Below are 72,089 nucleotides of genomic sequence, written 5' to 3'. Positions count from 1 at the left end.
TAACTATTTCTGAGCACTGTTATGCCAGATCACTTGGCAGTGTCCCAGGCTTCGGTGTGTTTGTGAGCAGAGGCTGTGCAGGTTCACCTATGAACTAAAGACCAAATTTGTTGTGTAAGCATGGTGATGGGCAACCCCATTTCTGCTGCACAAAGGTAGTGGCTGCACAGGTTTTGTCAGCTGCAGATGGAGAGTAGAAACTGGTCTCCATGGAGTAAAACTACATGTGCCATATCTTCACTGAGTTTTGTGCAGAAGGATAGGAAGAGAGCTTGCAGAGCAACTGTCCCAGTGTAGAAACATTTCTGAGGTGAGGAAGGTGACGTTCAAGGAGAAGCAGCAGAGAAAGACTGAGGAAGGGCAGGCTGGCCAGAAAAAATCTCTCTTCTTCCTTTCACACATCTTGGCAACCAGTGTCTTCTGAGTTTGCATTTAAAGAACATCTTGTTTGAGATTTTTCTATATATTTATTAGGAAAAGAAAAAGCTTTGGAATTATGGCAAAAGCTCTCCTTTCATCAGACACCATAGAGTGAATGCAAATATTTTGCTCAGCTCTCCCAGTTTCTTTTCTTTGCAGGTAGCAGTGAAATAACTCCCACAGACTCAAAAGGGATGCCTGTGCTCAACTGAAGTCCGGAGATTCCATTTAGATTTTATCCAGATCCTCCCCCTTTTCTTGTAGATGAGACAAAAGGTGATTAAGTACAGGTTCTGTCTGCACAGAACCCCAAAGGCAAGCAAGCTTTGACTACTTAGCTGTGTGCATCCCTTTCAGGCAGAAGGAATAGAGTTGCAGGCTGATTCTGTACTTCTGAACTCTGAGTTATTTATCTCACTCCAGAGATACAGCTGTGCCACTGCCAATGCAAAGCAGCTTTCTCTTATCCATACTGTCATAGAGACAAGCCTCACTAATTATCCACATCCACACTATGGTTACATATTCCAGCACTAGGAATATTGTGATATATTTTTGATTTCCTAAGCAGTACTGTATAAGTGATCCTAGAAAGTGCCCAATAGATTATTGTGGGACAACTGCCCTTCTACCACCAACTTCAGGTACTTAAGCTATTTTTGCCTGAGCACACTGCCAGACTTGTCAGCCCTGGACATCAGTGTGTTCTTGTGGTAGCAGCTGAATTTTGGGGGGCTGCCATTTGCCGAGAATGTCACCCAACATGCAGGGGGGAGCCAGGCAAGGCAGGCTTGGGTGCTGCTCACAATTTGTGACATTCCCCTTCCTTTCTGCTTCCCGAGGACTGAGTCAACATCTCAGGAGGACCAAGGTCCTCCCAAAATAACATCTTCCCCCACTGCTCAGCAGGCCCCCAGAAGTGCTGTACCTGTTGTTCATGAGGCAGTAAGAGCTAGACAAACAGCTTCTCTCTTTGTTGAAAAGTTCCCTCCTATGTTGCCATGGATATTATGATCTCTTTGTAAACTTTTTTTTTCCCTTTTAATGTAAAATCTCTACTATGATCCCTACATTTTGATCCATACTAAATAAAATTTTTAATTAATTACTATTCTGCATGTATCTTGTGATCACCAAACTGTTCTGCAATTTAGTTACTTCTGATTCAACTTCTGCCAGTCTTCCTAACAAAATCATCACGTTAAAAGCAAGGAGAAGGAAAAGCTGATTTGGCTGAGTGGGTTTTTCACTTGTTTCCTGTTTCCTTGAGAGATGTTTTAGGCCACAACAACAGAGTTGAAAAGTGTGTGGTGAAAATAGTTTACAACCATGCTCCCACATGTTGAAAGTGTGTGGTGAAAATAGTTTACAACCATCTCCCACAAGTGAAAGAGATTCAGAACTTCATCAGCAATGCTGGAGAAAATTATCCATGTTAACTCTCCAACTTATTTATTCATCAGCTGTGCTTGTTTACACAATGTATGGAAGGAACAAATTCTGAGAATAATAAAAAATACATTCAGGTAAGAAAATGAAGCCTGAACTCCAAGTATCTAAGAAGAAGTCATTGTGTGAGGGGATTATTTCTACTTTTTTGATGACTGTGATAGGTGTGTATGTACAGACCTCCTTTAGATATTTTCCTTTAGAAAATATCATCTAAGAGCACTGTTCTCCCTCTGTTATTTGTTCTTGAGAGTCGCTTTTCTCTGACAAACAGCTGCTTTTTAGACAAGCAATGTGAAACATCTGTGGGTGGATCTGAAGATTGAGCACATCTGCATTAGTGTCAGAGTGGCCAAAGACCACAGCAGAGTCACGTTCACTTCTGCCTCCGTTGTGCTGCAGTCCCTGAAATGTTCTGCTTTGCTCCCACCCAAGGACTTACTCCATTTCAAACTTTGCCTTTAAGATGCACCACACCACAGTGGTGCAAACACCTTTGCTCATGACGTAAGGAGTAATTTGTTCACCATCTTTCTAGAAAGAAGGCTAAAGCTGGACTCCCTATTGCTCCTGTCTGGTTGAGCAGGGAGAGAAGATAAACTTAGGTTTACAATACCTTTGTCATCAACAGAGAAGATGAGGAGAGACATATTTTATTTTAGAAACAGTTTGTGGGTTTGTCTGAGCTGAGCAGTCAGATGACTTAAATTGGTGTTTCTATAACAAAAATCTGAACAAAGAGCAGAAACGTGTGTGCAGGGGCGAGGGAGGGGGGCAGTTGCTAAAATACTGCTGTAACTTAAGAGAAAGTAAATGGTTACAGTGCTTTTTGTACTGCTATTTGCAGCATCATTAAACCTCCCCTGAAGCCTTGCTATTGGAAACTAGATTTAGCCAGGGCCCATTATGAGCCCAGACAACTGTACAAAATTTCCTGCTTTTTTCATATAATGATGCCTAAAATATTTAGACCTGGGTGCCTCAAATCAGGCATCTCCCTATTTACATTCCTAAATTAGAGTCCATTTGTTATTCATGGCTTGCTTACCTGTGACAAATAGATTGGATTGTTCAGACAACCCATCTTGTCCTTTCTCAGAGGAATTTATTGTCATTAAATATTTCTAATTCCCTTGCAGCGCAGTGAACTTTCCGGAATGTAATCCATTCCAGAGGTTTTGACATTTCTACTTGTCTATCTCAGGTGGCATCTAAATATGAGAAAGGCACTAGGAAGAGTTGAGTTTTAAAAAGTCCTCCTAAATATTTATCCAAATTTAATCCATTACTTTTCATGTTTCTATAAAAACTCAATATTGGAATCAGTATGTGGTGTTAGCAGAAGGTCAAGTTATGAGTTTGCTGAGGGATTACCTGACTGCATCCAAAGAGCACAGTAAAGGAAAATGCAAAACATGTAAAAGTATTGAAAACATATTGAAAGTGTTTAAAATATATTTCAGAGATGAGGTGCCAGGATTTTTCCCTGTTACAGTCAGTCACCACTGAAAATGCACCTATAGCAAAATTTGATCTGCTTAAGCCACTTTGCTGGTAACCAAATTTTTGTTGTTCACCAAATAATGACGAAGTTTTGAGGTAGGAATACATGTTTTTTGGAAGAGAGGACATATTCTATCTTCCATGGTTTCTGGTGCTCCCCACTGCCCTGTGTGTCCCAGAGAACTCAGGTGAGCTGTGCTGGTGGTCATCTGGATGCCTTTCCTTCACACCAGTGTGGCTAAACAATGTACAGCTGGGGAATGCATCTTTGGGCCCCCAGAGAAAATAAGTGATGGAGGCTTTGCAGTGAGGGGTAGCTCTACAGTGCTGCTTCTGGGATCTGCAAATTCCCTCCTTTATGTTTGGATAGAATAAAGTCCTTCCTAAGTCTCAGTATTTCCTCCCTGACCTGTGATGTCTGACACTGGGACACAGATATGCTGATCATAAGGTCATCACAAGCTCCTATTGCTAGGGGCTTCCTGGCTCTCTGCCAGGTACATCTCTCCCTCTTTGGGGGATGTCTGCATGAGTTCTGTTTTGCAGGACTGGGGAAGCCTTCCACCTCCTCCCAGATGGACAACCCTGCCTGAATTTCCTCCTCCTCATCAGTCCCTACATTGCAACATCTACACCCAAATCTGGTATTTCTGATACAGTTGATGTAAGCAAGCTCAGCTTTATATACACTTACTGATGGTGTGACTGAGGTGCTGTAGGGCTTACAAGGCTGTGCTCCCAAAAAGTCCCCAGAATTCCCCTTTCACTTACCTGAGAATTTCAACCACTTCCCAGGTAATTCTCATCTCAACCACCTGCAAAACCCAGACATCCCTTGGAGCATCATCTGTGACTAGTGTCAGGTGCCTGTGCTGGTACCTGCCACATCCAGCATGTTCTCTGCTGCTCCCAGCAATGTCCCCAGTGCTGTTCACTCAGCCAGGACTGAGCTGGAACCCCATGGCTCCCATGCAGGGAGAGGGGCAGCAGGGAGGGGCAGGAGGGAGAGAGCTGCTCCTCCTTCCAGCTGGGGCAGGGCAGCAAAGCTTAGGGTGGGAAGGAAAAAAGGGATCACATAAATCCAGAAAAACACTGTTAGTCCATAAAATGAATGACACATTCCTTCACTTGCAACAGCTGACAGCAGCAGTTTGCACAGCAGGAGCAACTCCAGGCTGCAGCACACGACCAAACACAGGGCCAGTCGTTTCTCTTCTTGGTCAAGTACATGCTACTCTTCATACAGGAGCCTTGTTCTCCCCTCTTTGCAGCTACACCCCACTGAAACAGAAAGTATGGGCTTATAAGTATTGTGTAATTGAATCTTACTCTGTGTACTGTATGCTGTCAGTGGCCTTTTCTCCCAGCCCCACATCTTTCAGCTCTTGCTGCTGTGATTCCACATTAATACCTCTGTCTGCTGCTGGAATGTGCACTCACATCGGCAGCTCCTTCCAGCAATAGCACTATTAAAAATAATGAAATGTCAGGTTGTGCTACTGTGCATCTAGATCCATTATGGAAATGTGCTGCAGGACAATAGCAGCCTGAGTCTTCCAATTGGCTTTCAGAGGGGAAGATTCAGAGAAAGACATCTGTGGTTTTAAACAGCACCTGGGCTCCTGTCCACAGCTCACCTTTGCCTGAGCAGTGCTTCTCCCAAAAGATGTACAGGGCAAAACTTTAGTGAAAGAGGTGCCAAACAAATCTTGCTTTTCTTACAGTCCTTCCATTGTTCTGTTGGTAGACAGAACCCCTGCTATTTTTATCCACCAGAAGTGTGTGAATTAAAATGAAATGAGAGGTTGTAGGCTCTAGAAGGAGCAGACTGGCATAAGATTTCAGGAGATTGGGATAACCAGAACTAATAATGTAGGAAATTAAAATGTAATGGACACTGTACAGTCAATTTTAACTACTGTTCACTATACTGCCAGACAGATCAATAATATTCTGTCATTACTGATTTCCACTGCAGATAGATGGAGTGTTGGGGAAGGAGCAACTAAATTATGTAGAAGACGCAAGTAGCATGAAGAGTCTGGTAACTGGAATTTCCATGCAACATATGTGCTTGAATTATCTTAAAACAGGGTAGCCTGATTGGACAGACAAGTTCATTTCCATCTATATTAATCCTCTCACTGGGAATTCTCCACCTGCTTCCTCTAAATAATCACAAGCTAAATGAGATGAGCCTAAAAGAATGCAGACTAGGCAAAGGAAACACTGCTTGATAGTGACGGGGTGTGAAATGCCTTCAGAATTACATGCAGAAATATTCTACCCATCCCATTTGATTTGAGTCTGTGCTGGTGTTACATGGAAAGCAAACCTGGCTCTCCCTCTGTGATCCCACAGCATCTCTTGTGACAAGGATGCCTGGACTGTGTCACTTACCTGTGTGTTGTGTCAAATACTCACAAGTGCACACACACACACACACACACACAGAGGTGGACAATAGGACCTAGCAATGGCATATAAAAGATATAAACGGCATAAACAGTGGCACATAAAGTTATTTCTGAGCAATCTGGGATTCCAAAGAGAATATCTTCAGATGCTTTTGTAGCTCCAGGACCACAACCCCCTTACTGAATAGGGCTGACTCACTGCCCATTCACTGTGTCTGTGTGTGTAGAAGCAAAACATCAGAGCTGCATTGCCCTGCATACACACTCTCTGTATTCCCCAGCCATAGCCATGGGTAAAACAGACTGATCACATGACAGCCATGAGAAGGAAGAAAAGCTGTCAACTTGTCAGGGATTTTGGCTGAGCAACGACCCTCAGCAGCTGGGATGCACCTGGTAGCCCATGCAGATAATCAGGCAACCACCAGCAACAAACAGAGCGCAAAGCAAACGTTCCCTGTGTGCTTGAGAAACACATGATCCATAAAAAGCCCCATTCCTAACAGTGACGTAGCTAAGCTGGGCTCTGTCATGTCAGAAAGTTTATAGAGAAGAGTCAGCTCAGCTGAGGGGGGCAGTGCTGTGGTAAAGAACAGCAGAATTGCAGCAGGTAAGTAACTTCTTGCATTATCTGATGGTGGTGGGAATATTATTTGACCAACCCCATCTGGAAGCATGGGAAGGATTTAATTGCTTGATTACTTGCAGCTGCTGTTCTAAAAAACATTAGGACATACATGTTCTCAAAAACTCTGTAAACCTCCTTACCTCCTTGACCCATAAATTTTTCTGCACTGTCAGATCCTAATATACCTTCAATTTTTGGTGACAAAACCCTGAAATTTAGTGACCCTCTAACTGGGCATTGCCACCTTTTCTGTGTTTTAGGTAATGTGAAACATTACATAAACATTTACTACAGAAAAGACAGGAATAGAACAAATGATGTCTGAATGGAAATGGTCTTTGCACAACTTGTTCCAAGCGTGTGATCCTCAACCCCTCAAACTAAGCAAGTTTTCTTAAAAATTTCAGCAGGCTTTGGGTGCAACTAAAACTCTTGCCATGAAAGCACCTGAAACTACTTTAAATTAATTCAGCACAGGCAACTATATCAAATGTCAGATTGAAACAGAATTATAGCCATTGAATGTCACCTTCATTTCATCTTTTAAACACGTCGTGAGATACATCCCTATTGGAGGATCCTGTTATCCCTTCCTCTATGTATCACCCCTCAACATCACCAGTTAATCCTTTGATACTGGCAGCTTTCAAACAGCATCCCAAGTCCCCATTACAGTCAGCCTAAGAACCACACAACATCCCCAGCTAGCAGCAACCTAAGCTAAAGTTACACCACCAACACAAAAACACACTGTCATAAAATTTACAGTGATCAGAGGCACACCCCCAGGAAGCAGGATAGATATAATTAAAGAACTGCTGTGGGATATGATAGCAAAAATAAGTCAAAGTTTGGGGGAGTTCTTTGGGGAAAGAGTAACACAATAACTTTACTCATAAGGATTTTATCAACAATAGCTATTGCCTACAGACAACTTCAAACATGAGCTGCTTTGACTACTGAGTGTGAAACTGATTTTGCTTTTCACCATGTCAGACACATTTTTTCTTTTCTGTAATTTCTATGTGTTCATATTTTGAATCATAAAGAACACTATTATTTGCTTGATGTCTCCACAAATATTTGTTATTAAGCTGAGAAGACACAGACTTCCAAGGTTTTAAGATACTGTTTCAGTTATTTCTTATCTAGAAATATGAAAATTATTTATGTGCATTTCTTTGTGGTTTGTGAGAATAACAGAAAAATAAAAGCGGGGAGATCATCCAGTCACTGTACAATGAGGGACTAAATTGCATATTTCAGTGCACTCCTGTTTTAGCAGAGAAATTCTGAGCGTGTTCAGATAAACTGACTGCTGTACTGGACTCTCCACATACATACAAAATCACTAAATAACTGATAAATTTAAATGAATTCTTAACAAGCTTGGAGTTTAAATATTGACTGGATAGTCATAAGCAAAGGGTTTGTAGGAGACATCCTGTTCTGCTCACTTTATTCTGAGTAAAAAAAAAAAAAAAAAGACCCCATAATTAATTTTGGGTGGCATCTAAATAAGAAGTACTTAGTTCCCTGTCAAGAATAGTCTGTGTTTTGTGTTTGATCACAGTTTAATCAACACTGGGGTCTTTTATCCAGTCCAGACAGGAGCCCTCAAGAACTCCTGTGCCAATAGTGAGTATACCATTGAAAAATCAAAACTAGAGGTACAATTTATGGAATTTTGAAACCCCTTATCCAAATTTACTTTTTTTTTTTACATCTTCTTCCAAATATATATGCCAGGAAAACTTATATAATGGTTCACCAATTTCCCATCTCTTCTAGGAAACCCTCTAAATCAGCCAGCAGAAGTGAACATATCTTCTTCAGTCAACAGGCAGCATCTTCACACAGCGTCTTTGGGTAATCTGAGCCCCCTGCCCTGTGAAAGAAGACAGATCCTCAGTGCCTGGCAAAAAGGCAGTGCAGCACCATTGCCCCAGGGAAGCTGGGCTGAGGCAGGGTGTGACAGACGCCTTGCAGAAACCACATCTCAGAAGGTGAGATTCAGGGCAGTTGAAGCCTGCCTGCTGCAGAGCACAGTGCCAACCAGACAGGTTCTAATCAAGTCAAAAGCCTGTGACAAACATCAGCCTTGGCGGAGCACTGGTTGGGATGTATCACACTAAGGCGTCGCTAAAGCATTAACCAAATAGATTCCATAGAAGCTGTGAGCAGTAAGAGAACTGCCTGTGCAAGAACGAGCTACAGAGGTTGGGGAGGTGCTGCAAGACAGCACCCTGCTAAATATACCTGCAAAATAACCAAGGGAGAGTGATGGAGTAAGGGGGACATTTGCTGAACACTTACCAGTGCCACTGAGGGAGATGGCAAGAACACACCCCGAGTAAGGCACACGCATAAGATCATACATTATTATTTTGAGCACTGTACAAATAAACAAGTCACAAAATGACTTTGCTCCAGCACAGCAGAGCCAGAACATGTTGTGCCCGTAGCATGCCACAGACATTAACACTTTGCCTGCTGGATGTGAGTGGGTTGGTGCTCTGTCCTCTGGGCCGTGCTCCCAGACTGGCCTTTGCTGCTGAGCTGACGCTGCAGTTGCTCTGCTTGGAGCAAGAAGACATCAGTGACAGCACCAAGCAGCACATCACAGCTCCTGGGTGTCTGAGGCTGCAGTACTGACATGTAGATGAGGAAGGACCAGAGAACAACAGCAAACTAACGACCAATTGACTCCTTCTTGCTGAGGAGTATGATTCTGCCAAGTTCTGAATTTCAGTAGATTTATTAGGACAGCATTTTTAAAAGGGCAGTTCTGCTTTTTCCTGCAGAAATAGTATTTGTTTATACCTCAGGGTCCTATTAATGGCCAGGGACCACCCATGAATAACGTAAGCCTGAGAATATTTCTGAGAAGCTCAAACATAAAATTACACATTATTTACTCTAGTATTTTTGGTATCATCTGTCAACTGTTAACTGCAGAAGTTAATCCAAATAAATGAGGATGCTGTTTTGTTAATTTGCTTATGAGAAGTAATTGCAGTGCAGTGGATTACTGGTTACTGACAGCACAACAGATCATCTTTCAGAGGGAATTATCTCCCTAGGAAGGCAACAGGGTGTCATGCAGGGCTCAGAAATAGGCAGTTTTGAGAAAAGGATTAAAAAGGACTATGGTGAATCTGGTGAGTCTCTCTTAGAGCGTCTCATCATAGCCAGCACAAGGTGCTTCAGAGAGAGCTGCAAGAGCCCTTAAAATGGGTTTTGAATCACTCTAGTGCTGAACAAGAAGCTGTTTTAGAGTGGTTCTGTAGACACCTGTTTCTGAGCAGCCAGCCACCATGTAAAGATGGACAAGTGGGTGGGAACAGCCACCTGCCAGTACAAAACAGCACCTCTGGAACCTGCTTGAACAACATTTCTCTATTCCCTCCTAGATTAGCATCATTCTGCTGCCCTGGGATTAAGCACTGCTTTGGCTTGCTAGAAAACTGCAAAACAGCTCAGATTTGCCCCCAGCTAGGATTTTATGGATTATGCAGGAAAGTCTCAAGAGGTTCTCAATCTCCAGTAGGTCATGGCTACCAGAATTACTCAAAAGAAGAGAGATTCATTTCACTTCACTGTACATATCTAAACGTTAATAATCTTTATCTAAGCAAGTCACCCTGGGCTCCCTTCTGACTCGGTGGAGAGAAATGGGCCCCTCCAAAAGGCAGCTCATTTCATCTTCCCGTAGAGGATGCCTAAGATGGATGAGATGAGTTGCCTTCTGGAGGTGTCTATTTCTCTCCATTAGCTATACAGAAAGCCTGAGGTGGTGTGCTTGCACTCTGATGATTAACTCACAATGTCAGAAGCTAAAGGCAGATGAATCCCGTGTGCAGTGCATCAGCATTTGAGCAGCCAGCCCTGCAGACAGAAGGGATGGGGCTACAGAGCACACTGTTGATAGCCACTCTGGTGGCTCCTTCTAGCACTGCAGAGATGTACCTGGTGACGTGTCCAATGACCACCTAGGAAGGAAATAGCAACCTAAATGCAAAGAATGGATCAGGAAAGGAGAAGGGCAAAAAGAAAGACAAAAAATAAATGTGTGCAGATAGCAACCAGCCCATAATTCCCTGCTGGGTGTCTCCTGCCCAAAACATCATGTCTCAGCATGACCAGTTATATCTGAATGATCCAGAACTGAAGTAAGACCATCCTGTGGTTAGCCCACAAGATGGTCCACACTACTTTTCCCTGTACATCCACAGTTCTGCCATGAAGGAAATTTGGTAGACTGAACAGATGCATGCACACGTACCTGAATGCATATGAAGTCTTGTCTGAAAGGCACGTGCCTTTCCATGGCAAGACATTTGTGATATCTGAAAGGAAGCAACTCAGCAGGCTCTGCATGATCTACCTACAAATACACCCAGGAAATCACTGATCAGGTTGGAGGAGTATTGCTGGGATGCAGTAAGAGATGATTCAGTTATGGTGATTTCCCCCACCAGGCAAGCTGAGTACTTGTCCCCAGTACCACTTAGTAGAAATTAAAGAGTCCTCTTATCACCGCTCAGAGCTGGGCAGATAAGACACAAAACTCTCTTGAGTACCAGCCTGGTGCCATAATTACTGACTAATGCTGCCTCTGTAGCCTGTCACAAGAACAGTTTTTGGCAGTCATTTCAGCTCCTTTCACAGTCACATGAAATTAATTTAATTAGTTTTTAAAATCTAAGGAATAATGGGATTTAATTGATTTAATGTGAAACTTTCTGGGCTGTCACTCCACCCAGCTTCCGATCAACTTGAAATCGTTCAGCTGTGAGTGACTGATGTTTGTGCTTTTCATTGAGAACACTTTGTTTCACTTAAAAGCCTTCCTTCCATGCTTAATTTTTGCATAATATTGCTTTTATTTTTCAGTCTGTGTTTTCATTCTCTGGTACCCTGGATGAAGGGCTCTCCATGTGGGATTGATACAGCCAGCTCCTACTCCTGGAAGTTTGTTTTATCTGTAGCTGCAGTATTTTAGGGGAAGATGGGTGAGATGTAGAGTTGCTGCCTGTGACACATGTCAGAATGAAGTCAAAGAGCAAGTTGTTTTACAGAACATACACATATGTCCTAATCATGATGATGGCCCTGCTGAAGATTATGGCCCTGCTATGGCTGATGTATGAACACATATCAGCCTTATCATCCTCCTCTAATGCCTAAAGAAAAAAGATGTCAGAAACTCTATGGAAAGTCTGAGACAGAAACTTTATTCAGCACTGATGACCATAAAAAATGCTTGGGAATCTCATTCCTTTGTTGTTCAAAATTTGAGAAGCGTATTAGCACATCATTAATGAGATCCAAAGATTGCTCTTTATCTATGTCATCTTCCACTCTCATTTCAGATTATGGAGCCCTCCAACAATCTTGAATGCACTTCACCAGAAAGCGCCAGGGCAGATCTCTTTAATTTTTCCACTTTACCATTGGTCGGTAAAGTGGGAGAGACAGGAAGACAGGAACAGAGAGTTAGATTTTTAAACCAAGACTCCACATTAAAACACAGGTTTCTAAAGCTGTGCATAATAATACAATTTCTGATTAGGGACAATCTCATTAGAACAAAGCAGAGGTTCTTTACTTCCATTCTTCACTTCTTGTATTCCTAGCATCCCATGCATCCTTCCTTCCTTAGAAAATCAGAAGCCTTTTAAGACTTTCCTGTGGGATTTTTATACAAATCATTTGGTATGTGGGGAAGCTTCCATCCTACCTATTTTGGTGGAAAATATAGCATCGAAGTTGCATTTGACAAAGTTAACACTACTAGTAGACATTATGTCATTCTCAGAGGGAACAACTACTTGATTTTTAGTCATTGATGGCCTCTAAAATTTCTCTGTGGTACTTCCATAGGGTATCCTTCGCTCCGTACGGTGTATACACTGCAAAACCGAGCGACTCCACTCCCGTGTGTTCAGACAGCGTGGACGCAGCGCTCGCTAGCCCACATGGCTCGCTAGCCCACATGGCTCTCACTCCAGCTCCGCCTGCTCCAGGAGCCATCTCCGGCACTGGTCAGCACCGGGTGATCAGGGACGGACTGTGAAGAGCGGGCAAGCACCAAGCAGGCTCTCCCGGTTCCCAGACTGTGCCCGCATCAGGTACCAGCCCTCGGAAGCGCGCTGCTGCCGACACACCTCTCTCCGTGCACCAGGGCGGGCTGAGCTCCAGCCGGGAGCGGGCTGATCCAGCGCCGCGGCTGGGCTCCAGCCAGGGCGGCAGCTGCAGCCGCCCCACGCCGCGACAGGGCAGCGACAGCGCCCCCGGCACGGGCCCAGGCACCGGCCACGGCCGTGCCTGAGCAGCGGCAGGAGCAGCGCCGGGGCTTGGCCAGAGCAGCAGCAGCCGGGGCCGGGGCCGGGTCCGCCCGCTCTGCACCGCACCGCCTCGGTGCCCGGAGCCGCCTCGGTGCCCGGCGGTGCCCAGCGGTGCCCGGCGGTGCCCAGCGGTGCCCGGCGACGGGCGGGCGGGGGTGCTCCTCGGCGGGCGCGGCGGGGAGGGGGCGGTGCCGTGTTGCCGCCGCCGCGGAACGGAACGGAGCTGCTGCATTCTCATCCTCATCCCCATCCTCATCCTCATCCTCATCGTCCCCTCCCTCGGCGCGACCCCGCCGGCTACCCCCGCCCAGGGGGGCGGGAAGGCAGCGGGCGCTGCCCGCGGTGGCGGCGCGCCCCGAAGTGGCTCCGCACGGCGTTTCCCCCCACCCCGCCCGCTGCCGCCGATAAATCCCAGTGCCGGGGGCCAGCGCGGCACTTGGCGGCTGCCGCGCTGCGGGGAGGCGGCGGAGCTCGGCCCCCTCCCCGCGGCGGACACCCCCGACAGGGGCAACAGGAGCCGCAGCCGCCGGAGCTCAGGTGAGCGCCCGGGGCTGGGGGCGGCGGGAGGACGAACGGGACCGTGCGGGGGTCGTAGGGAGCTGCGGGAGTGCGCGGGGCGCTTCCCCTGACATTCCCCTCTGCTGCCTCGAGGGCACCGGCTGCGAGGGGGATCCCCGCTAGCACAGGCGGGCAGCAGGATGCTGCGATGCTGCCCTATGAACCGTGAAGTTTTCCTTCGTGAGCTTTGAGGCGGGGTGCCGGAGGGCTCCTTGAGGGCTGCGGAGCTCTGCCGAGGGCTGTGGTAGCGCGGGAAGCTCGGAGAGCGCGGCTGAGCGGCGGGCGTACCCCACCCAGCGCGGCTGCCCCGCGGCGCCCGGCGCTCCCGCGGTCCTGGTGAGCAGCGTGCTCTCCGGGGTTGTCCGGGCATCCCCAGTCTCTACTCGTGGTGCTCTGAGGTCCACTCTAGAGTAGTCCTCAATAGGTAAAAAGGTCAGTGCCAAAGTGGGGACTGAATGGTGAAATGATGCACAGCATGTAAAAATAGTTATTCTCAGTACTGTACGAGGTAGATTGTATTCCTTGCTTCAGGAATGGACCTCCAGGGGCATGAAATGCAGGTGTTGAACTGCTCACCAAGGACCTGATAGTCCTTGTGACTCAAAACGAGCAGCAGGTGGAATCGAGACCTTCATTTGGCTACAGGCTGTATGGTTCTTCAGTATCTAGACAGGTGGTGAGCAGAGAAGAGGGCTAGTTGATTTTATTGCTTGTAACCAACCTTACACTTCAAGTTTGAGTCCACGGCGACTAAATGGCATGCTGTTAACAGCATAAGGCATTTAATCTGTGTTTAGTTATTTTCTGGTGGCTGGGAATCTTACAGAAAAAATTCTGAAATGTTCAATTTCAAAGGATTGGAATTGCCATGATATCATACATTCAAAAAACTGAGGCTCTAAGTTAAAAAAAAAAAAGGAAAAACCCACCAAATCTGCACCTCTAATGATGCACTAATTTTCCATAGAGAGACATGTAAAAATAGCATCAACCCAGCAAAGTACTTGTTAAATTCAAGTGAGGGCTTACATACGATGAGCTTCAGTGGAATTACTCAGAAGCTAAAGGCAAGGCTGAAGGCAAATGTGCTTCTGTGATTCCCCAAACCAGGGCTTAAGTACTGTTCATTGAAGTATTCAGTTGCATGAATCACAGTCTTTCAAAAGTTCAAGGCAGACCAAATCAGGGAAAACATGGACTGAACAGCATTGTCAGCCTCTCTGCACAAGAACAAGGTAATCACCAGCCATGTGGATTTTTGCCGGGGTTTTTTAGGAGGTCTCTAAGTATAGAGTGAGTGGCTCTTGACTGTCTTGAAATGCAGATTACAATCTCCTAGGAGCCACTAGCCCTCCATAATCATGGATTGGCTTCAGCCTACCTTTGCATTTCAGTCATGTCTCAAACTTTGGGACTTGGGAGGGCACCTTTTATGGCATCTACCCAATTTAAAAAATACAAGTACACAGAAAAGCTCTTCTTTCTTAAAACCATGATCTCAAATTCATTTATAAGCACCAAAAGCATAGATTGTCAGGCACCAGATACATAGATAATTTTCAGGAACCAGAGCACTTGCCAGCATGAAAAAAAGGACAACATTATATAATTAAGATGTCCAAAGAGTAGCATTTATTTCTAAATATCTTTGTTCTTTTGCGAGGTACTCTTGGATTCCTATGAAATTAGAGGAAATTGTACTTTACTGTTCCCTGGTTTTCCTCTATTGCCAAAGTCTTGTGCATGCTGAAATAATCTGTATCCTTGGATATCTTCCCATTCTTTTCAAGATGCAGATAAACATGCCTGTCTTAAGAACTTTAATAAATTTAAGATGTATGTTTGCTTGTATTGTAATTTAACAACTTCAGAAGTGTACAGACAGAGGCAGTGTTGGTTTTGCTGTTCTGAGCTTCATCCTGTTGCTGTTGATAATGTGCCTTTGTTGATGTTGGGGGCAATTTTGGGGTTTCCTTTTCCTTCTTCTTTTCTCTGTAAAACCCACCAGCTTCACCAAGTGGCCACATAAAGACAGTGGATGTCAGCTTTAAAATTTGTGTTTCCCTGATCCTGGTATTTCTGCTGAAATCCTGGTGCCCCTTGCTGGCAACTGCATTAGTAAGTAAAGAGGAAACTGGCAGCAGCCCCCTTCTTACTGAGGGGTTTGGATTTAGCATAACCTCCCTGTAAGAATTATATGTCAAAGACATAAGGGTCTCTTCCAGGACACAAAGGAAGCAGTCTCATATATTAAAAAGGGAAGAAAAAAAATCCCAACACAAACAGCAAGAAAAGCCTTAAATCAGTTGAAAGCTGTTTGGAGAGTCATTGGTAAAACACGTGGAGTACACCAGGAGAAAGAAAAAGGTCACCAGGCCATACTCAACTCCATCTAATTACATTACGTCTGTCAAACTAATCCCTGGCACAACTTGACTGAAAATATTTCTCTGGGTCTCCTTTGTAAAGTGACTAGTGCATTAAAAAGGCAAGCACCTATTTCTCCACATGCTCATGTAAATATGTCTGTCTATGAACAGCCCTCTCAACAGCATTTGGCCTGTGTAAAATGAAACACCTGCCCAAGATTTTACTTCTGCAAACAGCTAGTGGATTAGCCCTTCTAAACCTTTTTACATAGATGATTTTGTGCTCTTGACAGTCCTGGCAGTAACAAATGTGGGGTCTGTGGAGGTCAGTGTGGTGGCAAGTTCAGCAGGTACAGATGAGGTCAGAATTTGAATGTAGCTGAGGTGAAGTAGAGATGTGATCTGTAGAAGTGAGTTCAGGAAGGCCAGGTAGGGAGCTGGGAATAATCATCATGCTGAGCTGGGAATAATCATCATGCTGAGCTGGGAATAATCTGCTGCACAAATCTAATATGGGAAGCAGCTTGCCTGGTAGCACTTCTACCAGTAAAAAAAAGTAGTGCTGAGAGAAAGCCAGACCTTTCACACTGCTGCACAAGGAGGATTGCACCCTACAAAATATGTGGTGGGATTTGGTCCCTCAGCTTGATGTTGATGGGGTCTTGGCTGAAGGAGTCCACCACTTGGGACACAGCTGTTAATTACCTGGTGAGGGTGCAGGGAAGGACTTAAAAACAGGGTCTGAGGGAGATTTATCAGGCTCTTTAACCTCAAGAGTGAGCTGAAGCAGGATGTGCTTGTAGCCTCCAGATTTATAAGTCTGCTCCAAAAGGAAGGGAGCTACCTGCTCCCTGTGCAGCCAGTATGGACTCAAGCCGCCCTGTGACCACGGTGTTGGACGTGCTGAGAAACCTCCCATAGGGAAGCAGCAGCTGTACTCCTCTCCAGGATAGGAAACGCCCTGAAAGAGTGACAGGGTATATCCTTAGATATGCTGGGCTTGGGTAGCACTTGGCAAGGGTGTTTTTGTAACAGGGAGCTACTCCTACAAAGGGACATTTTTCTTTAGTCCCACGGACAGCAAAGTCACCTTGGGCAAAACAAAGTTTGGGCCTCTACATTATTTAGAAACAGAATAAGCAAACTCATCAGGAGATCCCAACATCTAACTCCTCTGCTCATGTGGAACTACCCTTTTCCTTATTGTTTCCTCAAATCCAGAATGGGAACAAGGAGCCAAAATGCTGAAAGTAAGGCCACCCTATTGAAGACAAGGCTTAATCTTACAAATGGCAGTTGCCAAGGCTGTGGTTGCTGCACAGGGCTTTCTAAATGCCAGTTTTCCCTCTGTTGTCTTTGCTGGCTGGATCCTTTTGCCCAGCTGGCAGCCTCTTGGCAATACATAGTCTGCCTGCTCTCCCTGGAAATGCAGGGAAACACCTCACCATGTGACTGCTGGGGGCAGGGGACACTTCCACTGCTGCCTCTGCTCTGGACACCATCCACATTGCCAGAGGTTCCTTCTCCATCAACTATAAGCACCCATTGCTGGGCACCTCCCTTCCCAAAGGGCCTGTGGGACATAGGGTACAGCTTCTTCCTGCCCAGCCCCATTCCTGCAGAAAGACACAAAGGAACATCTCTTTTGGGAGCAGGCAGATCAAATATTTGTCTGTTGCAGAAGCTCATAACAAAATTGCCTTTCAGGGTCACGCATGCTCTCCCAGGGGTCTGTTTGGGATCCTAAAAATGGAGTTTTTGGTAGCACCCACACCATTATTCAGTCTCTCCAATACTATCAAAATATATGCAGCGGTACCATATCAGCAGTTCATCAAATACAATTTAAAATGTTTGGGGAGTAGTGTATTGCAAGTCCCCAGCATTGTCACTTGTTACTACCACTGGAAACCCTGTTCCTTTACCCTTCTGGCCAAATGCCATGGCTTCAGCCTGGCAGGGAACAGGATGCACTGTGACCTTTAGCACTGCACTTGCAGAATTATCCCTTTTTCCCTGCAAGACTTTCCAAGTTCAGATATCCTGGAGGAATATCATGCTGACAGCTTCTAATTATGCTACTGGTTGATTTAACAATTTATGCTCTTTTAAGAGCTAGAAGTCAAGGAAGGCCAGGAATGATCCCTTCCCTGAGCCCACATCTCAGATGAACTGGCATCTCTCTGGCAGAGCCTTTCAGAGGAGGGGAGTAACACACATCCAGTTCTCCAGGATAGACAGCCCCCAGTCCCAGCATGGGCTACATGAGCCTTTGGCTGTTTCCTGTCCCTCCAGACACACTCTTTTTGCCTCTGGGTGGTTTTGCAGCTATCTCTGCTGTGGCAGTATCTCACAATTTGTGACAGGGCCCAAATACACTGACTAGCTCCAGATCCACCTCTTTTTTAATCTGCTTGAAAAGATTTTGGTTTATACTTACAGCGTAAGCAGCATAAAAAGGCAAGATAGTTATAGACTGACACATTTATTTACTTTAACGTATTCCTCCCCACAAGCTGAATTAGACAGATATTCCTATTAAGGTTTTAGTGGTTCTGGTTTACTTTGTTTCTTTCTTTTTTATAATCAAGCAGGCCAGGCTATCTGCTACCCCAGATAGCTATTGTTACCTGCCCTGCTGTTCTGCTCTTTTGTCCTTTTTTTTTTTTCTTTTCTTTTTTTTTTTAATACCCATTACAAATACTCATATAAATACCCATTTCAAAGTAGGATAAGACCATACAAATGGGGTCTCACATAGCAAAATGCTCTCATGAACTGTGTCTCATGGGCTGGACCCTGTGCTGCTTCTGTCTTCCAGTGTCTTTCCTGTAGGTGACAAATTTGAAGTCAAGCATAAAAACTGAAAAGCACCATTCAGAAAGATTTATGATCCTGTTTCATTAGGGATGCATATGTGGAATTATTCCCTGCCTGAAAGCACTGACTCAGAGCTCACATGTAAATTGCCAGGATAATTCCACTATTCCGTGTTTCACAGAATTGAATGTTCCATGCATTGCTTCAAGTGTTTTGCTGATGAAAATCTTTCCATTTTCTCTTAGAGAGAGTTCTGTAGACCGTTGAGCTGTAAGTATGTTGTCCTGACTCACAAACACACAGTGACTGCCAGTCAAATTAGTATCTTAATTTTAAACTGGACAGCTTCCTATCAACACCACTCTGTTCTTGCAGTAATGCTTTTGAGTAGTAGCATTTCTCAGATGTGTGAAGTTCTGCATGAAGGGAAATACTTGGAACTTAGCAAAGCTGTGTCCATGTTGTGTCTTATCTTCATAACCCAGAGTATTCAAAGCTGCAAAACCTAAGTTGGCTGCCAAGCAAGACCCTGTCATGAGTGTGGGTGATCATAATACACAGGGCACGATTCACATGTTTATACAGCAAATAACTTAATTTTGACCTACTTACGATGACATTTCATTAAAGGACATTAAAACAAAGTGCTTTTTAAATTGCTGAAATAGGTTAGTAGTTAGCATCCAGTTTGGAAAGTGAGTGAGGTCTGAAATGAGTTACAAGCAGGCACACATATGTTTTGTTTATTAGATATTTTCCAACTGATTATGCTCAACTTGTTAGGATCCGAAGAGGCTGACCAGAGTGAAGTGGCCAACCTGGGTACATGCTGCACCCAGCTCTGTTTGACACAGCTTGCTGTGTTAGCTGTCACTGCTCAGGTGGCTTTCCATACAATTCATGTTTCCCTGAGTTGTGACAGTTAAATATCCACTTTTCTCTTCCTGGTGAGACTAATGCCTTGCTAGCTGTTGTATCTCATAGGCCAGCATAAAGCAGGCAGTAAATATTTGATAAAACTGTTTTGCAGGGTGTGAGTGTGAACTTCACAGTGTGGAGACAGCTGAAAATCAAATTGTTCTTCTTGAATTAAGAGCCCAGAGTATCACTGGTTTTGTTCACTGGACTGAAACAGAGGTCTGAAATTCCTGAATAATTTGACAAATTATACATTTGGGCTGGTATAAATAGGAACACTCACCTGAATTACAATTGAACTTTCCTGCTGTATGTGTATCTGAGCCTTTCTCTGGGCTGCATCTCACACAGCAGCTGCTTGCTGAGCCTTAAGAAAGTTTTCAGGGATATTAAAGCACACTATGTTCCTCTGAAAACCAGCAATCATCCTGTCCATATTGGAATTCCATGTGTCCTCAAAAAACTCACCCACTGAACACAAGGAAGGGCTGGGGGAGGTTTCATTAGCTATTTGAGCCTTTTGCTATTAGGGAGCCTCTGGTCTCCTTCTTTGGATATTTTCCAGTTGTCAGGTAACATATGGACATAGAAGAAAAAGCCCTCTCTTACAGGGGAGAGCAAAACAAACAAAAAAAAGTTAGCAAGAAATAATAATAAACTCTTATTATAGTATGAGAAATAGTATAGTGCTTCTCTATAGTGCTGCTTAGTTATCTAAGATCCTTAAAATTAGTGCTTGAAGAAGACTTTCTGTGATGGGACTGTGCTGCCTGGCTGTGCCTCTATGGGATCTGAGGGGTCCAAAATGCTGTTTGGGCATAAGGACTACAATCCTAGATGCTCCTACTTGTGGAGAAGTTTGGAACAAGATAGCAGGGAAATTTCTACATGGAATTTTTATTATTATTGTTAAAGAAGTGAAGCCAGCCCTGCATTTAACCTTTTAGTTATGTTGATCTCTGTCCCAAGGAGTTTGAAGCAAACGTAGACTTCCTCTTCTCCCTAGTAGCTGCAGAAGTGTCTGTAAAAGAAACACGAAATGGGCAAATCTTCCATGAACAGCAATTGTGTCAAAAATGCTCTGGAACCTTATCATATAAAATGGAAATTGACACTTCTTAATGTCTTAGTGTAGTCCAGTTGTCTCTTAGAAAAGGCTACAGTATTTAGCATCAAAATATCAGTTTTCAGTCGCTGTTGGTTTTAGGCTCTGACTTCTGATTAAACATACATACTAAGCTGCTAAGAGTAAACACATATCATACAAAAGTAAAGCTTGCTTGTTTCCCAAGTGTTTGATAATAGAAGAAGTGTTTGCAGACGCTTCACTAAAGAAAAAAAAAACAACCACACACACACAAAAAGAAAAAAGGAGAATACTTGTCATATTTCACAGAGAAGGAAAAAACATATAAAGAAAACTAGATACACTAGAGACTTAAGCACAGCTTGCTTTGAGACAAGTTTGATATGTGGGTGGGTGATAAATATACTGGGATTTACTGGTGGAGGTATTTGTAGCTGTTTTCACTTGCTGTAAAAAAGCACAGCATGGATGTTTGGAAACTTACAATCCTGCAGTTTCTGCAAACTGTTCCTGTTAATAAGTGCTAGCAGAGATCTCTGCCCAGTGCTGATGAAGAGCAGCCAGAAGAACAAGTGAGAACATCCTGGACGAGCCTTAGGGACATCCAAGCTGAGGGAGGGAGATGGTCTTGAGGCTCATGCTAAGGTGCCACTTTGCATTACCAGGAAAGCTTAAACTTAGAGCATGGGCAGGTCCAGACACCAGCGCCAGGGGAGGAGTAAGGACTTGGCCCAGTCACAGCAGTATATTGGAAGAAAAAAATCCTGCCAATTTTCTTGAGTCCCTGCTATCTCTACAAACCCCAAACATGTTTTGGGGTTTTGTCCATTCCACTGGAGCCAATAGAGGTCTGGGAACTGCTGAGCATGTAAATGAATTTTTAATATATAATCAGATAGGGAAGAAAATGTTACTTAAATGTCTTCCACAGCCTATTAAACCATTTAACTTTTCTTAAGCTCATTTACTTTATTCTTTGGTTATGAAGGAAGTTTTCTAAGGTAAAATTCTATTGCCCTGGCTCCTTTATAGTTTGGGGAATTCAGAAGGTGTGACTAGATTCAAGTGCGGGATCTTCCCCAAGATATTCATATGTGAAGGAGCTTTTGCATATCCTGTATATGAGATCCAGGCTCCCACACTTAAAATGATCCTCATTAGCTTTTCCTCATGGACAGAGTGAGCTGATAATCATCACCATCTGCTGGCCACACTCCACACCATTCAGTAAGGCTTGTGACCAGAGCACAAGTATCTCGTTGATCCCTGTCTGTATTCACCCTGGCCATCCCTTGCCAGTGATTCTGCTTGGGCATTAGAGGAGGATTGGGAAAAAAATACAGATTGAGAGGGTGGTTCCAGAGAAGCCAGAATCAAAAGGTGGAGTGAACCCTGAGAGTTTGCTGCCTTAACTAAAGCAGTTTCTGACAAGTGAATGACATTGAGTTGCATCCATCTCCCATGCTTTACACGTGCTCCAGGTGTGACCAGCTCCTGTGTCACTGATCAGCCCCATACAGGAATGTTCCTTTAAAAACATACAGGCATGTCCCTTAAAATGCTCCTGGCTCTCCCTGCTGTGCAGCTGTGCCCTGGGACCTCCAGGTGATTTATTAAAGAAATATGGATATTGATCTAGCACCAATATCCAACTGTGACGGACAAAAACTCTCTAACAATTTTAAGTTAGAACGTGTATGTTCATTGCGACGCCGGGCAGCGTGTGGGACAGCTCCCAAATACACACTGTGTCTTTCAAATGATTACAGAGTCCTTTTATCCACACAAGAATTGAATACCCAAAACACAAATACATATTCATCATTTTGGTCCATCCCATTCCTCGCTTCGTATGCTAATCATTCCAAAAGCTATTGAGCATGCGTAGTTTGTTCCTTGAAATGGGTCGGTGGTCCCTTTCATGGGGAGGGGTCCCAAAATGAGGAAGTAAATGAAGTCTTCCTCATTCTGACCTTTCTACCTTTTCAATGCAAATGTGACAAATGAACCTTGGTAGAACTCCCATTCCTTGTCTTCAATTGGTTTCAGAACAGAGGAGGCCCACAATTGTCTTATGTTCCTAAAAGCTATTTGTCAGTTTCTATATTCTTCATTATAAACCCAGCTAACTAAACATTGCGTTGACAAGCAATCAATTATTAAACTACTAACTCTTAACTTCATCAAGGCCTACTTACAAAATCCCTTTATTTTAATTAACTCTAGTAAAGCTTATCTCTAACTAAAATATTAGCTCCTCTAAAATCTCTAAATCTCTTAAAGTTTATGTTTCACAGGTGCACCACTGCCAGAAGCAAGCAGTAGAGCTGTTACCACACCGGCTTTGTGTGGCAGCAGCTCTCTGGCCACAGAGAGCAGGCACAGACTTTTCCAGGCATTGTCCTGGGGAAGGCTGTGAGAAGATCAGAGAAAAGAATGAGGAACAACTCTTATCTCCACTTGTTGCACCTGCTGTTGTGCACATGTGGAATGTGTCATGGAGATTTGTTTACCAAAGGGTGATTTCTTAATTGGACACTGGATGGTGTTTGGATGGATTGACCAGTTAGGTCAAAGCTGTATCGGACTGGCTGTAAGGGTTACTGAATTTCTTAAGAAGTATAGTAGAATATAGTATAAGATGATATAATAAAGCAATTTATCAGCCTTCTGCAATCATGGAGTCAATGCTCATTATTACCTGGCTGGGGGCCAGCGACAACAGCTTTGGAGTTTGAACTTAGAATGGAAAATGTAAAAGTAGGTTAAAAATGCAGAGGCTAGCATTTGTCTCATCTTGTACTTTAATTTTTATAGCACAGCTTAATTTGATGTTCTCTTTTTCATGTATAGCACATTCTAGTCAGCTGTTTAATAAGAAATTCACCTAACATTAAGAGGCACAGTAATATAGTCCTATGTACTGATAGAATTATAGCTCAGAAGCTTGCAAACAGAACTCTGTCAGCTATGGGATGATTTTAATGTGCAGGTGGCATTTTCATGGATAAAATTTCCATTATTCCATAACCAAGCTATTGCTTTCTAACCAGGCACACAATGGGCATTATTCAAGAGGGGGGAGGGGGGGTGGGAATATCTTTCTCTCAGAAACTATGGTTTGGATGCATGTGATATCTCTCTTCTCTGTGTGTTTAATTCATGATACTGATGGTACTATGGTTTATTTTCAGAAAAATGTTTTTTTCTCTGAAACTAGATCATAAAATACTGGTTTTTAAATATTGTCTTCAGCAGAAAATCATGGTAATTTCATTTTTAGTATTTTAGGCATAAAAAATGTGATTCAACAACAAATAGCTTAATGGAACTTTTAATGTAACAACCTTTAAACAATTTCACTATCCAGTACAGCAGTACCAACACTGATCTAATTTTGGGCCATTTTAGATAGTGTACTTTTAAGCTGTTCCATGAGGCATGAAATCCTGCATGTGTGGTTCAAACTGTGTGCAGTACAAGGCTGAGCAATTCTGCGTGATCACGAAAATCATTCTGAAAATCAACCAGTCTGAATTTTCACTTATGCTGGAAAGGTTTCTGGCAGATAAAGGGCAGGGGGATGTTACAGGGTTGAAAGGAGCTTGAAGTACACAACGCATGTAAAAGTAGACCTTGGGCAGCGATTACTAGCCAGATGATGGTAAGGAAACTGTCAGCAAATTGTGACACTGATAATTGCCACATCCTGGCCATCTAGCCATGCCTAAAATGATGGAGTTAAACAACCACAAATTCCTTGGTGTTTCCTTGCATTCCTGCACTGAAGTGTCAATGCACAGAGATCTAGGTAGTCATTGGAAAGATCTAGATGGTCAGTGCTTCTTGTGGAAACAACATTGCCTTCAGAAATGCCCCTGGACAACTGACTATTAATAGGTCTCAAAAATAATGTCTCTTTAACTAATTCCATCATTCCCTCAAAAATTATATTCAGTTTTTCCTACAAGCCTGTCAGATGTGCTAAAAAATAGTGCCCTAAATTGCTGATTTTGTCAGCTTATTTAGGCATAAATTTCCCTTGAAGCCATTTCCAGCACACTTTCTATCCTTCACATTCAATTTTGACAGATGTGTTGATGCATCACCTACTTCCAGTTACCCTCCAGTGTTAACCTTTTTGTGCCAGCGTTTATCCATGGTTGCATTATCCTTTGCACTGAATTCACAAGTGGATGTGGATGTAGCCGGCATCTTTGGAAAGAGACAGAATGATTATGTAGAGATCTCTACACCTTCACCTGTAGACTCTTTTTTAAAATAACATCATCCAGGCAAAGAAAACTACTTCCTATGACTCAAAAAAATGTTACTTTTTTCTGACATTTTGTGTTCCAAACATAACCTAGCTAAGAAAAAATCCATGACTTATGGTTTCATGGGGGATGAAAAGTGAGCTCTGTTCTATTAATGGCCCCTGCAAACTCTGTTAATGTCCTCAGAAGTGAGATACATTTAACATCGGCTATTTTTTTAATGGCTGTTGCTTCAATTACTAGAAAGTATTGCTGTTGTTTATACTGCTTCTGGGACTACAAAAAGAAAAGGACCTGGGTTTGGTTGAAGGAGAAATCCTGCTGGTGTACTTCAGTTGGACCAACCCTCTGGTCCTACTGTTCTTGAAGTTTCTCGATGCATCATCTTTCCATGATGCTCAGATACATGGCATGGAGCTCAGCTCTCATTTTCTTCAGCCTTTCCAGAATTCTGACTTTGGTGAGACTTTCAACCACCCCAGTATTCCTTAAATGTTTTTTTGGATTGTTTTGGGGTTTGTTTTTTTTTTTTTTTTCAATTTCCCCTAATCCTGTGATGCCTGGTCACTATTTGCAGACAAGCAGCAGCACCACTCATCCCCCAGGGGGAGGGAACTGGTCCTGACAGCCCAGCCATGGTGAGAGGAGACACAACTAGCATTCTGTCTGAAAACTGCTCATCCAGTTTCTGTCTTGTTCTTTGCAGCGTAGTCAGGGAATATGAACACTACCACAAAGAAACACTCAGGAATAGGCTAAAAATTCAGAGAGGGAATATTGCTGGAACACTTCAGAGCTGCTGTAGTTGTGTAGATGATTTGCTAATGCCCTTCATTTCTAGCTGATGCTTTCTCTTGAAACACCAGGTGATGTTTCTCTTGATGTGCTCTCTCCAAGGCAGAGCATATGCACCTCTCTTTGACTTAACAGGCTGAGACACTCAAGGGAGGCAGTCAACTGCTTTCCTTTAGTCTCGGAGCCAGGACCAAACAGAAACATGGACAGAAGCCATATGAAGCTGGAGGGAGAGCACATTGCCCCTGTCATGAGCTAGAGACCGTGAGACAGGAGGGGAGGGAAATTTCCCACTAGCAAGCAGAGTCTCTGGGCTCCCATTTTTAGCCCAATGCATTTCCCCAAAGCCCCATGCAGGAGTATGGGGATAGGATCCCTTGCTCCCTGTCCCAGCAGTGAATAGCCAAACTGGCCACCACCATTAGACACCAGCTTGCTTTCTTCAACCTGCATGTTCCTTAGAATGAGCTCTTAAAAACTGTGTAGAATGTTTTTGCATATTCTTCTGATTTAAGGGCATTGAATTCAGCAACTGTTGCTTAGATAGTACTGGTTGTGCTATTTCCCAGCAGAAATTAGGAAGAGGATCTGGGATTCAGATGTTTGAGATTAATGGGATTCCTTAGTCGAAGCTGTGACAAAATAGAAAGTTATTCCTAGTAGAAAATGTAATTAGTCCCTTTCAGATGTTCAGTTTGACAGTAGCACTAACATCAATTATTCTCTGTTGGGAATATTCCATTTTAACAAGGTTCACTGTAATATCATCCTTTCTCAGTAGTAATCGGAAGAAAGAAGGCCTTTTCAAATCATTGTCTTGCTACCTTGAGATTTTTAACATCTATGCCTCCCACTTACCAGCTGATGCCTTGCATTGACTTCAGCACCTGAACAATTCCAATACTCTCAAGTGTCTGGAAATGAACTCTTTTTTTTCCTCCCTCTTTTTTTTTTTTTCTGGCAAAAGTCTGCAGAGAAAATCAACAGTGTTTCCAAGCTAAAAGGTATTGTCAAAAGTAAAGTTAAATTCCTCAGGGTGGAGAAGATATGTCAAAATAATCTGGCAAAGCTATGATCCCTGGTCTTGGGGAGAAAAGGTAGCTCTGCTGTATTGGTTTCAGCTTAATCATGAAGCTCTGGGTCTCGACTCTGTTCCTGCAGGTGACAGCAGTTCTTTCAAGCAGAGCATGCCATCTGCAGCTTCTTCCAAAGGTATTAAATTATCAAACTCTGAGCTCCTCAGGTGCAAAATACACTGTTTTAAGAGTGGCACTGCTGTGCTAGTGCACACATCTTGGGGAGTTTCACAGAGCCTGATGCAGTTTGTGCTGTTTGGTTTTCTCAGGCCAAGGAGACTCTTCCTCCAAGCCAGCATTCCTGATGAAACCTTGCAGCCCTTTGCAGAAGTCACACTTTCACTTGGTTTCTATCCTTGGTGCTCCCTTTCCCATTTCACCATCTCTAATCCAAAAATCCCATCTCCAATTTAGCATCATGTATTTGAGACTGTTGAAACATGCTTAAGGAGATTTAAATGCACAGCTGTGTGACTCAATCCCCTAGATAGGTTTTATAATGAGCTTTTATGCATAGCTCCAAGTTATTTTGAATAGAGGACTGCTGAAAATAACCAGAAAAAAATTAAAGAAATTTTAAATGATCTCTTTTCCCACACCTCCAGATTGAGATACTCTCTGGTTAAATATCTCTGAATAAAGCTGTTCTAAATTAAATACTGGCTTTGGTGGTATATAAGATGAAGCTGGCAATAAAAAGTACATAATATCCCATCAAGATGTTGAAGTCTTAATCCAGGACACAGTGGGAGTGGTGTGCACTGCTGCCAACACACCTGGCCACAGTAGCTGTCTCACAGAGTGCTGTACCCTGATGAGGCCCATTTCTGCCTACCTGGATTTGCTGTTCAGATGTCCAGGGCAGATTGCCAGCTCCTTGCCCAAATGACAGCTTGGGAGGCAGTGGGGAAAAATTAAATCATTATTGTGTAAAATCATTGAATCAAGAGCAGTGAGGGCATGATGAAACCAGTGAAAGGTCTGAAGCAAAAGAGTCTCATTAAAGGTCTTATGTGGAGCAGTTGAGGGAGCTGGGGGTGTTTAGCCTGGAAAAAAGGGAGGCTCCGGGGAGACCTTTTCACTCTGTACAACTAACTACCTGAAAGGAAGGGAATGTTGGTCCCTTCTCCCAAGTAATAAGCTAGAGAACAACAGGAAAATGCCTCACATTTCATCAGGAGAGGTTTAGATTGGATGCTGGGAACAATTTCTTGACTGAAAGGGTTGTCAAGCATTGGAATGGGCTGCCCTGGGAAGTTGTGGAATTGCTGTCCCTTGAAGTGCTTAAAAGACATGTAGATGTAGCACTGAGGGACATGGTTGAGTGTTGGACTTCACAGTGGTGGGTTAATGGTTGAAATGGATGACCTTAAAGGGCTTGTCTGCTTTCCAAGGGCTAAACCATTCTGTGACTGCCACAATTGGACAACATTCAGCTTCAGTCCATGGGGCCTCCAGAGGGGTTACAAAGTTGGGTGTTCTTTAAGGGCTCTCAGAAAGCCTTGGGTTCATTGGGGAAGCTCTTCTGCCTCTGGAAAAGCAGAGGGCTCCTGCAGAGATGTTTGCTCCTGGCTGCTATAGTGTGGAGGCAGTCCAGTGGTCGTAGGGCCTTAGATGATAATGAAAAGGCATATTTGAATCCAGTTGTGCTCAATACTTTAACTTCAAATCTGAAACATTTATATGATTCTATTGAAACCCTCATATTAGTTGATGGGGTTGTTTTTGGAAATTGTTAACCACTTCAGGTCACTTTTGAGATGGAAACGTCTTAGAATTCGTTGTAAAAGCATTTTAAAAGTAATTTGTGTCTTATTTACTCTGTCACCAGATCATTTCATGTGCTAATGCACTGGGAATGTCAAGCTGCGCTAATAAGAACAGTTTTCCTTCTATTTGTTGTAACTCCTATGTAAATATAATTAAGGCAAGAAGTGTCTGAGGGGTGCCTGATCGCATGCATTAAGTTAGCTTCCTTTTTGGCTCCTAAGGCAAACACATGCAGAGCTGCAATGTCTCTGGGAAAGACCCAGGGCTTAGGGCAGCACCTTACCCTCTAGCCCCTGAGCCCATATCTGGTTCTATGCAGGAAATCTTGAAGGATGATAAACTGGGAACTAAATATGTGTCTCATCTTCAGCATGGCAACAGATCCAGAAACTGCCTTTGGAGGAACTGTCACGTTTCATGTTAGGCTTGTGCTGAAGGTTTGTGTTGCAGCAAGACTCCAGCAACCATGGAGTCTTGGGAATTGGAAGATTTGGGAGTGAGCATTCCAAAATTTGTGTGAAAATTGAGATTTTTCCACTATCTGCCAAGAACTTTGTGTTAGTCTCATGAAAGAAATGTATGGAGTGATATCAAAGGCACGTGTCTGCATATCTGGAGAACATGAGCCAACACAAAAGCAAAGCTTCCATGTGGTACAAGGGTAAGTATGCAAGAGCACACTGAAGACATCCAAGATGCAGAGGAGGACAATCTTTGAACCCGACTATATCTTAAGGGTAAACTTTGAAATTTGCTCATTATTCTTTAAAGCACCACAGGGAATTTGCAGTATTCAGTGGGATTCTGGCTGGGCATGAGGCATCCAAAAGGTAACTTCATGCATCTGCTGGAGGCTTCAGTGTGTCAGAGACCAGGCACGCAAAAGGGTGTCTTGAGCCCAGACTACCAAGCAAGCAGTCATTTGAGGCACTCTCACCACACAGACAGAGTCATTTAGGCACTGGTCTGTGCATGCTGATGACCCCTAAAAATCAGACTGGTTTTGATTAAGTACTCAAGAGTAGTTTCAGATGCCTGATATAAGACCTTTTTAGATAAGGAGCCTAGCGTGACTTGGTCAAACCACTTCATCACTACACCATATAATTTGAAGCATATAATTTGACACTGTGTAATCCATCAGAGTTCATCTATCTCAACTAAAATGACTTTTGTACATGAATATATGAAACCCTAATGCTGTCCCATTTTCCATTTCCCATAAATTAAATGTGTTCAGTAGAAGACAGAATATATAAGTGAAAGGATCAGCTGTCTGCCCTTTTACACTGCCAAAAGGTTGTAGCAGACTACAATTTAAAAGTAGTCATAACTTGTGCCACAAAAGAACCTCGGGTGAACACAATTAGAAAAAGAGAAATGATGGTATGTTGCCTCCATATGATGGAACTGCAGATGGACAGTGAAGTGTCAATAACTTGAAATGAGAGTGGCTGCTGTTGTTGCTATTTTTTTTCTTCAAGCTACTCCAACATCCTGTGCCAAATAATTTCAACAGCTTCTAGCTATGAGGAAATACATAGGCAAAATTTATTGCTGTAAGCATATATTCAAGAGGAGGATGGAGTAATTCTCTGGGCTAATCACTGTGCTGTCAGCTGAGTTGTGAGTGTTTACTGGATGATGAACATAGTGTTAGGAAAAAAGCCTTTTTTTTTTTTTTTGTTTACATGGCTTTTTTTAATACTAGTTTCACCATCTTAACAAAATGTCAGATACAGTTGCCTTACATTGGTTTCAGCAGCGAGATCAACCAGAATAACCTGTCAGTACAATAATGCTCACAAAGATGTGGGGATGAAGATAAGACAAACCATAGTAAGATTGGTACTATAGCAGCATTGTTAACCTTTTTTTCTTTCCTGCACTAAATTTTCCACAGACAAGAGCATTAGTAATTTTAACTTTGATTGAGAACTGCTATTATCCACTCACAGCATGTGGGAGCAAACAGGCACTTGGATAAATCACGAAAAAGAAAACCACTTAGCATGCTGCTTTCCTCAACAACACCTTTTTGTGAAGGTGCAAGGCTGAGTGCTGCAGTGAGAGCACGTGTGAAGAGAGAAGCAAGGCTGCAACAGCCCCCTGAAGCATGCTCAAGGTCAGCCCTTCTCAAAGCAGACCAGAAGGTCACACTTGACTTAAAAGGTATTCTGATATGCTTAAAAAAATTAAGTCACTAAATAATTCAGTGAATGAAAGCCATCAGGATTCTAATGCAGTGTTAATGGGGTCTTTCAGAAATCATGAAGATGAGTTTCATGAGTGACACAACTGGAGCCATTAGCAAACTCATCCATGAGGAATCATCCATTAGAGGCGAGTGCCTGCACCATCTCGGTGTGGAGAAGCGTGAGGAGCAGCACAAGCATTCCTGTTTGTGACCACTGCAGAGAGACACCTACAAATAACTTCTGAACTTCCTCACTTTCCTCATGCAGGCACTCAGCCCTCAGGTGTGTTTGTCACCTTCAGCAACAGATGAAGCAAGACAGTGACTCCACCAGCATGTGTATGCAGGAAGTCATCTTCTCTACAACCGGTGCTGCTCCAGCAGATTGCTGGGTGAGAAGCAAATCAAACTGATTTGAAACAGGGAGTACTTCACACATGGTCTTTCAGAAGAGCATAACTTGTTGGACAGTCTCCACAGAACTTCAACACTCTTTTGGAATGGAGTTTCCTACCAAGTGTGCCAACTGTGTCAGCGTGTCAAAAGACAACTAGTCATAAGGGATACAGCCGCTCCTTTGACATGCTTGGGACAGCCTCTAGAATAAACTTTCAGCTCCTACTGGCTCTTACTGGATGTATCTTTGATGCCAAGGCCTCTGCAAAGTAACAAAATCGGAGGATGTTTGGTACTTTATCTGTGCTCTGTAGAATCCAGCAATAAATTATTCCAATACAAAGGTCTAATAGAGTTAATAGAGCATATAAAACTGTCTACTATGTTTCATCATATTTAATTTGCTGCAATAACCTGGAGATGTTCAGGTTTCAGCCTCTCCTTTGCAACCATCGGGTACTCTGAGAAATGCTGTGCCAGTTGAGGAGTCTTTGTGTCACCAGCACCTCTGTATCAACAGGCAATGCAATGCTTCCAGAGCATTTGGCTGCTTCTCATCTTCCATTATGGTCCCAAGTGAAGCAGTGCCCTCACCACTATGGGGAGAGCCACAAGGAACCTATGGCCTGGTCATCCTCACAAAGAGTGGGTGTGCAAGAGGGAAGACCCAGCCTTCAGCCACCCACAGATACAACCTCTTCTAGGACATGAGCTTTGGGGTTGCTCAGGCTGCACAGAAGTTTGGTGCATCTCGCCAGGAATTTAGCCAGAGATAATCTTGGTCAGGTGGTCTTACGTGCCACAGCAGGTAGCAGGTGGCTGTGGCAAAACAGGCATGTTGGGATGTAGGGAACAGACATTTGTAGCTGAAGCTTACCTAAGAAAAGCCAGTTACTTTAAATGCTGTCCAGATGAGGTGTGGTACTGATGATGCTGTCATTAACCTAACATTATTCATTCTTATCTAAAAAAACTTTCCTAGGTAGATATGCATTTTCATTTAAACTAGAATAAGATTAGATGGCTGGTTCCCACTTGTATTTTCTTGTGATAAGTGTGGCAGTGGCTGTAATCATAAAAGTCATGTAGGTTGGACCTCCAGAGGTCATGCAGTCCAACCTCCTTCTCCAAATGTAAAAGACAGGTTAGACACCTGCAAGTATGTTGTGCCATGTGAATGATCACATAAAATGTTTTTTTAGGAGATTAAAGGTCTCTTGGGAAGGGGCAGCTGAGACATTACCCATCTCCTCATTGGGTGGGAGTGTTGCTTTGCTGTAGGGTAGGAAGGCTCTGCAGCAGGATCTGGAGAAGCTGGATCAATAGTCCAAATCCAATTATATGACATTCAACAAGGCCAAATGCCAGGTCCTGCCTTTCAGACACAACAACCCCACACATGCTACAGGCTGGAGGAAGAGTGGCTGGAAAGCTGCCCAATGACAAAGGACCTTGGGGTGCTGGTCCCTAGCAGCTGATCATGAACCAGTTGTGCCCAGGTGGTCAAGAAAACCAATGGCACCTGGCCTGGACCAGCAAAAGTGTGGCCAGCAGGACCAGGACAGCGGCCATCCCCCATCTCCCACACTCAGTACTGGTGAGGCTGCACCTCGACTGCTGTGTCCAGTTCTGGGCCCCTCACCTTAAAAAGGACATCTTGGTACTGGAGCAAGCTAGTTAAGGGTCGAGTCCTATGAGGAGCAGCTGAGGGAGTAGGGTTATTCAGCTTGGAGAAAAGGAGGCTCAGGGATGACCTTATCACTCTCTACAACCTCCTTTCAGGCAGTTGTAGCCAGGTGGGTCTTGGCTTCTTTTCCTAGGGTACTCGCAACAGGGCAAGAGGATATAATCTCAAACTGTTCTAGGAATGGTTCAGACTGGACATTAGAAGGAATTTCTTCTTCTAATTGTTGTCGACTTTGGAACAGGCTTCCTAGGAAAGTGGTGGAGTCGTCGTCTCTGGAACTGCTTAAGGAAAGACTGGATGTAGCACTTAGTTCCATGGTCTAGCTGACATGGTGGTGTCCAGTCAAAAGTTGGACTCAATCTCAAAATTCTTTTCTAACCTAATTATTTTGTGATTCAATGGCACCAAGGATGCTGCAGCTGGAGACAAAGGATAATAAGGGACAGCCACTACAAGTCAGAGTCTGCCTCTGAACCTCGCATCTCCTTCCTCAGTGTGTGAAGGTGGTGCAGGGCCAGAACCACCTCCCAGCAGAAAGTGCCTTGGACTCACTGATGAAGTCCTCAGCAGGACAGGACAAACAGAATGCCCTGAGCTCTGGGGCAGGTGTGCTGATGAGATGTTCCAGCAGGAGTAGAGCACTCCTGCAAAGGCCAGTCAGAGTTCCACATTCCTTTGTATATATTCTGTTTTGGTGACTTCTGAATTCTAAATTCTGTATCATAAGTGGTACCATATAAGCCCAGAAATAAAGCAGTGACACAGAATCACAGCAGCTCCTTTTCTTAACCCAAAGTCTGCTCTGTTTCATTGGTACAATGCCCTACAGACTCTGCTATGTAAAGGAAGAATACTTACCTTGCACAAGTTTTGACAGAGGAGATTTTTTTCTGTCTGGTAGGGTCTTCAGGACCATCCTGTTCAGAATCTAACTCTGTCCAGTTAATGTCACCCAGGTTGGTATATGTTTGCTTTAGAGACAGAGAAGTGTTGCCTAGTGAGCAATGTGCACATTTAAAGCAGGAGGGGTGTCAGGCCTGGCAGCCTGTTCAAAAAGGATTAGAGCTGTTGTCTGTGTGGATGCTGCCCAGCATCTCTCACTGCAAGTAATGCTGGGCTGGGTATCAGCTGCAAAGCTGACAGAATCTAGGAAGTGAGACAGCAACTCTTCCTATGTGGGATGAGGAAGCCTTAAATGTTGTGTAAGTGTTGTTCCAGCCCTTTCTGGGGTGAAGAGAGATCATGCAATGTCAGCTCCTTTCCTTTTGTTAACTGTGGGGCAGATGAGTCAGCACAGCTGTGGCATTCATTATTAGAATTCAAATTCTCAAACTGATGATGATCTTCGGGTCCATGGACTTTCATTAAGTATTTAAGGATTAACATACTGGTTGTACAATCTCACAGTAATAGTGTATGTACAAAGCATACACAATGCACACATTTTTAGTGCCTCTATGAGTTAGAAAATGTATGCTGCTTTAATTTTATAGAACTGATGAATTTTAAAACACTTTGCTATATTTACCTTTGAACCCACAGTAAGTTCTCTCCAAGCCTGTATCTACCCAAGCTTCCTGAAGAAGATGTCTGGTAAAGCAAAAGAGACAAACATCTTCTATCCCCTCATCTTCCCCTTTATTTCTGAGGCAGAATAAATCAAGGCTTTGCTTGTGCTGCTGATTAACGTACTCTGATTTATTCCAGAAATTAATATTGTTCTTAGTGAGAAAAAATATATTTGAAATGCACACAGTAGGTGTGAAATATATTATGCCCTTAAAATCAGTCATCTAGCACTGAGAGAAGCACCTGAGGGAGCATTAAGGGGAAATTCTGGTTAATTCTTTTTTCCCATGACCCCGTCCTTGTTAGCATGATATTAATATATCTTAATTGTATTGAGTATGAACTGCTGCAGCAAAATCCAACCCAGGGCAGGACAAATAGTTACATAAGCATTTTTTGGGTTAAAAAGGCTATGATGTGCTAGTCGTCATAGAATGTTATCAGCATGAACCACAGTCTTCTGTATTCAGTGTAAGCAATTTACTACAGAAGGGGAAAGTATAAATTTGGTGTATGCAGTTTGTAGCTGAAAAACAGGGGCATTGCCCTTTCTATTTCTGCATCACACACACCAACTCCTGCTATTTTTTTATATACTACTTACAACAGACTTTGATTCATCATATTTTATTGCACCTGCTAAAGGATAACTCAGTCTTTGTAGTGAGTGAAATTTTGTAATTACTCCATATGTGTGCTGTATCTGTGGGTTAATTTTAGTGTGCTTATGGTTTTGACAGCAAATTATCACTAATTCATATAATGACATGTCTGAAACAGTTGATATTGAATAGTTTTCATAATTTTTTTTGCTTATTCTGTATTTACATGATGCTCCAGATAAATAATTAAAGTGCCAGTCATGTGAGCTTATTTGTAACTAAAAGTCTCCAAAAGCAGACACATCGTTTAGTTATTCCAAGCAATGCACAAAAGTAAACATTTTAGCTTGGTTGTGTGTATTGTAAGGGTTTCAGGGGAAAAGTATGTTGTCTCAGGGACATTCTTCTTTCTTTCATTCAGGATTTTTCATAGAGCAGCACAGAGGAAAGAAAGAGAAAACAATTTCTATTTCTACTCCTTGTTTTTCTCATGTGGAATGTGTTTGGAGAATTGTTTACCTGGGGTGATGGCTTGGTTGGATTCTCGTGAGGATTTTTTGAGTCTGGTGGCCAATCCAACCCACCTGTGGCTGGACTCTCGCGAGCGCGTCACAAGTTGTTAGTTAGATATGGTAGTTAGAGCAAATAGGTTTATCTTCTTTCAATAGCATATTAATGTATTATAGTATAGTTATAATAAAGAAATCATTCAGCCTTCTGAAGTGGAGTCAGACATCATCATTTCTTCCCACCAGGTTCACCTGTGATTACAATAGTATGTCTTCATATGAAAGCTACAGCTGGACATAGCTATTGCTAAGGCCCTGAATAATGTAACTGCAGTGACTGTTTTATTTGGGAAACCAAAAATTTGTTTGTATGTGCTGTCAGCTCAGCTCATGGATTCCACTACCAAGAGAAAATTTCTGGAAATGAAAGCAGGAGTTCTTTTTCATGAGATTTTTCAGGATCTATTGACCACGTTTAGCTGGAGATTTTTGTTCAAATCACGGCTCAGGACCCAACCCCTGGAACATTTGCCCTAAGAATGTAATGGTAACATGAATTCTGCCTTATACTGCCATAAATGTACAGCAGCAACTTTGGACCCTCTTCAACTGGAAAACTGAGAGTGCATTAGGCCACTATGGAAGTCAGAGCTCAGCCAGTCTAATATCTGAATGCCTCTGCCACAGCAGGATTTGCACCTAGGGCTTGTACAGGAAGTGTTTTCTCATACTAAACAGGAGACTGTCCTTGACCTTTATGTTGCTGTACACCACATGTCAGTAATTAATTTCTCCTGTGCTTGCAGCAAGCACACTGCCCAGATGGAAATCCCACGCTCACAGTCCCAGGCAGCAGGCTCATGCCATCAGCCCAGAGCTTCTCACCAACATGAGACATTTTTCTACATGATTAAGGACCCACAGCACCTTCTGCTACAATAAAACTATTTGTTCAGTCACACAGAATTTTCCTTTCAAAGCAAGTCTAGAGCCATTGTGTGAGTCATCTCCTGTATTTTATCAGTGTGAAATAGGGTGTATATTCACGAAGGCTTAATCTGAAATCTTTTTGCTCACAGTGGTAACATTTCCACTGATTTCAAAGGATCTCAGATCAAGCTTCAAGAATTACTACATTTTGGTCTATCAGATTTGTTCATTTCAGGCCTTTATGAATTGCGGAGCAGCTGTGTACAGAACCAAGTCATGTGGAGATTAAACAAACTCCATTGACATCAGTCTCCTGACAGAGAATAGCAGCAAGAAACAAATATTGACTAGAAAAACAACGCATGTACAGTGACATTTAGCTTGTATAAAGTCATAGTCTCCACATAAATGCAAATAGCACCATTTCCCCAGAGCTGAATAAACAATATTCATCGGTAAATATTTGTGTGTCTTTTGATATGTCTCTAAGCAGCAAGATGAGAAATTGAGATGGAAAATACATTTGCAGGTGAGAATTCAGTGCAGATTTTTCTTCAAGTTTTTCTCTCAATGCATTTGGGAGACCTTGAAAAGCAGATGCTTCCCTTCCTAGTTAGTCACTTAAATGCAAAGCATCAGAACTACAACAGACCATAGCACACTCAGCTCCTGTCAGTAGTTTCCTGACCCTGCCACTCATGCTGTGCTACATGGCAGGGGTCCAAGCCTGAGAATACTCCTCAGAAAGAAACCCTAAAGCAGCTAATTAATTTAGGAGCCTCGTACCGATACTCAGAAGGGATTTATGCACCAGAAAGCTATTGTTTAACTATCTTTATATGAGAGTTGGAAATTTTATGGACCAGGGTTTCAGTGACCTAAGCATCTTTAATAATGTAGCACCTGTATAAAGTATGTGCAGAGGCCTTTTCCTCTGTATGAGGAACAACAGCACAGTTCATCAATATGAGGAATGAGTGCTCAGGCTCTTCCATTAGGAAAGAGAAGACTGGGAGCCCAAATCATTACAATAGAGATCTTTAAAGCCACAGGTGACACAGGAAAGGTGACTAGGTAGTAGCTCTTCACCATAGGGAACAAGTCTTCCCCATAAGTTGCACTCTTAGAATCACATTTAGGTTTGCTTCAAACCATAAAACAATGAAGATTAAATAGGATTTCAGGCATGTGCCTAGAGATGATAAACCCACTTCATGGGCACCTTACAGTGCTGCTGAATTTCTGGAATGAACTCAGCATTCAGGCAGCAGGAGCTGCAAAAAAAGTCAATCCCATTATCTTTACATGGTCTCCCTGGAGGTGCTAGCAAATGAGACAGCGGGCTGTGCTCATGCCAGGCCTGTGTACAGTATATGAAGTATTAGACTTGCAAACTGTTGGGATCTTCAACTCAATGAAGTAAAAATAATGATTATCAGCATCTAAGAAAACCCAACTGTTCCCACAGCAACTCTTTCATGTTATATTGGACATAGTCTTCTTTTTCTTCTCCTCTTCAGTTTTTAAGATGTTCCAGTGAGGTGCTTTAATAGTTTGCAAATGAAACAGACTTCTTTCTAATAAAGGATTCTTTTTAAAAAATAGTTTTCCCACATGGGATTTTGCTCCAGCAAAATAGTCATGGTTTACAACTATTTCACAAGCTCTGCATGATTTCTGTTCCAGAAGACCATGGGAGGAGAGTCACTACAAGACAGTTTTGTTTGTAATTACAAAACAAACAGAACATCATTAGTTCAAAGGATACTAAGCTTCAAAATAATTCATATTATTTTAAAATTTACATAGAGGTCTATGGACCTGGAGTTACCTGGAGGTCTGGAGGTCTGTGGACAGTTCTTCCATTCTTCACATAAATGCAACCAGAGGAAGTAAAGAAATTTTTTTGAGAGTAAACATTATTCAAAATGAGTTTCAATAGTGGTTTTTCTTTTTATAAGCTTATTCAAAAGGAGAAACAAAGATTTTTTTACTTAGAGAGATTACACTGCTAGTGACCAAGCGGTCACTGAAACATTTTGTCCCTGGTTCCAGTTTTTAAAGTAAGACTTTTTTCAGAAGAAATAGAGTGAACCCCTCTCTTTCTGAGTCCTCCAGCACCTTTTCTGTGATTCTGTATTTCCTTCAAACACCAAGACGCTGTCTCTGCTCTTCCTAGCTGAGAAACAGGGGATCCCTTCAGCACCAGTCTTCCAGTGCCGTGACAGCATGGTTTCTACAGTTGGAATTACTATGGTTTGGGGTTTTTTAAGGTGAACGTGACTGCTGTTTATTTTGCTTTGGCAAAATGTTTCTGGGAGCTGTTATGGATGGACCTTCATCTTAGTTGCTGCCTGGCAGAGTGAGTCGTGGCTGCAGGAAGAATTGCAGGTTTGGGGGATGGATTCGCCTGCTCAGGACCTTTCAGATGCTGTGTGCCTTCACTTTACCATTAAACCATACTAACCAGCTTCATGAATATCTGTCCCTGGGCCCTTCACTCATCAGGGAAGCACCATCCCAGATGCTGCTTTTCTAAGGAGGGCTGTGTGATGGCACACTTCTCTGCCCTCTCCCCTTACGAATTACAGGGAGCAATCTCACACAGCTTAGCTGCCAATGTCTGATAGCATATCTCATTATCCAAGCTGTCCTCCCACCTGTATTTTATCTGACTGCAGGTTTTAGTCATAGAGTCAATGAATAAATAGTCTGAATGGAAGTTTGAGCAGTAGGAGGAAGGATTATGAAGGGCCACAGGACCCGCCAATACCCAGCGTCGATGCTCTTTTCTTTTGTGCCTGTGTGCGCCTTGCTGAACCATTCAGTGGAACAAAAGGGAAGAGCAGAGCAAAAGAGCCAGGCCAAAAGCAGCAGTGGGTACTGGCAGCAGCACAAAACCCCAGACAAACGTCTTCCCTTGCCATAACCGCCTGTTCCTTAGCCAGTGATTTGGGCCTGTCACCAGGTCTTTGAAGTTTTCATGTTTTCCTGATGCATGAAAACATCCATAGCAGGGGATTGGTGACATGGTCAACTTCATAAAACAACATAGGCTGAAAAAGAAAAATTTTAAGCTTTAAAAATTTGCTGAGGAGAGGAAATTTTGGTGACACAGCATATTGTAATGATGCATGTACAAAGTGAAGTAGGCTCTAAAATATAGAGGAAAAGTCTTTAGTAGTGAAAAACATTGAGAAATAGGAAGAAGCTCAATCTTAACCACAAGTTTTCTAAAACAAAAAATTAATCAGAGAATAATGTCTCTGTGAGAATGACTGCTAAGCATGAAGGTTGCAAGGGTCAGTAACAGGTACAGATTGTATTTTTCTTTCCAGATAAGAGGTTAAGTGTGTAGGTTACGTGTCCTCTGGCCCTGGCTATTTACTAAACTAGGATATCACCAGGGATCAAGAGCATCTTTGCACTGAGAAAAGATCAGGTGAGAAGCACAGCTCTGGAGTAGTTAAATGCTGCTCTGGGGCTGTCAAACAAGCTTGCTGCCTCTGTTAATATAGATGTCATGCACCTACCAGGGGAGAGCATATCAGCTAACTTTAATCAGGTTAACTCAGGCAACAAGGCTGTCTAGCTGTGGGAATCAGGAACTCCATGACTGAGAATTTACAGTTTCTTGGCTGGGTGAATTAACCCATTCAGTACTCCATGCTAACGTAACATGATGTTTCTGTACACAAGCTAGCTCATTTCAGCACTTCTACAAATGCCATGTGCAAAACAAATGGAGACAAATCGAAACATCTTTTCATTTTCTGTTCTTTCAGAGATTTATAGTGAAAGAAGGTTTCTATCTCCATAAATAATCTCTGGAGGGAGAATAGGTACAGGGAGAAGTTCTTTCTGCCCCAACGTGGTGGAAAAGGCAGCACTTACATGTTTTGACAGCGTAGGGTTGTACAACTGATTACTATAAATTCTACCCCAAAAGATTTTGCAAGATCCAGCTACCCATGTCTCTTGGCTCTAAAGCATGGGAAATTAGAGCCTCTGGTGGCCATAAGTTAAACATCTCAGGATATTAGATAGGGCATGAAAAGGGTATAGTGAAATGAACTACCAGGGATGAGCTGAAGGTGTTTTGTGTATGTGTGTACATGGGTGTTTTGTGTGGCGTAAAACAAAAGAGACTTTTTACAAGTATGGTGCTAAAGGGATGTGATGATGAGTTTTGAATTTATTTTTTCATTTGATTCTCTCTTGAAAGCAAATTATTATAAATTTAGAGTGTTATTTATTACAAAATATTGCAACTAGAGTAGGGTGCTACTCTAGTTTTTTAAATGAGAAATCTGTGTGTTTCACTACCCCAGAGAATTTTATTTATGTCTGACGAAAACCAGGATTCAATCTGTATTGAGTCCCAGTTTGTATCAGATTGCAGTTCAACAGCATCTTGTGAGCTTTCACAGCCTAAGATTTACTAACTTTCATATTGAAAGTAGATAAAAATGAGTAATCATCTGTGAATGATAATTATACCACTGCTTGTGGGAGGGAGCATGGTTTGAAGATCATCACTAATTATTGTTTCTCATTTGCATGTGCCAAGATCTGCACCACAAAATTTACCTCCATAGTGTAATGCTGGTGGAATTATTTTTTATAAAACCTGCAAAACTGCTCCAAGGGTTTTTGGAGGCAGCACCTCCCCTCTCCCATCAGTTTTCCCCCAGGCTTCTAACTTGGGAAGGAAATCCTCCAGGCTGGCAAGGTTCACTGGGAAGGAAGGTAAAATCTTCCTGACATGCAAGGAGAGATCCCCTTTCTGATGCTGAGGGAGTTGAAACATCATGGTCATCCTGGCATTTATCCTGGGCTTTTCAGCAAAAGAGACAGAGAACAACATCACAATATACAGTGACAAGACACAAATAACAGTGCCTAAGCACCACTTTGCAGTTTAACATTTTAGCAACCTCCTAGACATAATTTAGTTTTCAATGGAAAATAAGCAGAGCCATGAACGTTCCCGCACACACACACAGCTGGCCTGCACGAACACTTGGTTTTGCTCTTGCAAGAGGACAAGAGGACACAGACTCACCTCTTTGCCCTGAGGAGGTGATGGGTAGCTTCCAAAGCCATCAGACCTGGTGCAGGCACTGACACAGCAGCACCAGAGTGCTGTGTCCCTCTGTCCCCTAGGTTCTATGCTGGCTGGGAATAACCCAGACCTCCCAGATTCCCAACAATGGTGTCAGGTTTGATTCATGTGCTCTGGTCTGAGCAACAAGTTGGGTTATTGCCCTGATTTTGGCTGTGGATGAGCAAGGCATACTCACTTTTTCCCTTGTTATCTCTTGTTCCACTTCTTGTCCTTTTCACCAGACTTGACACTCCCTTTCTCCATCTCAGCCTCCTCCCAAGAGAACAACTTTGGCCAAATCAGTCCCAGTTTTGCAGCAGCCAGTGAAATCTGGTTTCTGATAGAGGCATACTCAGCTTTATATGTGATTACTGTTGGAGCAACTGGGGTTCTGTGGGTTTTGCAAGCCTCTGCTCCCAAAAAGCCCCCAGTGCTTCCCTCCACTCTTCTGTGAATTTCAACCACTTCTCATGTAACTCCACCTGCAAAACCCAGCCATCCCTCGGGGCCTCATCTGTGATTAGTGTCAGGTGCCTGTTCTGGTACCTGTCACACCCAGCATGTTCTCTGTTGTGCCCAGCAGTGTTCCCAGTGCTGTGCACTCAGCCCATCCTCTCTGGCCAGGACTGAGCTGAAGCACAGATATCCCTGTATCCCTAGAAATCTACATTACACAAAGACATGCTGCAGGCCACTATATCCTTGATTACAACATTCTGTGCTTTGGCTATTTATGACAGGGTCACTACGTGTATGAGCGTTAGTAGGATGCCCACAGATGCAAACACACAGCTATGCCTCCACACACTTTGCTTACTGCCGAGTCGTTCCAACCTGTCTTTCCATCATGCTGCTTGTTTCAGTGGTGTGCACAGGGTGAATCTTAACTTGAAGGTAAATTTTATAGGTCAACTCGTACAAATTTCAAAGTAATTTCATTCCTGGCCTCATTCAGTCTGTGTAGGAAAAGGTTGCATCCCTAAATCTACGGTCCCATAATGCAGCTACGAATTCCTCAGACACGTTCTTGTAAAATTTTGGGTTTCACACAAAAATAGTGATATATTTTATTGTGCTGCCCCAGTTTACGCTTCTGTCAGGCAATCCCAATACACCTTCTAATAGTTTGCTTTCATTTGCCTACAACTGGCTTCAAAATCTCATGCTGTGGCTGTGAGTATGAGCTGCCTGGTGACAACAAGATTTTGTTTTGCTGACAATTTTGCCACAGGTTGGTGTGATTCTGACCATCTCCACTTTCTCAGCTTTTGCATGCTGCTTTTCCAAATACGACATGTTACAAACAGCATCCATGCCTTTATAAATCCATAATGTGACCTCTGCAGACTGACATCCTTAGAAACCCAAAGCAATATTAGAGTACAAGACTTAGTATTTGGAAACCTATAATCTTCAGTTCAACTCAGCTGTATCATTTGATTACCAAGGACCCATGAAGTCCAAGATTTGTTAACTTTACAAAAGCAACACTAGAAAGTTACAAGTGAAAGGCCTGAATTTCAGAGCTTTGTACATAAAGTTGTAAGAGAAAACCTCTTTGAAGGAAGAGGAAGAGCACTGAAAGTTTAGCATCTTTTCGTAGCTTGAAATACTAGCATTATCATAAATGTGTTAAGTCATATTTTCCATAAACTGTCTCACAAATCATGGCACACATTCTTGCCCTTCAGAGCTCCAGTCATGGATATATTGGAAGTGAAAAGTACTCAGACCAATTCAGAGTTTAACAGAATCAAACTGATTTATTGCTATCAAGAGCACAAAGATGGAGCAGTCACACAGTGCAATAATTGCTTAGAGGAAATGTAAAACCATGGATGCAAAGGAACTAACCTGCCCTGTACATACATATTTGCAATGCCAGTTCCACTTCTTTGCTCCAAGTAATATTATTGCATTTGTTATGAAATGGTTCAATGGCCAAGGAGTGGGAGTCAATCTGTCCAACAGAAATTCAGAGTACTCTGCTACACGTGGTCCTCTGCTGAGGAGACATGGACATTGCCATCTCACAGCCTCAAGTTGTCCAGTTCCTTTTAAGGAACAATTAATCAAACTCTTTCCCCTTTCTTCCTCCTAAAAAGCACTCAAAGCCATTACCAATAATCAGCTAATATGAAGCATGATTGATTCCCATTTGGAGGAAGCCAGATGAGCTTCTTGCACCTAATGTGGGAAATTAGTCTGTGTGTGTAAAATCCTCTCTGTAGGAAATGACTGACAGCCTAAAGCGATACAGCTGCAAAACATAAACACAGCAGTGCTTTTAGTGAGAGCACTTTAAATAACTGTTATTAATGTCCCTTCCAAGATGTCACTTAGAAAACCACAATCAATTACTATAGTGATAGCAATACTATATATAGCAATTGTATGCAAGTGATGGAGATGCTGGAAACTAGCTATTATTTCTTCAATATAGTAAAATTTTCCTTGTTAACACTCATGTTATGACCACAAACACACCTGCATTTTTAAAAGATTGACGATAAGTAGCATTTAAATTCTGCCGTCTATTAATAAGCAAGGTCAATCACTGGCATCTCTGTAAATCACTTCCCAGTTTAAAACATCATTTCTTTCCTGGGCCAAAGCACTCTGTGTCTGTGTCTTCGAGTTCAAAAGTAGAGAGAAGACAGTTGGACAAGCAGGGACAATGGGAGAGTGGCTGGGGAGGAGGCACTGTGGGAGAGTGGACATGAGCCCTGGAGGCAGTGCTGAGATGGCACCAGCAGCTCAGCAGAGTCTCAGGCTGCTCTGGCACAGGAGGTGAGCTGAGAGGTGAACAGCCAGTCAACTAATTATAACTAACTAGTTCTAATGCCAGTGTGTATCCTCAACATGTGGGTAAGGGAGGATGAGAGGCACAAACTTAAGCTGTAGAAGAAACCTTCAGCTCTCAAAAGCTGAAATTACTTTTCAGCATTTAAATATACTTCCTTAATAATACTGGTTTAGTGCTCTTATGTGGTATTTATATTGTCTGAATCGCTAAGGGCTCACTTCCTATAAGGAACACTGGAATTAAAATTGAATTAACTCTCAAGTGATGGGTTTGGATTGCGATGGGCTTGCGGGGTCTGAGGTACCTGCAGGCAGGGGTGATGCTCTGTTTATATTTTTCCCTTTCTTCAATTATTGCAGTGCTTTCCAGGCAAAAAAAATGTTGGCCCTCCTGAGCTGTAGCAGACTCGTAAAGCCAAACTCTCCTGTGTTATAAGTGGTACTCTTTGTCCTAAAGGAAACATGATGTTTGGATCTGATTAAGTTTGTTTCAAGACAAGTTAATTAAGGAAAGCAAAGAATTTATTTTTCAGAGTATCCTTGAGGTACAGGGAACAGGTAGAGCTCAGAAAGGATTTTCCTTGGGATCCATCAGTGTAGGCCATCTGGGAGGAGAAGCACAGCAATTCAGGTCTTACTGCATTAAATATGTATATAGGCAGTGCTGAGCAGAGAAAGTGATGGGGACCATGCAGGGTGAGGATAATGAAACTTCAGGGCCCCAAAGGAGTGAAGGATGAGCAGGAAGGAGAGCTGCTTACACCAAGAAGCACCACAAGACTTCCTTTGTGGGCAACAGATCAACAAGTGGTTGTGGAGGAGATGTGAATTCCACGGCGTCTTCCACTCTTCTTGAGTGTGCTTGTGGATTGGGGTACACTCACTAAATAATAGTGCTGAAGAAAGGATATGGATTGCAATTGGTTTTGTTCTATGCTCCAGGAGTGCAGAGAGGGAGAGAAAGACTCTTTGTTTTATCCTCTGATCAAAGCATCAGACATAATAAGGGGGCAAACTAAGGAAATCAGAATCTGGCTTGACAGAAAAGACTCCCATGAACAATTTATGAAGAAGGTTTGAGCTGATATTTTGGCTTTAGGCCTAAACAATCAAATTGACATTTCCATGTGTGGTAACCCCATGAAGACTCATGGATGGATTTCCATCTGACTTCTCCAGTCAATTTTCAATAAGCAGGCCTAATATTTCCCCCAAGGCTCTTTGTAGTTTAAAGCTGTTTAAAGTAGTTTCTTAAGAGTAGAGTATGCTTTGGGAGAAAGGCAGTTCTGCTATTTCTTGGGCAGAAATAAAACTCACATTTTGCTAACCCAGAGACTACAGCAATCCGGATCTGCTTTCCTAGAGCCTATCCACAAATAGAAGTTTTTATCTGAAGTTTCTATTTTTAATTTTTCCTCAGTCAGCTCATTCTGAAATGGCACTCCAATTTCTGAAGAAGAGCATATGTACACAGAGCTAAGCAGCCAACTAGCTTTAAATGCATAATTCCTTATTCAATTTCTTAATTCCTCATTAGCTTGCATGTGCAAACCCAGAGCCTAATCCAAGTCCCACTGGTGTCAGTGAGAATGGGTTTCACCTCTCAGATTTAGCCATCTAAAAATCAGGCATGTATTCTAAATGCAACTGTGGAGGAACCACTTGTAGTGAAAATAGAGAAAGATCAGCCTTTCTGGGATATGATTCATAGTATCTTCCTGAAGGGCTTGTCTTGAGAGGGGACAAGTGTTTTTCCAGCAGCCACTGTCGTTTTCCCCTGCTTGTAAAAGCAGCCTGTACAACTAACCTAGAATCCTCCTTACTCTGATAAATGAAGCCAGGGGAAGGAATCTTTCTTTCTGTTTATTTCAGTGGATAAGGATTCTGACTTTCAGTTTTCCACATCCTTTATGCCAAGATAAATTACAAATGAGTAAGCAAGGTCCCAGAGGTCATCCCAAGCTGCTTCTCATGGACTGTTAACTCTGGCTTCAGTTAGCATTTGGGATGTATTAAAAAGACATGTGAACTTCTGAAATAAAATTTAACTTTTTTTTAATTATTGTTCCTTGCATCACACTGGACTCCCTGACAGGGAGCATAATTGCATGAAAATCTCAAAGCAATGGCAGAAGCTTTTTGTCTGTCTCCTCTAAAGACACTCACAGTGGGATATGTGAAATGTCACGAATAATTAGACAAAACTATATGAGCTCCTAGCAACACTGATGTGCTATGTAAAACCAAGCATTTGCCATAAAGCTTTAAACATTGTTGAAAACCTGCATGATAAAAGTAACCCAAGTAATTTTTAAGTACCATTTCTAATATATTAATATAGACATGGATATGAAAAAGCAGAATAGAAAGGTATGAAAAGCTGGCATGCCTTTGCTCAGATAGGCTGCTCTGCTGCTTTTTTTCCAAAGGTGATATATAAAAGTAATTGATGCCTCTCATATAGATATTAAAATGAAGAGGCAAATTCCCTCAGCTCTTCATCTGCTGGAGAGTATTTTAGCAAGCAGGAAAAGGGCTAGCTCCTGGTATCAGCATCACAAAGATCATAGACATGTTTGTGAAAAGGGACCTGTGGAGGTCCCTTAGTCCAGCCTCCTACTTTAAGTAAAATCTCCAAAATGAAGAAGGAATAACCATTTCACATCAGCAGGAAATCTGGCCCAAATTGCCCTTTAGAGAAGAAAAAAATGAATGATGAATGCAGAGAAAAGGGGAGAGAAAAGGCAAGAGAGGAGAAGGGAAAACAGACCAACATTTTATTTGAGATGATAATATTAAAAATGCAAAACTTTTTTACCAAAAGGTGGAATTATCCTAGGTTGATTAACAGATGTGTTTTTGTCTTCTAGGAAAACAATGAACAATGAATTTCTTCTTTCCAGGAAGAAACCTGGAAGTTTTTTTGCTGCTCTGTTGAATATGGGATTATAAATTTTTGTTTAAACTGCATATAGAGCATCTCTTTCAAATGGATAACTTCTGAACCTGGAATTCTTCATTACCAACTTCTTGCATCCTGGAGGGGAAAATGAATTTCACAAATTGCACCACTGAAGCCAGTGAGGCTGCAAAGCCAAAGACAGTAACTGAAAAGATGCTCGTTACCCTGACCTTGGCCACAATCACAACCTTGACTATGCTGCTGAATTCTGCTGTAATTGCAGCAATTTCCACAACCAAGAAGCTCCACCAGCCGGCAAATTATCTCATCTGTTCACTGGCTGTGACAGATCTCCTTGTTGCCGTTCTCGTCATGCCCTTGAGCATCACTTACATAATGATAGATAAGTGGACTTTGGGGTACTTCATCTGTGAGATCTGGCTCAGCGTGGACATGACCTGTTGCACGTGTTCAATCCTTCATCTGTGCGTCATTGCACTGGACAGGTACTGGGCCATCACAGACGCCATCGAATACGCCAGGAAAAGAACGGCAAAAAGGGCTGGGCTGATGATAGTCACCGTGTGGACTATCTCCGTTTTCATATCAATGCCCCCCTTGTTTTGGAGAAACCACCACAGCATCAGTATTCCCAGCGAGTGTCGCATTCAGCATGACCATGTCATCTACACGATTTATTCCACATTCGGGGCATTTTACATCCCCTTGACTTTGATCCTGATCCTGTACTACAGAATTTACCACGCTGCAAAGAGCCTTTACCAAAAGCGGGGTTCAAGCCGCCACCTCAGCAACAGGAGCACCGACAGCCAGAACTCTTTTGCCAGCTGCAAGCTCACACAGACGTTCTGCGTCTCGGACTTCTCCACGTCTGACCCAACCACAGAGTTTGATAAAATCAACGCATCCGTGAGGATCCCTCCTTTCGAGAATGACTTGGACCCAGCTGGCGACCGGCAGCAGATCTCCACGACACGAGAACGAAAGGCTGCTCGCATTTTGGGGCTGATTTTAGGTGCTTTCATTTTGTCCTGGTTGCCCTTTTTCATCAAGGAACTGCTTGTGGGCCTCCACATTTGCACTGTCTCTGCAGAAGTAGCAGACTTCTTGACCTGGCTTGGGTATGTCAACTCGCTCATCAACCCTTTGCTGTACACGAGCTTTAACGAGGATTTCAAGCTGGCCTTTAGAAAGCTCATCAGGTGTCGAGAACACACTTAAAAGTACTGAGAGAAGATGATGCTGGCATGACTCCTGGCCTTAAAAATGAGCAAAACTATTTGACTCTGCCACTGTTTCCCTTGATAAAGGGGATTTTTGTGTTTGCCTACTTGCTTGACTGTTCTTCAGCCTGTAATTCATTATGCCATTTTTTTAATCTCTAGTGTTATTCATAGTAAAGGGTTTGAAATAAATTTATTCTACAAAGGAAAAGATTTTTTAGAAATGAAACAACAAAAAAATAGTATTAGGTACTCATGTCTAAGACATTTTGTGTAATCAATGATTCAAGAAGCAACAATATTCACTTTTATACTTTTTCCATTTAAAAATCAAACATCTAAATTATGTACTGTATAAACTAAACCTCATAAATACATATTCAAAAATTAATAAACACTTCATGGTCATGACAGCTAAACAGCACCTCTTTACTATAATATTGTGAAAAAGCTGTAACAGCCATTTAGGAGGAAAATTACCAGCGCTTCCACCTCGGGCTGAGGCAGAATAAACTATTCTTTTCTTCAGGAATACACTCCCAAAACAGAAAGCAAAGTTCAGTTCATTGTATCTAGAAATTATCCCATTTCATAACCCAAAGGAATTGTTTAAGTGGCTGTCTTTGTATAATATTCCAGATTTACATTCAAGGTGTTGGGCAGACACCTGTGCAGATCGTTTGGCAATTGAGAGGATGCAGCTGGCAAGTATCATACTTGTAAAACTAACTGCACATCTGAGTGGTCACACTTTCAATACCACTAACCCCATTTCTTGTGCCTTAGTCAGTTCTGGGGCGGTATTTTTCACTTGTGCCACACTTCACCTGAATGTTGTGGTGCACAACCCCAAGGATATGCGGATCTTACCCCCACCAACTCAGACAACTGGATATCTTTGCAGCAGGCCAGCTATATATAGAAATTCAAAAACATCAGTTAAACCTAATTATTTCTGAATATCAGGGAAAAAAATCAGTAAAAGAATTTATTTCAAATAGCAGTCTGCACATATGCCTTGTTGTCATCTCACAATTTCCAATGGCAATCTTGCCCACTTAACATATGGTCAGGTGCTCTGGTAGGATTTCTTGCTCTGGGGGTCCTTCACAGACCTACTTCCCCTGTCCTGAGAGACAAAAAGTCCTTTGTATCCTACTTTTTGAGCTTATGGAGAAGTTAACATTTTCTAATTCAAATATTGTGGAAATCAGTCTGGGAAGGGGCAAATCAAACCTGAGAATTTGGTATTGTCCATTAGAAACTCCTAAGCACCCTTTAAATATTTATTACTGCCTTGCACGCTAATTTTCTTCCCTGTCCATTTTTCTGGACAAATTCATTTTGAATTACACCAATACACAACAAAGGTAACACCACATATGTCAACCTGACATCCAATAACTGTGAAAACTATAGTATGGTGGCTCCAAATCCATCAAAGCAAATGCTAAAGGTAGCAAAAGTGTTGTAACAGCACTGGAAGCTATCTCTTAAAAATGTTTTGAAAATTTACAAGATGACAATCATTCTTCTTATCAAGAGTCAAGGAAGTGTAAGTAATATATGAGTAATAAACTGCAAATGGAACTGAGAAATGACATGCTTATTGGTGAGAGAAAGCATTTGGCTGGAAAGATGCAGTGCCACAAGCTGAGCATAAACCAAGTCTGAAGGTGACAAAAGCGTGACCTGCTGCTTTACCCACATGCAGTGGGATTCTTCTTTCAGGATTCCCTGCCTGAGTTTGGGAGGTTCATCTCCAGCTGTCCTTCTGAATCTACTGTTACAGTTGCCACCAGATACCTTTGGATTCCCTACTAGCAAACATTAATACCTAAAAAGAGAGGAAAATTATCTCAGCCACTGAAAATTTCTTTTAGTGAGGAAGCACAGACATCCATTACAGTTTTTCCTTTTTGCAGCTTATTGGAGGTGGAAATTGCTGATTGAAAGCAGGGAAGTGTATCCTGACTCTGCCTATCAACAAAGCTTCCAAAGCAGCTCCCCAGAGTCGATATGCTATTAAGAAAAAAAAAAAAAAAACAAACACAAACAGAAAAAAAAAAAAACAACTTGGAAATTAAAATAAAAATGTGGTATTTCTAAGAAGTGCTGCAGAATACTTTTTTTTCTTTTAGAAAGTGCAACAAAATTTATTATTAAAGAACAAGGACTCAGCACAATTTGTGAAACAAGTTGACTGCGGCAGAGAAAACAGGACACACAAGCAGTTATGGCTAGAAGAGAGTAGATTTTGGTGTCCCTTGGGTGTACGAGGGTGCCCAGCTGCTGTGATGACCAGAAAGGGAAGAGCAAAAGTGCAAGACTGCCCCAGCAGCCTGTCTGAGCCACCCCAAGGAACTCAGCTGAGGCAGAAGCTGCAGCCCAGCCAGGTTCTTTGGGGCTGTCTCTGGGGCCCTGGCTCAGCTGTGGGGTGGCTGCACAGGGGTCTTTGCTAGGAGAAGGGAAGGGGTGGAAGTGACAGCGCTGGTGCAAGGTGTTTCAGAGGGGAAGACCAACAAAATGAGAGATGCTTCCAGCTCTGACTGCTGCTCCTAAGGGCACGTGGCACACAGAGTAATTTAGGTCAGACAGGTTCTCTGGAGGCCAGCTAGTCCAAGCTCCCTACAAACAACAACCTCAAAGTGGGACCAGCCCCACAGCTCAACATGGCTCTGACATGCTGGGTGCAGTCCTGTTTCTCATGGAAAAACAACACCTTGGTCAACTCTTTTGCTAGGACTGATGCTCATTTAAAGCCATAAGTGTGGCTGAAGGGCTGGAAATGCTGAGTGTGACCTCCACAGCAGCTGTCATAGGTAGGTAGCAGTGCTTCAGAAACATGGATGAAAGCTGTAAAATACAGGAGCTGCATCATCTTTATTTCTACTAAAGGCTTCCTTTTAGTATGTGAACACAGCTATTACCACTCAAACTACCAATCAGGTTGAAGGCTGCATTCAATTTTAATATTTAGAGGTAATTAACAGGAAAAAACAGATGGATGGTTAATTTCCATGCTTTCCTGTTAAATAAAGACTCACCATTCACTGCCAGCTGACTACTGATTTTCTAATTAAGTCATTAGCTAAACACAGAGAATGTTTTCCAACACATGCCACTAGATTGATGAAGATGCATGTTTTCCCCATGATCAGAATCAAAGTCAGGAACAATATAAAGGATTGGCTACTTAACTCGATCAGAAATTACCAGTCTTCTCATGAAAATGAAAACTTTTGCTAGTCTGACACCACTGTTTGGCAACACCTTTTTTTTTTATTATTATTTCTTTTTTCTTTTTTTTTTCTGAGTTGTTTTTTTTTTTCCTGAGTTTTTGCTGCTTTTACAATGGGTTTGGAGATATTTCTTGACCTGTCCATGACAACTCCTCATTCACATCTATCCTGGATCAGGCCTACCTGCAATACAAGATCTTCCCAACAAGCTCTTAGTGATGTATTCAAGACCTACAGACTACCTCCATCTTCCTCAACCTCTCTAAACCATCCTGCAACCTCAAAGCCTTATTTTTTCTAATAGTGCCCTTGCAAAGGTGTCTTGCTTTACAAGCCTCACTTCCTGCCTGTCCTACCTTTGGGTTTCTGACTCTCTCTAATCCCTAAATTTATTGTGGTCCTACTAGAGCAAGCCCCTGTTCTCTCCCCCTCTCTCTGCAGTTATCAGAATTCTCATGATTGTGGCTGCTCAAGTCTGCAAGATTTTACTGTCTTACATGGATCCAGGCCATATGCAGAAGGTTTTTACTCTCTGTAAGCAGCCAGTGCTTTGGAGTGAGTTCATACATCCCTGAAGATTGCACCAATCAACAAGTTGTCCCCTGCAAAAGACAGACTCTTCAAATGTTATTTTACCTATTTTTTTAATCTTGTTGCCTTTCTTCTGTACCCTATCCTTTTGTTCCCTTTCTTCCACAATAAAATTGACCCTCGTATTAGTCCTTTATGGACCTGTATCTTTGCTTTTAGGGACCTGTCCCTGCACAAGTTATTCAGGTTTCACTCAGCTCCTGCTCTTCTGCCTGTGCCAGCCACAACTCTCTTCTCTGCAAGCTTTGTCCTCACCACCTCCATGATCTTTCCACATCTCTCCTGTTCCTTGCAGCTGATGGGTTTTTTTCCCTTCTCAAAACCACTTCTGATATGGTAAAACTCCTGAAAGAAAAGCAGTCACCGTGGAGGAATTTGTGTGTGTGTGTGTGTGTGTGTGTGTGTGTGTGTATTGCCTGTCTTTTTTTCTCCACCTTTCCCATACAGATCACATCCTCTTCTGAGGTGAGCTCTCTCTAGCACACAGCATACACAGACACAGCAAAAGCACATTAAGAGCTGCAAAAAAAAAAAAAAAAAAAAAAAATCCCACACCAAAAAAATCCCCAAACAAACAAAAAAAAACAACTTAAAAACATTTGGTTTATCCAAGACAAGCTATTAAAAGAATAAAGGAATCTTTTCTAAGGACTCTATTTCCACTCCTCTGTTTTGAATTCCAATTATCAAAAAGTAAAGAGCATTAGAGTGTTGAGGGGAAATATAAGCTTCCAGCTTAAGTGCAGAGATAGTCCTTGTGCCTGGGTATTGTTTAACCATTGCAAATATCAATAAGAGACAAGCTGGTTTATGTTCGTCCTGTACACACCCAAATGATTTCTATGAAGAATTATTCAAATTCAAATTGCTTTATTGCTTAAGTTGACACAGTAAATCTTGTGATATCTTTTATTGTTCAAATAGGATTTCGTAAGAGTCCTATGCAATATACAGTCACCCTTTCTAATTACTATCTGTTTTTCACTGGGGGCCAAATTTTTTATTTTTAATGATCTGACTTTGGATAAATTCCAGGTTCATCAGCTGTAAAATTATTCTTCAGCATTCTCTATTTTACTCTATGTACATTTGCAAACATTGCTCCCTTCCTCTCTTACACTGCCAGGGGATCTGTACTTCTTCATTACTCCCATGCAGGTGATCACCTATAGATGATGATATATGATTCAATTACTCCTTCCTACTCAGCTAATTTCTATGCTTCTATGAATCAGTGCTTAAATATAAATTTTTGATGTTTCTGCTGTGAGTAGAAGATGTAACTATGAATGAGCTGTGGGGAAAAAATCACGATTAGAAAATTATATGAACATCTTCTCAAAGACCTAAGGGAGAGAGACTCCTTTCAACTTTTTACCTTCTTAATCACTTTTCTTTCCTCCTCATTTCACTATTTCCTGGTCTGTGAATCCTGTTCGTTAATTTTCCCCCGTGTTTATCTTTCTCTCCTTTTCCTTGGCAGCCTCCCTCAGCACCACAGAGGCATCTAGTAACCACTAGCAAGAAGCAAGGCCACATTGTGCTATGTTGATACACATCACTTAAGCATCTGCTCTTGGTTTTAGGAAATCAGGTTGCAGGCTCTGTTCTATGGCATTGTTCTGCACAGCCTCTACTTCAGTTTTACTACATCATATTTCTAATGTGCATCGAGATTCTTCCAAGTGAAAGGTGCTTGTATCAAACCATGGTTTCTTCCCATGTGTCACAATTTTTGAAGACATCTTTTTAATAATTCCCCCTCTCTTCTCCTCACCCATGGACTTCTATCAACAAAAACTAAAGCCACAGCTAGCATGGTTTCCAGATGCAATAAGTGGTCCTGGAAATGCCCACTCCACTCTTCCCACTGCCTCTCATATTTCACAGTCTTCCAGTTGCTTCCACTGCATACTTAAAACACATTAGCATATAGAGCAGCTTTCTGAAGTTTTTGTGAGTTAATTTCCTGCATGACAAGTTCTGAGCCTCGTTTCTGTTTGGTGCAAGATCCCTTGTCACTGGGGTACTCAAATCTTCTAATGTCCTGCATCTCCCATAATCATTTTGTGCATCGCACGACTGCAAATGGCACACACTCCTACGAGGTGAGGCATAAAGCACTGTCTCCTTGCAACTACACTTTATAAAAGATGCATGTTTTCAATTATGAAATAAAACATAACTTTTGGGAGAAGGGGGGACAGAATTCCTGTTCATTTGTAAATTGTTTTGCGTACAATTTGAAATGACTTCTGGATATTAGTTTTAAAAAAGAGAACCAAGAAACAAAGCATAAAAATCACACGTGCATGCCTGAACAACTTGCAATATGCAGAGTGACTCTTCAGTGGATTTTACAATAAAAAATTGTTTCTCTCCAAAGCTTTCTACAACAACCTTTCCAAGGGAATAGAAAGTTCCACACAAATGTGGAGACCCTGTGCTGCTACTTTCACCTTTGTAATGCCACAAGAAATATTACATCAGTCCATTATAGGAGGAGCAGCCCACCAAGCTGCTAGACTGCTGGGTTAAACCTCAACAAACTTATTTCTTCAATAAATAGAAAATGAGGCTAACACCTCCAGCTTGAGAGTTTTAAATTGAATTGACCACTAAAATAAAGTCTATCAATTAGAGTTTTCCTTTTGTTCATACATATTTCAGTGCAATTCTTCATTTGTTTATTGGTAAGCCTGCATATGAGAAATTAAAATAATCACTTTTTAAATTCAGAGTAACAAGAAAATACTCTCATATTTTTCTGGTTTTCAAAACATTTCTGTATTATGACTGGACAGCCATGTTGAAGCTGGCAGAAAGAAAAAATTAATCCAATTAGATTCACAGAAGTTAATCTAGGATTGCAAAATTAAGCGTGGTTGTCTTGGTCTGCTGCTTGCATATACACACAAGTCACAGATCAAAATCTTTTCATTTTTCAGTACAGCAGTTTCTCTACTTGCTGAAGAGCAGGTTATCTGTGGTTGTAATTAGGATCAGCAGGAGGCTGTACCCTTTCCTACCATGCATGCAGATCCCACAGGCAGGAATGGGACTGAGACCTGGGGTTTTATGGCTGGCCTAGACTGTGCACTGGTGTCAGCTCTGCTCCCTGCTCTCCTCAGAGTCCAGTCCTCCCCCACACAAACCATGGCTTCCACCTTCACCCAGAGGACTCAGGGCACCTCTGACCAAATAAAAATGAAAAGTATAAGGACTGACCCACACTTCCTCCTGGGCCCTGCACTAAACACTTGGCTGGAATTGTGTTCCTCAGTACCATCAAACCAGCAGGCACGTGAGAGAGCAGGACAAGCATCTGCACAGTGGCAGACTGCAAATAAGCCACCTGCACAATCACCACACCCTGGGCACCTCTCAGCAAGGCACTGTCCCAAAGCAGTCACTGTCCCTCTCCCTGCAACACAGTCCAGCACACCAAATGTGCTCCACGCCAGCAGCTCCGTTCAGACCTGCGGCAGGGACTCCCAGGAGAGCAGACCTGCCTGGAGCAAGCACATGCTGCCACATTCCTCAAGCCCTTCCAGCACATTACAGCAAGGCACTGAGCAGCCAGGGCTCAGCATCGTCCCTCAGTGGGGTTGTGCTTGTGTGTCAGCCTTGCAAAAGCTTGGGCTGCAGCATCCTGACCAGCAGTACCCTGGTTAAAGCAGAAAGGACACATCACACGTTACAGGGATGCTTTCACCTTGCTCAGCTGGGCTGCTTTCCACTGCCAAACCCTTCTTTGTATGGCAGGCAGGCACACACCCCTAGGGCAACAGCAGAACAACTCACAGGGTAAAACAGCCACACAAGGGACAGTTTCTAAACCTCTCCATTCCCTAAAGCAGACTAACAAGTTCTGACAGTCTACAGATCACAACAGTCCCAAGCAGGAGATTCAACCCTCCTATCAGAGGAAGCATTGCTGTCCTCCACATCCAGAGGTCCCAGCTGGAAATGAGCCATGTCTCTCCTACAGGCACTGCAGTGACTGCTCTGGCTGACAGTGCTGACAGTGGTACTGGGACCAAACCTAGCTCCCACACAAAGACAGGCAAGGCACACAAAGACACCGAGACAAGTGAAAGGTTGTGTGGGAAAAACCCAGGGAAGGGCTGATAAAACCCACCATCCAGTGACAGCATTAACCCACAAGCTCCACGGCTGGGATTCCTGACACCTTGCACAGATGCCACCAATGTTCCCAAAACCAACCACTGCCAAGGCCTTTCTGGTGTTCAAGAGCCTGTTGAGGTGACAGCGACCTCTCAGTTCAGTGCCAAGCTTGAACAGCTGAGGAAATGCAATGGAAGACACCAAATGCCCTTTTTTTTTTTTTTTTGCCCCACGCTGAGGAGCAACAAGCTGCTGCCACTGCAGCCCCAGAGCAACCACAAACTTGTGGCTTTGCTGCTCAGCATGGACACAAATATGGAATAAGGCAGTTTTGGTCCCCAAAACTGATAGCTTAGTTTGCCCTTAAATGTGCCATGTGGCAATCACCAAGGGCAGCCTTGGCACTCAGCAACAGTCAGGCATGTAAAAGCTCATGGGGCACAGAGAGCACTGACTGAGCAGCTCCCACTGACTCTCCTGCCTAATTGACATCTTCCCACCTCCTCCCACCTCTAAGTTTGTTCCTTTTCCTCTCCTTCTTTTGAAAAGCAGTCATTATTGATGGATCCTGCTAGAGTCAGCACAGTCTGACATTGACACATAAGTCTTAATATCAAACCCCTCAAGGTTTGAATCAAACTTTGCAATATTTTTAAAGTAGCTATAGCAGGGCAGCTGTGATTAAGCATCTGCATTGTGAACATTGTATGCTCGGCTAATCTTTTGTTTTAAGGAAGAGGGAAGACAATTCCCAGATGAATGGGCTGTCTGTCTGGGAGCCACCAGGAGTGAAGTCAGCAGAACTGAGCATTAACTCAGGGAAAGGTAATTCTGTCAGTGGGAGATTGCAATCACTGACTCATTGACCATCTACTCAAAACAGACCCCAGACTCAAATGGAGGGGAAAACTGCACAGGCAGGCTAATTAACATTGAGAAACAAGAGATTTAACTAGCAAATAGGGATTTGAGTACTAATTTCAAAAAAAAATTATGTAATCTCTAACCAATGAATGCTGATGCCTATGCTATGAAAATATAATAGTGTGAAGTTTTGATGCCCAGTAAGCCAGCCTTTTGCTCACCTAGCTCCCTACTTTGCACAAATTAGAATGAAAAATGGAAATAGCTCACCTTGGTGTGTGAATTGGTGCCGTGCATCAGGTAAGGAGCCTACATTTGGGACAACAGTCTGACACTGACACCCCAAGTCACTGGCAATGACTAACAGCACACAAAGTGTGGAGGTCCTCTGGGCCTGCTGCACTCCCTTTGGAGATTAGTTATTTCCATTCTAAAGAAACAGCTTGTAAAGTGTCTCCTAAAGGAGAATGCTTTTGAGAGGACAAAGTACTAAGAAGTTCTGGAGTGTGGTGATCTGTTCATCATGTTTATGTTTCATATATTGTACACTTATAACATTTTGGAAACTGGATCCAAAGTCAAAAAAGTCAGTGTTAGACCTAGTACTGTCCTCAACTACCTTTGAATGAGTCTCTTGGTGTGCAAAATTGGGAGCTATTTTTGAAGGCTGTTTGAAAACTTGCCTTATAATCTGCATTTTGGAGTTACAATAACCAGTAATGTCTGGATGCTGATTACCTTAGATGAGTGGCTTTTTCTTCATCCTCTCTATTTTCTCCCTCTTCCACACATTCCCCCATTATACTGTTGGATTAATATTTTACTGTGAATCATTATCTTCGTTCCAGTCAGTTTGACTTTGGCAGCAGTACGGAGATTGGAATGTGCATTCCTCAAACTTTCACCAAAAGCCACAACAAACGTGAGAAGCAGGATGTTAAACAGCAGCAGAGGTAGGGCATACCTTGGGTGAGGGCTGATGTGCCCTCTAACATGCTCCTTACATGTCCACACTGAATTTCTCCACAATTTTGTATCTCTGCAAAGCACTCTGCACTTGGTGGCACTCTGAGATCAACCCTGCTGTCATCATAATGCCAGGGGAAAACGCCAGGCAAGCTGAAGTGACAAGTGAAATGTATTGTGCTTTCACATATATGTGTGCACCATTGAGGGACAGAACTGCCATCACCAGCATGAAACCCACAGGCTGCTGTCAGCCGAGCTGAAAGGAGTGCTTTCCCAATAAAAAGCCTTGCCTCCTTGGCAGGCCAGCAGCTGGAGGCAGAGGGAATGTCACATCCCCAGACAGAGCCTTAGTGCAGGAGGCAGGGAGAGCTGCCCGGCCCTGGCCCCAGCCCTGCAATTAGGCTGTCAGGGAGCAGACTTGCACTGCACTGCCACCCCCACGGCTCTCACCGGGGATGCTCTGACTGAACAATGACACAGCTCAGGTCTGCATTTCATTCACAGTTGCTGAGTGTTGTCTTCCTCTGCACAGGAGCGCGATTGCAGGGTGGAGATAACGCGTTGCAGGGAGAGCAAAGGTGTGGAAGTGAACCTCCTGCCAAAGACTGTTCCACATTCATCCAGCTGGGATGGACTTTGCCATGGGGCTGTGGATCCCAAGGAAGGTGGATAGAGTCAATGCATCCTGGTGTCTCATGGGCTATGAGCTAGAGAAAAAGCACTTGTACCTATATGGAGTTTGACTTTGTTAAAAACATCACCTATTTTTAACAGCATCACTTGAAGAGTTTGATTTGAAGAGGCAGCCAGCAACCAACCCCACCAGGCACAATCCCTGGGTAGAAAAGCACAGCTGCCAGCCCCCAGTGCACATTGGTGTCATGGATGTCACCTCCCTGAGCTGGGGCAGGCCGTGGGAAGGCAGCAGTTTCAAGCCCAGCACTTGCACCTGAAGAAAATATTCTTTTTTCTATTTCTCAGGATGGCCATAAGCCATCCTCAGAGACACTCCTAAACACCCAGCCTGCTTTGTAGTACGGACAAGTCAGAGCTCCAGTACCCTGAGGGGAGCTGTGTCTGAAAAAGGAAAGCTACTGTTTATTAAGTTAACTAGTGAGTTCTGTTTATTAGGAGGGTGTATTTCACAAACAGGCTTCAAACATCATTTGTTAGATATGTAACTTGCTAAAATGTTATCATAAATGAACATGCACAAGCCTAATAATCAAACAGATCCTGAAAATCGTTATTTTTAAAGGGAATTTTGAGCTAAGTAGAAGGAAACAGCCAGGGGTGCTCTGGAGATGAATCTTTCCTACAGGCTTTCACTGAGGCTGATGAACTGCCTCCATGCTCTATTGTTCCCTGTTACTTTACACTGAATACTTTCCAATGGTAGTTTTCTGGCTTTTAACCAACTTAAAACACAAGTCGTTTCCACAGCTCATCATGTCTGCTAGTCACACAGCTCTTCACATAAGTCTTTCCATTTTCCCTGGAAACCCACCATTTCATGATCCTTTTAACCTATCTACCATTATCTCCAAGGTGATTGACAAGTAAGCATCTTGAGAAGCTACATAAATTAAAAGCAAAAATCAAATACTTCCATAGATGTAAGACCTCTCTTTGGCTCTAAAGTAGCTTTGCCACTTATCTTTCAAACTCCTGCCAACATAATTGCTACATTTTGCCTTACAAGAAGCTTATTTTCCTGCTAGCACAGGAAATGTAGTACTTGGCTTTCTTGAGATTCAAAGCTGTTTGGTGTCCAGTTCATGAATGCTTTGTTTCCTAAAGGCAAAAAAAGGAAAGTTATGATCATTTCCTTTACCCTTCTGCCTAAAAAGAAGAAAGCTCAGTTGCTCTTTGCCAGTGATACAAAATGTATTGAAATATCAAATTGTCAAGTCTGCATCATACCCCCAGCTTAATGAGGCTGAGATTGGGAGCACAAGAGGGATATCAGAGACTGGAACGGAGGCACATGGGACAGGATATGGCTGCCTATGAAAACACAAAATTTAGATGCACAGAAACACCTATATGCGTGCTGGCTTTGTCTGCTCCCTTTACATCCAAGAGGGATTTCTCAAACACAGCCTTTGGAATCAAGGGCTGTGATTCACTTCATCCTAGAAGATACACCTGCATCCAGGCATGGCACAGGCCTCACAGACCTGCAAAGCAGTAGCAGGACATTTTAGGGCACCTCAGGAGTCAGTAGATGCCTACCTGGGGCAGTGGAGTTAAGCCCTAGATTTTCAATGTCTCCAAAGGGAGCTTGGACTCCTGCAGGCAACTGCACTTGAACACTGAAACATGGTCATGCAAGAATAAGTTTTCTCCTTTGACCTTTTAAAAACAAAGTCTTTTAAAAATACCCCACGCTCTCTGTGAAAAGCCCATTTCTTAGGGAAAGATAGTTCTCTTCTTTTTCCAACTAAGCACTTGCTTTGGTCTGTCTTTGAACCACATAAATGAATTTTCTACTGCACATTTTCAAGTTTGTCATGCGTAGATCAACAGGGTGCTGGGAACAGCAAGGTTATCCAAGGAAATAAAGGTGAAAAAATATGTAGCCACCTTTTTGTAATGAATACATGAACATGCTGGAGAAAAGGGATGCAAACAAGGCCAGTCTTTCAGGTCACCTAATTCCAGAACCTGGGGATAAGAATAAGTTTCTACACACACACAAAAAGAGAGGCTTAAAAATAACTCTTGAAAGGTAAGACAGTACAGCTTCTCTGCTCACAAGCTCATGTGATATTTTATTGAGGGTATTTTTATCTGATAGTGTATCAGTGTTGTTGAAATATTTGTTAACAATCTTTTGGTCTATAGGCAGAGGCAGGAAATGCAAACATGGTGGAAGCTCCTTGTCTTGACAACAGCCATGAATCCATGTTTGAGCTCCAGCCTGCTGCCCTCCAGGGCAGCCCAGTTTCCTCAGCTGCACAAGAGAGAAGCACCAGTGCTTTGGGGAGCAGCATGGTTTGGGGATTTGTCTCCAGGCTTCACCTGGCTCTGTCAGGTCTTCAGGACTGCATCAACACTGATGTGGTCATGAATGCATGCTGTGATCATGCACTACCACAGACAGGGTAATATCAGTCACAGGAACATCCCCACAGATGTTTTTGACATTCCAGTTAGTTCCCATCTTTTGTATCATCTCCATTCAGAGGCTTGTGCCTACCCACAGACTCCTGATCTTACTGTGTTGGCCTCCCCACCTGCTCAAAAAGGGAGAGAAAAGCAGCAGGTGCTCCTTGCATACCCCAGGCACAGGGGGCATGTCAAAATTCTCTGTCATCTGCACTGCAGATATCCCTGGGCCATTTTAGGAGCTGGAACCCCAGCATCAGCCAGTCTTTCACACACCAGAAGTATGGCCCATTGGTGAGAGCTATAGCCATCAATTGTAAATCTACTGTGTCTTCACCACTACAGACAGCACGAGCACCCTGTTGGGAATACCCTGTACTCCTGATTCAGAAGAGTGCCAGGCTGCTCACCTGAGGATGTGGATCTTCATGGTCCTGTGCCCAGAGCAGAGCAGGCAGCAGCTTTGTAGTGTCAGTTCACCAATGGCCAGCCTCAAGCCCCATACAGATAGAAGCTTTCTCCTGAAAGCTCACGTCAGTAACCCATCCCCACTGCCCCACGTGGGTGCTAACCATCCTTACCACAGAAGCCTACAAGTCATGCTGTCACCTGCTGCCTCTGCAGCTTGCTCTCCCTGTCCCAGCCCAGGCCTCACCTCCCCCTCCCACGTAAGCAGTATGTCTGACTGGTTTGGAGCTGTTGGGACTGGTCATCCCTCCAAGTGAAGCAGTGGTTATCACAATCACAATTTCTTCTTAGACTGAGGCCTCAGCAGTTGCTGCCAAATTCACTCACAAAACCTTTCAGAGATACAGTGCTGGCACACTCTGGAACCCCGTTCTTTCTCTGACACGTGTACCTATAGTGACACCTAGGGTGTAGTGATGATGACACTTGCCGATTTCACCACCACTTCTGTCATCCCAGCAATCATCATGTTCCCCGGGAGACCAGCCTTGTTGTCATCTCCCAGCTGATGCTGTCAAGCACAGATTTTGGTGGCCAAAGGCCATCTGGCACTAACTACAAAACCACAGAGAACTGAGGAGGCTGCCTAGATCACTGTGACCAAGCTGCAGTACACACACCATGGGGAACTGTGGGGAGCAGATGCTGAGTGGGTGGAAGATGACTGGATTCTGGGAATGGTACTTCCCCAGCCAGCTGACCACCCTGGACACAGCTTTGGCCCAGGTGGCTTCTGTAAAAGACAACATCATGTCACCTTAGGCTCTGTTCAAAAATCTAGTGAGAGAAGGAGAGACAGCAAGGGAAGCACAGGGAGCATGCAGGGAAAAGGCATCATACACCAGCAGTATCAGGAAGATGCTGTAATTCACACAGATCTGTTGTACACCATTCAGATTCTGAGTCAAGAGTAACCCACACCTGAAAAATAACCAACCCTCCTCTCTTCCTGCTCAGTTCTTTAAAGACTGTAGTGCTGTATGAGCCAGTCTGCAATATTAGAAGCAGCAAGTGTTACACTCAGACTTTTTAGAATAGGCTTCCTACATAGATCCCTCCATCCCTCACTTCATTTTAGGAAATAAACTTCAATTAAATGTGAAGCATTAAACTCATATCCGTTAGGCTGACTATTTGTAGTCACAGTGTTCCAATAATCTGACAAACACATTGTTGTGGTGTTTATTCCAATAAACTTGTCTGAATTAGATAATCCATCTCAGAAGGAGAAGATCATAAGGCTGGAAGGGCCTCATCCATTGCCTAGCCTCAAGGCAGGGTCACCTACAGCTATGTCACTTCTGACAAATATTTGTTCAATCTGTTCTCACAGTTCTCCAGTGATGGAGATACCTCATCTTCCTCAGACAGCCAATTTCCCTGCTTCATTTCCTTCAGCAACAGAAAGCTTTATTCACTATCTAACCTGAATCAACTCATTTGCTACAACTGGGTCACGTTGTTTTTCATCCCAACTACCACCAACAAAGAGAAAAAAAAAATGCCCTATTCTTTGCAACAGCCTCTGAACCCTTGCCATCTGACAAATTTTCCTTCATATTCTGGTTATGTCTTGCCTATAAGCAGATTGCAGCTATTTGGACATTACAATCTGAAAAATTTCCCTCAACATGTCATACATTTTAAAAACTTCCACTATGCAAACTGCTGCTCTGCTGCATTTGCTTGACACACCTTCTTTTCAGCTCAGCCACGGAAGGAGGCACTAATGCTCCAGTCTCTGCTGATAGTGTTTGCTGATAGCAAACTTCAAATTTGCTTAATATTAATAATTGCTGAGTGAACTTTGGCTGCACAAAAATATATGGAAAGCGAGCCAGAAAAGTTGGCTGTAGATAAACACTTGCTGTTCACTGGAGGAAACCATGCAGTGCAAAAGATGGTATTTAACAGCAGTCTTCACTGTCACTTCCTACCAACACCCTCATCCAAGGTCTGCCTCCTGAGATTCTCACTAATCTCCATCTCCTGAGCCATCAGCCTTCTCCTTGAGGCACCATCAACAACCTCATCTTCTTCAGTGTCCTTCTGTCTGCCTTAGGCCCCAGGCAGTGCCTCTGCACAGGCCAAAGTAGCAAGTTCAGCACTGCTCAGGAGGGCAAATGCTGCTCTACCATCTACATGATATGTAATGGTGGTGAGCTTCCAAGCTCATCTCACCAGCTGGCCAACACTCAGGTGGGGTTTATTTCACCTAGTTTTGGCCACCCAGAAAAGAGGCACCTGAGCTACTCGTGTAATCTTGTTCACAACACAGGAGCACAAATGATTCCCTGTACAGGGACATGTCTCTCTGTACTTGTTATAGAGGTGATTTTAAAAAATTCCATTCCTACTGAAGAGAAATAGTTTCCTTCATCAGTGCCAAAGCCACTGGACTTCACACAGTTTCTAGCAAAATTCAAACAAGAAGCAGTGTTTGAAGAAAATACTACTATCTCACACCTAACAATGGAAGGGTCAAGGTCAGCATCAAAGTTTCACTGCACAGACAATTACTTTTTCTCCAGATGCCTGCTTTTCTGTGGATCTCAGTGCACAGGGAGCCTGAGGCCCATGAATTGCAAGTGAAAAAGATCATCAACTTCACCTCAGGTCAATGGGAATAGAATACAAGGAACCAGCCTACATTCAGTAAACAGTTCAGAATGACATGCTTTCTTAATATTCCTCTGCAGCTGGGTGCCTATTACAAGAAGTACTTACAAGTTTGAAATGCCCCATATAGCCTACACTTAACTATCAGAGCACCCTTCAACAACTCTTATTCCTGGAGATAAGTATTATGGGAAGCACACTACTTAAGAAAGTATGTGTTTACAAAAAAAAAAAAAAAACCTTTAGCAGCAAGGGAAGTCTCCAAGGCATACATCTGAGCTCCAGGCTTTACAGCCAATTGTTTTTCATATGCCTCACACATATGCAGGAAAAAAGTTGCTTTTTGGTGAAGTACATAAGCCCTGCACATAAAATAACAATTTATCCTCAGGTGGCATTCTCAAATATCCCAGGCAGGCACTGATTAGGAAAGGAGAGCACAAGTAATTCCCTGTTCAGCTAGCAGATGGGTGGCAATCCAGTTGTCCAGCAGGTCTAGGACTAACTGGTACAATAGTGACAGCCCTTCCTTCTCATTTGAGATAGTTGTTAATTACACAGAGGTGGCTTTGACTAGTTCTTTCCTTACTTGTTCAGACATGTTCAGCCTGACATCAAACTTACATGTTCTTTACCCATTCTTTCCATTATTTTTAGCCTCTCCTTGATCACTTCTTCCCCTTTCTGACCTTGATGTGGAGAAAAGCAGAGAAACTGCAAAAGTATCAGGACTGTCCTCCCCCCACAATTATGTACTTCTTTGTGAGGGGAAGAGGAGGGGCAGGCACTGATCTCTCTCTGGTGACCAGTGACAAGGACATGAGGGAAAGGCCTGAAGCTGTGTCAGGGGAGGTTTAGGCTGGGTATTAGGAAAAGATTTGTTACTCAGAACATGGTTGGGCACTAGAACAAGCTCCTCAGGGTGGTCACAGCACCAAGCCTGACAGAGTTCAGGAAACATTTGGAGAATGTTCTCAGGTACATGGTGTGACTCTTCAGGGTGGTCCTGTGCTGGGACAGGAGTCAGCCTTTGATGATTCTTGTGGGTCCTTTCCAAATCAGGATATTCTATGATTCTATGATTCTATGTAGCTTCTGATGTTTGATTAGTTTTGATGGCACCTGCTGACAGACACTGCAAATGCCACTGCAAAGCAGAGAGGAGCCAGCAGACAAGACAGAGGGTCAACAGGAATACATGACAGTAACCAAAGTAAGACACAACTGAAAGGAGAGGTCCTCGTGAAAATCATGATGTCTTGTGAGGAAATTATCTCCACCCAACACCCAAAGTTGTTTCTGTGCTGCTGGAAACAAGACTTTAACATGCAAAGAGGAACACTTGCAGCAGCACAACACTACCCAGAGTCAGAAATCTGAGGAGAGGCTCCTGGCTGAAGCCCAGCTGAAAGGCAGAAAACACACCTGTGTGGCAGTAGAATAGCGTGGGTCTCGATATGGCTGCACAATGTATCTGTCAGCTTCTTCAGATATGAGAACCACGGCCTCTGATTGTGCAGGACTGACAGAAAAAACCCCTGTTTGGCACCAGCTGCTAGGACCAGAGATCTCTGCTGCCTGCTGGTATTGCCACCATCCTGAGCATCACAGGACTGTGCAAGCAGGCACAAACACCACACACATGGTACCTGTGGATTAACCTGTTAAACCTCAGGATTAACTCAGTGTAGCAGTCACATTCCTTCCCTGCTTCCTGAATCACTTTCCTTTACCCTTCTGCTTGGATTAGTGGTAACCCTGAAACTGGAGTGAGATACTGAACCCCCTGGACAGCCTGAAGTGAGGAGCCAAGGGAGATGGTGGAAGGACCACAGCCCTGCCAGTCCCTGCTTGTCTCTCTCCACTTGTGTGCAAGGATACAAGGAAGGCAGGGAAGCTTCAAAGCATGGTACCACTAAGGGCTGTAAAACTAGCAAGCAAATAAACTTACAAACTATTGCTGTCAAGAACTGGATTACTTTTACACTACGTTCTTAAATTTTGAGGCTTGATCTGTGCTTATTTTTCAGCACTTGGAGAACGGCTATGAATCCTGGTTTCTAGGAACACTTTGTTCCTTGGGAGATGTGGCAGATAAAAGAGAGATGCAATTTGCCTCATCAAGAGAAGTGTATGCAATATCCTAATGGAAAAGGCATAGGGAATATGTCTGTTAGAGCAAAGAGTAAGGAAAAGTAACACCAAGAGAGCTGAGTGATACCTCTTTCCTGGGCTCAGTGTTCAGTGACAGGCATACTTGGAGTGTGTGTGAATCCCAAAATGTATGCCTCTGTTGCTGCAATAGTTTCCCTGAAATTTTTACCTAGAGAATTCAGTGGCACTTCTGATCCCAGAGTCCCCAAAACACAGCAATCCTCACAAACATGCAAATTGTTTTAAACACTCAGGATGAAATGAAAATTTATCTTGTGCCTCACTACAAAGCACAAGGACTGAGTAGTCGTTAAGGCCAGTGCCAAACATAACTATAAACAGTGTCTGGGATTCAGGAGATGTTTGAGCACTATATTCAGACATTCAGCCATCTAACACCACTGGTCCTTGCTTCCACCTCCTAAGGTGAGCTCAGGAGTTCTCTGTCCCTCTCCAAACTTTCCCTCCAAAACAGAAACCATACTGGAACAGGTGTTCTCTGTTGAACCAGATCAGGTATTTGTGCTATATGGCATGAACTGACTCAGTGTCCTGGGTGTGCCAACAGGCCATCAGTATCAATTCCAAGTAGATGGAATCTGCTCTGGTAGTATCTGACAGTACCCAGGGAGAAGGGAATTGTTAGGTGGAAGACCATGAATATCCATTCATCTCTGCACCCCAAATCCTTGCAAGGCAATCCATGAGGAAGGTACACAAGCCTGAGGCTTCAGAACAAGGGCTGACCCTCATTGTTGAATTGGTGCTTTAACACCAGGCACCATCACTGGTCACAACTCGGGGTGTAAGTGGGGAATCCCACTGGAGGGCAAGAAATCTGGGCAGTAATCTCACTGAAAATCAGAAGTGACTGGGCAGAGAGTGTTTTAAAAAAAAAAAAAAATCCCCAAATGTAATGAATTTTAAAGGAATGAAAGTTCAGTTTTGTGGAAATAGATAAAAGAAGATGCCATGTTAGAAGAAACAAGAAAATGAGGATTTGATGGGGCTTTCTTGTTGTTTTATTTGAAACTATTTTTTCTGTTTTTCCAGCCATTTCCTTTTTGTTCATTCTATATTGTCATCATTAAATGGCAGTGAGGGGACAAAGCAGAAACTGTGAGGAGAGAAAACAATGAAAATGTGACTTTAAATTGTGATTTAAGAACTGAGCCATGATAACTATTTGAAGAACTGTACTTATTCTATATGTTTGTTGTTTTGGGCTTTTTAATTAAAAAAAAAAAAAACCTACAAAATATATTTCTCACTTCCAAACAAACTTGGTGTTTATTTGATAGGCTGAACTGCTTTTGTTGTTATATGCAGTCTGTGTTTTTGTAATTGCATAGAATCGAATACTTAATGAATTCCCATAACAGGAAAGGCAGAAAGTGCTATCACTTAAGTAACAATGTACTCTCAACAAGGCATACCTTGCAATCTCTGCGTGTTAAAGTTTCCAAAACACCCAGCTATTCCAAAGTCCTGCATGGAAATAGTTAACAAAGCTGTCTCCCTCCATGGCAGCTCACATTTTAGCTCTCTGGAGCAAGCAAATCCCAAGAGAAAATTCTGCCTTAAAAAATCATGATGAAGACGAAAAAGTCAGCCCTTCCAGTTGTTTGAAGCCTGAGCTTTAAAGCCAATTATAATTCAAATTATAAATACAGCCTATTTCTGCCTCATATTTTAAAGAACTGTGAAACGCCAGATGGCTTTTCTGTCGCTGTGCCCTGCCATATAAAATATATTTTTATGGTTTCTGATCTCACTACAAATAGGGCATGAGAACGATAAGCTGTAAATGTAAAAATAATTTGCCGTGTGAACTCGCCGTGTCTGGAGGCAGTTTCTCAGCAGGCTGGGAGATGCCCTGCTTTTCCACCACTGGATGGCATTCAAGGGCCATAAATACTCACACTGGGAACTGCAGCAAAAGAAAATTAAAACACAAAGAGTCCAAGCCTTTGGATTCTTGGTAATGATTCTGTTATATATTCATGCTTTCAAGGTTCCTAGGAAATAAATCTGGAAAGATAAAAAAACGGTTTCGGAGGAGAAAGGAGCTTTCCTCTGAGACAAAATTGAATATGCATGTAGGATGTGGGACAGGAGATCTGAAAGCAGCATTCCAATTAGGAGAATCCAACAGTCATAGCTCGGCATCTCAGTCTACATCAACATTAATACAGGTTGGCAGGAAACAATTCGATGTGTCTTGTGTTTTTCCTACCCAATATGGACCCAACAGGGAGAGAAAAAGGAAAAAGTATTACTTTGACCTTGGGTCTACACAGACACAATGTCCTGGTCGTGCAACACCTGCACACACAAAAAAGATCTTTAAAGCATTTCTGCTTTTGTATTCCTCATTTAAAGCTCAGCCCGTCCTAGCGCCAGGCAGCATCATTAAATCCACCCCATCTCACAGCTGAGCGGCTGAGAGGAGGCTGGGCTGGAGACCCCCCGGGGCCCCTTCCCACCTGAGCCGCCCTGCACTTCCAGCCCCTCATTAAGAAAAAAGACAGGTTGACATTTCTCACAGATGAGAAGAGCCTCCCACAGCGGTAGCGGTGTTTGTTGGGGTGTAGCCGTAAGGGTCTGGGAGTGCGAGTAGGGTCGGGTTTGCAGGGCTGAGACAGCCCGGGAGAGAGGGCTGAGCGCTGCAGCAGCCAAGCCCGCGGGTCTGGCAGAGCGCAGCAGGCAGGCAGGCAGCGCTCGCTGCGTTTGACCGCCTAACGCCTTTAAAGGAACGGACAGTTCGCACCTCTGCGGTACAGAGGAAAGTTTGGAAGAGGAGAGACGACAGAGCCACGGCCTCTGCTGTGGAAAGACGGAGTACGAGCAGCAAAACACTCATCAGAAAAGCTGTGATATTCTGGGCTGTCAAGTCTGTAGGTTTTGCTATGAAGTCTAGCTATGAATTTTTGTTCCCTCTTTAATTTTTTTAAGTCTGCCTTTGGGAAACGAGCGTTGCTGAGAGTGTGGTCGGTGGTGGCGTTCTGGCCTCCCTTGCCTAAAGGTGTTGGTGTTTCTCAGGCGGTGCTGCCTGGAGTCACGGTCACGGTGTTTGTGGTGATGTACTCAGGGCTCTTTGCTGCAGTTTAGTTCCATTTGTGGTATGATGGCAACAGGATATGTTTCCTTCTAGTGAGGATTTAACTCGGGGACAGGCGCCTGCAGGTAAAAAGGGAGGAGGTCTAAGGATCCCTAAGTTAAATTGTGACCTTCTCTAGCTGTTATACAAGACGTTTCACAGCCAAAAGAAGTTGATGTGGCTTAATCTTCCTATTGTAGTGAATGTGTCTGTAGTATTCAAGTATCTCATAAATATATATATATATATACTCTATAATAAATACATTATATAGTATTTAATAAACATATAAATGTATATGATGCTATATATTTGTATATTATATGTTATATATTTAAATATTCATGTCCTTTGTTCAGAGAAGATCCCCAATGGCATGTGGGGTAAAGTCCTCATCACAACAGCCTGGTGGAATCTTAGCACCCAGCTACAGACAGCTTTTAGAGGTGCTTGGTTGCTGGTTGTCTGGAGAGGCTCACGTGGGTCCCTGGATCTGATATGATAATGTGTCATTGTCTCTCTAATGTAGCTTATGAGGCCTAAAAAGAAAATAGAGGAGTTACAGCAGTCCTGCCTGTACAACCTTGTTCTCCCAGCCCGGGCACTGTTGTTCAAACCAGGGCTTGAGGGCAGGGAGCTGCTCCCAGGGAGCAATCTTCTGCTCCTCTTTCCTAGCAGTCTGCTCAGAAGACTCTTATCAGGTACAGATCTTGTCCAAACCCTCTTCCTGTAAGGCCTATTTTATCTTACCTGAAGAGGTGGAAGCGGGTGGAGTGGTTTTCAGTCTTAAACTACTATCGACCACGCACAAGATTTTCTACCCATCCCATTGAAACGAGGTTTTACAATAGCAGAAGCAGAACAACTTTTGTTCCTTCCTGTGGAAGAAAACAGTAACAATGTTTTTGACACTTAGTAGTACAGGGTAAGGTAAAACAGAATAAATAGGAAACATCAAGGGCAGAGTTTTAACTCTACGTATCAAAACACTGACTCTGAATTGGGTTTTAGAAACGACAAAGCACAGTTCAAATACATAGTAATTTCTCAACAGAGATTATGCATACAACAAAGGCATTGTGTTCTATCTGACACGTTCCTCATGTAAGAATCTCAGCATTATCTTTGCCTCATGGCCATTCTCTAATCAAGCAGCTAAAAAGGAGCAAATCTTCCTCATTACCTACACTCACAGCCACAGGGACATCCAGAATGACATCAGACACTGAGATCAGTTGTTTTATGCTCATCACCTCATGCCTGTAGAGCCCTTGTACCCAGCCCGGAACTCCATTCGTCCTTGAGGTGATCTGCAACACAACCACTGGATGGATCCAGAGCATAACCACTGGACTCATTTGTATTGTCACCAGCTTTCTCTTCCCAAGCACTTCACAGAAATCTACTGCATCCATGGCACCAGCAAAAAGCCCCTGGGCTGATGCTGCCCAAGGATGGAGAAAATGAAGAACACAGAAAGGCAAGTTGTTACAGTAAATAGCATCATGCTGTCTCCATGTTTATTGTTCTGAACACTCTGCTGGTTTTCAGTCTCCCCACTGCTAGACCACACGTCTAGAGCAAAATTATGTTTTCTCTTCTGCTTGGGACAGAAATTATTCAGTAATGCTAGGAAACTAGAAGAGATCTTTATTAGGAATACTGTTGCACTATGAAACCCTGTATCATTGCCCCAGCAATGGTTAATGCCTCATGCCCAAGAAAAGGAAAAAAAAATTAATAAAACCTATCAGAAACAAGTATTTCATCTGACCAAAAAGCAATAAAAAGACTCTATTCCTTCTAATGCCTGCAGGGCCAAGATCTTGAGCAATGGATTTGTTTATGCTTGCCATTATCTTTGCATTTATGGTTGTCAGTGTTACTAATGGCTATGCAATTACCCATCTCTTTTAAGCATTAACTTGGAGCTCTTTCAGACTTCTACCCCCAGCTCTGTGCTTGGAGGCCCCATCAGCTGGAGCTATTTCCCCTGGGCTCTCAGGCAACTGTGCACCCTTATGTCTTCCAATAATGCATGGCTCAGTGTTTTGTCCTTTTGTTTATTTTGTGACTTTTCAGAATTTCTTTGCTGTTGTGTCCTCCTCTGGGAATATATTTACATGAAAGGAACATTACGAACCTCTTAGTATAAAGACTTAAAAGAAGTGAAATGACAAACACATGTACAAACATAGTTATTCCAAATCAAGCTAACTTAAAAACCTGCAGGGGAAAGAAAAATCATTCTCCCTTCATGCCTTTATCTGCCTTATCTTACTTAAATTAATATGTGTATACTTGTGTTAAGGTGTGGGAGCAAGGAATAACATTCTCTATCCCTGTCTGCTGAAGATGACACCTTGGCACTCACTAGAGTATCACTATTAAGAAGATGGGCAGAAAATAATGATGGGGAATAAAATGGAGATTAAAAATAAAACAAAAAAACAAATAG

The 72,089-nt window shown here is 43.0% G+C and overlaps 1 protein-coding gene across 1 annotated transcript; it reads left to right on the top strand.

Moving 5' to 3' along the window:
• The first annotated feature begins 13,249 nt into the window (after positions 1–13,249).
• Positions 13,250–48,727, top strand: HTR1E (5-hydroxytryptamine receptor 1E). Its single transcript, XM_053938519.1, has 2 exons — positions 13,250–13,304; positions 47,110–48,727. Exon 2 carries the CDS (start codon positions 47,289–47,291, stop codon positions 48,381–48,383), a length of 1,095 nt encoding a protein of 364 aa, XP_053794494.1. The 5' UTR covers positions 13,250–13,304; positions 47,110–47,288; the 3' UTR covers positions 48,384–48,727.
• The last annotated feature ends 23,362 nt before the right edge of the window (positions 48,728–72,089 follow it).

The sequence above is a fragment of the Vidua chalybeata genome, chromosome 3 (genome assembly GCF_026979565.1).
Source record: "Vidua chalybeata isolate OUT-0048 chromosome 3, bVidCha1 merged haplotype, whole genome shotgun sequence".
Classification (NCBI taxonomy): domain Eukaryota; kingdom Metazoa; phylum Chordata; class Aves; order Passeriformes; family Viduidae; genus Vidua; species Vidua chalybeata.
This window is presented reverse-complemented; position numbering and strand designations above follow the sequence as displayed.

Coding starts and splice junctions, on each gene's coding strand:
- HTR1E (XM_053938519.1), top strand. CDS start 47,289: ATGAATTTCACAAATTGCACCACTGAAGCCAGTGAGGCTGCAAAGCCA.